This window comes from Hypomesus transpacificus, chromosome 11, assembly GCF_021917145.1.
Source record: "Hypomesus transpacificus isolate Combined female chromosome 11, fHypTra1, whole genome shotgun sequence".
Classification (NCBI taxonomy): Eukaryota; Metazoa; Chordata; class Actinopteri; order Osmeriformes; family Osmeridae; genus Hypomesus; species Hypomesus transpacificus.
The window spans coordinates 1,834,416-1,902,322 of record NC_061070.1 but is presented as its reverse complement, the minus strand read 5'-3'; the positions used below and the strand labels follow the sequence as shown (position 1 = coordinate 1,902,322).

The 67,907-nt window shown below is 49.3% G+C and overlaps 1 protein-coding gene across 1 annotated transcript; it reads left to right on the top strand.

Moving 5' to 3' along the window:
* Positions 1-7,461: 7,461 nt before the first annotated feature.
* Positions 7,462-48,322, top strand: LOC124473672 (neurexin-1a-beta-like). The gene is made up of 6 exons (XM_047029305.1): positions 7,462-7,503; positions 7,917-8,088; positions 12,476-12,565; positions 13,847-14,163; positions 34,862-34,940; positions 47,894-48,322. The coding sequence occupies exons 1-6, from the start codon at positions 7,462-7,464 to the stop codon at positions 48,199-48,201; spliced, it is 1,008 nt and encodes a 335-aa protein (XP_046885261.1). The 3' UTR covers positions 48,202-48,322.
* Positions 48,323-67,907: the final 19,585 nt, after the last annotated feature.

The window sequence follows — 67,907 nt, the reverse complement described above, 5'->3', positions numbered from 1 at the left end:
TACTGGGAGGGGAGGGGCTGTATACAGTTTTATACTGGGAGGGGAGGGGCTGTATACAGTTATATACTGGGAGAGGAGGGGCTGTATACAGTTATATACTGGGAGGGGAGGGGCTGTATACAGATATATACTGGGAGGGGGGGGGGCTGTATACAGTTATATACTGGGTGGGGGGGGCTGTATACAGTTATATACTGGGAGGGGAGGGGCTGTATACAGTTATATACTGGGAGGGGGGGAGGGGGCTGTATACAGTTATATACTGGGAGGAGAGGGGGCTGTATACAGTTATATACTGGGTGGGGGGGGCTGTATACAGTTATATACTGGGAGGAGAGGGGGCTGTATACAGTTATATACTGGGTGGGGGGGGCTGTATACAGTTATATACTGGGAGGGGAGGGGGCTATATTTACATTTACATTTATTCATTTAGCAGACGCTTTTATCCAAAGCGACTTCCAAGAGAGAGCTTTACAAAGTGCATAGGTCACTGATAATAACAACAAGATAGCCCCACAGCATTGCGGGTAGTCAAAAACAAGAAGTACATATTGTGAACAACCAAAAAATAGTGCTAAAGGGAAGAAACCATAAGAGCATGTAGTTAAACAAGTTCAAATTACACAACATGAATCTCTCACACACAACTATACACACACACACCACCATTCACACACAACTATACACACACACACCACCATTCACACACAACTATACACACACACCACCAACGACTCACACACAACTATACACACACACACCACCATTCACACACAACTATACACACACACCACCATTCACACACACACACACAACTATACACACGCACACAATTATACACACACAACTATACACACACACACACACACACACCACCACACACACACACAGCCATACACACACACACACACACACAACTATACACACACACCACCACACACACACACAGCCATACACACACACACACACACACATCACCATTCACACACAATGATACACTCACACAACTACACACACACCATGATAAACACACACACACTCATGACCAGACTCACAGCTGTCAGGTGTGTTCCACACCTCAGTGTCAGCAGGTTGTTGTCTCATTAGAGCCCCGTCACATCCAGCGTCTGACAGAGGGCAACGTCTGATAGGCTGGCACAGTGGAGCGTCTGATAGGCTGGCACAGTGGAGTGTCTGATAGGCTGGCAGTGGGCAGCGTCTGATAGGCTGGCACAGTGGAGCGTCTGATAGGCTGGCAGTAGGCAGCGTCTGATAGGCTAATTGTTTTCTAAGAACTTCCCTGTCCTCGGCAGCCATCCTGGGGAGAGAGAGAAAGGGAAGGGAGGGAGAGGGAAGGGAGGGAGGGACGGAAAGAGAGAGAAAGAGAGGGGAGAAAGAGGGGAGGAGAGAGGGGAGAGAGAGATGTGTAGACATCTTTAATAGTTCCTGGTTTGTTCATAAATCTAGGTCACACTACTGGTCCTCTCCCTTGTGCCTCACCAATCCAGGGAAGGGAGGGGGAGGGCTGAGATAAAGGGGTGGTGACGGAGAAGAATCAAGGGAAAGGAGGGATGTGTGAGGAGAGGACAGGCGAGGGAGTTTGGATCCCAGATGAGAAGGGGAGTGAGGATGTGAGAGGGAAGATGCTGCTGGAGGAATGACGCACTGAGCTGGAGGAACATCTTAGAGTTTGACAATAAAACCAGTCCATGAAATTGCTGGTTGCATTACTCAAACCTTCAGATTGATGGTGGCAATATCCCAGCATGGCAGCCTCCCAGTGCTGTAGATGTATTAGGAAGTAACACTGTAGACTCCGAAGTAATCCTCATCTCCTCCCACACACGCGGAGGGGAGGGGAGGGGAAGGGAGGGGAGGGGAGGGGAAGGGAGGGGAGGGGGGAAGGGGTGGGGGGGACTGGAACCTCATCCGTCTGCTGTTGGTCTGATAGATCTGTGACTGCATGAATATTCAGATGGAGCACCATCTTCATGTTACATGATGAATATATATATGAACATCTGGTCTTCAACTGCTTAGCTAGAGGGCTGTGTGTGCGCTCTGCATGTGTGTCTGGGTGTGTCTGCGTCTCTCTCTCTGGTCAATATTCTCTTTGATCTCTCTCTGGTCTTTCTCTTTGATCTCTCTCTGGTCTCTCTCTGGTCTCTTCTAGTCTCTGGTCTCTCCCTGGTCTCGCTGTTCTCTTTCTGGTCTCTCTCTGGTCTCTCACTGGCCTCTTATGGTCTCCCTAGTCTTTCTCTGGTTGCTCTGATCTCTCTCTGGTCTCCCTCGGGTCCCTCCCTGGTCCCTCTCTGGTCTCTCTCTGGTCCCTCTCTGGTCTCTCTCTGGTCCTTCTCTGGTCCCTCTCTGGTCTCTCACTGGTCTCCATGGTCTCTCTCTGGTCTCTCTGATCTCTCTCTGGTCCCTCTCTGGTCCTTCTCTGGTCCCTCCCTGGTCCCTCTCTGGTCTCTCTCTGGTCCTTCTCTGGTCCCTCTCTGGTCCCTCTCTGGTCTCCCTCGGGTCCCTCCCTGGTCCCTCTCTGGTCCCTCTCTGATCTCTCTCTGGTCCCTCTCTGGTCCTTCTCTGGTCCCTCCCTGGTCCCTCTCTGGTCTCTCTCTGGTCCTTCTCTGGTCCCTCTCTGGTCCCTCTCTGGTCTCTCACTGGTCTCCCTGGTCCCTCTCTGGTCTCTCTCTGGTCCCTCCCTGGTCCCTCTCTGGTCTCTCTCTGGTCCTTCTCTGGTCCCTCTCTGGTCTCTCACTGGTCTCCATGGTCTCTCTCTGGTCTCTCTGATCTCTCTCTGGTCTCTCTCTGGTCCCTCTCTGGTCTCTCTCTGGTCTCTCTCTGGTCCCTCTCTGGTCTCCCTCGGGTCCCTCCCTGGTCCCTCTCTGGTCCCTCTCTGGTCTCGCTCTGGTCCCTCCCTGGTCCCTCTCTGGTCTCTCTCTGGTCCTTCTCTGGTCCCTCTCTGGTCTCTCACTGGTCTCCATGGTCTCTCTCTGGTCTCTCTGATCTCTCTCTGGTCCCTCTCTGGTCTCTCTCTGGTCTCTCTCTGGTCCCTCTCTGGTCTCTCTCTGGTCTCTCTCTGGTCCCTCTCTGGTCTCCCTCGGGTCCCTCCCTGGTCCCTCTCTGGTCTCTCTCTGGTCTCTCTCTGGTCTCTCTCTGGTCCCCCCTCTGGTCTCTCTCTGGTCTCTCTCTGGACCCTCTCTGGTCTCTCTCTGGTCTCTCACTGGTCTCCATGGTCTCTCTCTGGTCTCTGTCAGAAATATTAATCTATCAAGCATTGCACAGTCAGTCGGGTGAACAAATTAAGAAAGCTTTATTCCTTGTGGCCGCATGGAGATAGAAACATCTCACGCCATTGTGCTACAAGTTTGTCTGCTAGCATGTTGTGCTAGCTAGCTATTTAAACACAAGCGCTCTTGACTGTCATTGGTTAAGACAAAGCATGCAAATGTCCCATGGCTCTTCTTTCATTGGCTCCTTTGCATAGACCTGGCGCACGTGTGTGCGTGGAAACTTACAGAGTTCTCTGACCCTAGGCTTGACCATATGAATTCACTCAGCACAGATAAGGTTAGCACATTTATTGCATCTCTAGTAAGATAATGGTCAGCCTAGGTCAGTTTGTTTATGTAAGCCTAGTGTTACCCAGAGTTCATGTTGGGAGAGGGCTCTCTACTGACAAGGAATGCTGAACACAGAATCATTCTTATTACAAGATAACAGTTACATCTTTTACCTTTTCTAACAGTCTCTCTCTGGTCCCTCTCTGGTCTCTCTCTGGTCTCTCTCTGGTCCCTCTCTGGTTTCTCTGGTCTCTCTCTGGTCCCTCTCTGGTTTCTCTGGTCTCTCTCTGGTCTCTCTCTGGTCTATTGGGGGACGGACGGACATATGAAGGTCGACCGAGTGGCTCCTGTCATAATAGTATATACAGTCAACTGAAACCTAAATTGATTTCTGTGAATGAGAGTTCATTTATCTGCTGACCTGTCCTAATAGAATGTGCCGGTCAGAGGAGGGAGAGAGAAGAGAAAATATATTTTCAGAAATGGTTCTTCCAGAAATAAGACCTTGCTACCTCTTCACTCACATGCACAGACACGCAAACCTTCTATCTCTCGCACACACACACACCTGCTTCAGAACACTCCAGCCTGATGCACCCTGCTCTCTGTCTTTCTCTTTCTCTGTTTCTCTCTCTCCTCCCTCTGTTTCTCTCTCTTTCTCTCTCTCTCTGTCTCTCTCCCTCTCTCTCTCTCTCTCTCTCTCTCTTTCTCTCCCTCCCTCTCTCTCTTTCTCTCTCTCTCTCCCTCCCTCTCTCGCCCCCTCCTTCTCTCTCTCTCTCTCTCTCCCTCTCTCTCTCCCTCTCTTTCTCTCTCTTCCTATCCCTCTCCTCTCTCTTGCCCAAAACTATGCTTGTCTTCTCATCTAAAGTTAATTGATCAAACCCTGTCATTTTAGAAGCAAATTATGAGAATTAACATTTTCTAGTATTTTCGTACTTTGGGCATTGTAGGAGAAAATGTTGTTCATTTTCAATTTCATCTGAGTCACAGTGTTTGCATTTTCTTTGTTCTTTAGCCAACTATGTCTTTCTATGGTGACCTTTCTGTATTGCCAGGGTATGGGCACTGCAGGGTATGGGCACTGCAGGGTTATGGGCACTGCAGGGTATGGGCACTGCAGGGTATGGGCACTGCAGAGTATGGGCACTGCAGGGTATGGGCACTGACTGTACATCGTTAAGATCGTTAAGTTTTTAAATTTAAGACGTTCAGCTAATTACATTTCTCTATTCAAAATTCTGTAACATTCAAGTTTGTCATGTATCTTGATTTCATTTTTCCAATAGGTATTATATTCATTATGATTATTATTATCAAGACTCATTATCTGAGTTTTGTTAACATATATCACGGGTATTCATTTGATGTTTTATTGCCTATTGTTCTAAAGGGTCAATCTTTGTGCTCCTCTGTTTGTTTGAAAAGGCCTTGTGATGGAGGCATTCAAGGTCACTTTGTACCCAGTGAATCCTAAACTTAATGGCCCTTTTTTCTAAGGAGAGTGAGAAAGGGAACTTCCAATTTCTGTTCTACTTGCAAGGTTTTGGGGCATTTCTGGGTAGGTCAAGTAGCCTGACGTTGTCATACTCATAATTCTAGTCAGAATATGAGTCTGAAAACTCTCCGTTGGGCTGTGACTACGGGGCGTGTTTCAACCGAACTCGTAAAACAAATGCCTCTTTGCTCAATTGGATAGACCTACAACCAATCAGAGCAACGTAATATGTTGTTTGTTGAAAACAAATTCAACCCAAGCGCTCTTTGGTGACAATGTTGATTACGTTACTGTTGATCATCTGTCCATCATCGTATAAAGCCCGCCCCTGACAATTTAATTGGTCCGCCCAGATCCTGGTTTTCTGTAGTTGGTCCCCAATACGAGACCCTCCAGGCCCAACTTCCCGACCAAATTTTGTTGTGGGCGGGGAGAAAGTTGGGCTGGCAGCCAGGCTATAGGTCAAGTACAGTCTTACAAAATTCTAAGTGTAACATTTCAGTTGGACTTTTGTCCCACATGCTTTGGGAAGTGTAAAGGGCTCCCACATGTCACTGCCTTAGAGCAGGAATGGTTTTAGGATTGAGTCAAATATTACAGTCCAAATTCTGAGGGAAGGGTTATAGTTACGTATTCATTTCTTAATTTCATAGAGCGCTCCTCTCTCTCACTCTCCCTTTCCCCCCCCCCTCTCTCTCTGTCTCTCTCTCCCTCCCCCCTCTCTCTCTCTCTCCCTCCCCCCTCTCTCTCTCTCTCTTTTATTCTCCCCTTGTAGCATCTTATGTCAGAACATGATTGTTAAAATACTGGTACTGATTCTGATACTAATACTGGTGTTGATACTCACATTGATACTAGTATTGATATGAATTCAAATCTCTATCCCCAACGGCCATCCTCTTTCCATACGATAAAGAGAACTTCTTAGACTGTAAACTGAGGCAATTTATGACTAAATGCACACAATGTATTAATGATCCTCTAGGGAGAGCTTACAGTCTGCTGAAGGAGGCTATTAAAAGCAGACTTTTAATTGGCTCTGTCTCTTCTTCCTGCTCCCAGAGTAACAACTCTAGAAAGTTCTGAGTTCAGGGTCTGTCCTCGGAGAAGGACTCCATAGAGAAGCACATACACACACGCACTCTTTCACACACACACACACACACACACGCACACTTTTTCACACATACACACACTTAGTCATTTAACAGACGCTCTTAGACTCAGCGACTTACAGAAAGTACAGGGACATTCCCCCCGAGGCAAGTAGGATGAAGTGCCTTGCCCAAGGACACAACGTCATTTTCCACGGCCAGGAATCGATCTGGCAACCTTCAGATTACTAGTCCGATTCCCTAACCGCTTAGCCATCTGACTCCCCTCACTCCCCACACACACTACTTCCTCTCCTACCAGATGTGTGTAGAAGGTGTGTTACAGTAGGAAGCTGGATCCTCCCACTTCCTCGCTGTTAGGGTTAGGTTAGGATTGGGTTAGGATTAGGTTAGGTTAGGGTTGGGTTGGGTTGGGTTGGGTTAGGTTAGGTTAGGGTTAGGGTTAGGGTTAGGGTTAGGGTTAGGTTAGGATTGAGTTAGGGTTAGGTTAGGGTTAGGTTAGGATTGGGTTAGGGTTAGGGTTAGGTTAGGGTAGTCTTTTTACTCGTTGCCTTCTGGCAGGCGATACCGTAGCATTCGCTCTCGCACACGCACACTGGACAACTTTGGTTTCTTTCCAAGGGCCACCAGACTTCTGAATGAACAATAATATGGACACTGATACACTTCTCACTAGTCACTTTACACACTGTCACTTTCAGCTACTGGTTGCACTATCAGCAATATTGCTCTAATTGTACCCCACTTGTCTTTAGGTTAGTATAGATTATAAGGTTAGTATAGGTTATTATGTGTATTAGAGGTTTAGTATACTGTATTTTATATTGTAAACTATGTTGTATATTTAGGAGGTTTATTATATTTTAGATTATCATAGATGTAATCTATGTTCTGAGGACTTGTATGTCATGTTATGCCAGGTTGCTTTGCATTGTCTTGTCCTAACAATTTCAGTGCTGACCTTGTGTTGATCTGTGCATCTAACAATAAAAGACTTGAACTTGAGCTATGTTAGGTAAGGTTAGGGTTAGTCACAAACGTTTATTATTGTTGCTTCTGGCTCTAGACACCCGAGAGCGAAAGGAAGAGGGGGGAAAGAGAGGGAGGGCGAGAGGGGGGATGTTGAGAGGGAGAGAGGTAGAGGGAGAGAGGGTGGATGTTGAGAGGGAGAGAGGTAGAGGGAGGGAGAGAGGGTGGATGTTGAGAGGTAGAGGGAGGGAGAGGGTGGTTGTTGAGAGGGAGACGGTGGATGTTGAGAGGGTGGTTGTGCTGACTGGATAATGACATGCACTGCTTTGCGCTGCTGGGTTTATCCTCTAAGCAGATGGTCTGTCCTCACACAGACACACACACACACATTCTGCTCAGCCTTATCTTGTAAGTCAGGTGACTTTATTAACCCCCCATTACCCCCTGTGTGTGTGTGTGTGTGTGTGTGTGTGTGTGTGTGTGAGGTTGTAGGGTGTGTGTGTGAGGTTGTAGTGTGTGTGTGTGTGTGAGGTTGTCATGTACTGACAGGACCGGAACAAGTTCTGAAGTCTGTTCAATGTAGCAGTAGCAGTGTAAAACAAAGATTGATGTGTCTTATTATGAATGTGACCATCATTATCAGTAACGGCTCAGAAGAACCCTTCCTCCTAATGAGGCCTCAAGAATCCCTGACCCCTGACCCCTGACCCCTGGCCCCTGACCCCTGACCCCTGGCCCTTGGCCCTAACCCAGCTCTACCTCTGTCCACAGGAGAAAGGCAACATCGCTGTGGTGTTCAACGTGGGCACGGATGACATCAACATCCAGGAGACGGCTAAGTTTGTTAACGATGGGAAATACCATGTAGTGAAGTTCACGCGTAGCGGTGGCAACGCTACACTGCAGCTGGATGATTTACCAGTCATAGAGCGCTACCCTACAGGTGAGCACGCACACGCCTCGCACACGCCTCGCACACACCTCACTCACACACCGAGACCAGAGCGTCAAGGTGATGGGAAACACACACTAGCTATCCTTATTGCCATGCATTTATTTTTTACCTTTTATGTCAAGCGAGTAGCTGGTGCCGCCGGGGGGCAGCAGGGGAGACTGTGGTGTGTGAGTAGAGAGGTGGTGTGAGTAGGTAGAGAGGTGTGTGTGTGTGTGTGTAGAGAGGTGGTGTGTGAGGAGCAGGGAGGTGGGGTGAGGAGGGGTGAGGAGCAGGGAGGAGGGGTGAGGAGGGGTGAGGAGCAGGGAGGAGGGGTGAGGAGGGGTGAGGAGCAGGGAGGAGGGGTGAGGAGCAGGGAGGAGGGGTGAGGAGCAGGGAGGTGGGGTGAGGAGGGGTGAGGAGCAGGGAGGAGGGGTGAGGAGCAGGGAGGAGGGGTGAGGAGCAGGGAGGAGGGGTGAGGAGGGTGAGGAGCGGTGAGGAGGGTGAGGAGCAGGGAGGAGGGGTGAGGAGCAGGGAGGTGGGGTGAGGAGGGTGAGGAGCAGGAGGAGGGGTGAGGAGGGGTGAGGAGCAGGGAGGTGGGGTGAGGAGCAGGGAGGAGGGGTGAGGAGGGGTGAGGAGCAGGGAGGAGGGGTGAGGAGGGTGAGGAGCAGGGAGGTGGGGTGAGGAGCAGGGAGGAGGGGTGAGGAGCAGGGAGGAGGGGTGAGGAGGGTGAGGAGCAGGGAGGAGGGGTGAGGAGGGTGAGGAGCAGGGAGGAGGGGTGAGGAGCAGGGAGGAGGGGTGAGGAGGGTGAGGAGCGGTGAGGAGCAGGGAGGAGGGGTGAGGAGGGGTGAGGAGCAGGGAGGTGGGGCGAGGAGCAGGGAGGAGGGGTGAGGAGGGGTGAGGAGCAGGGAGGTGGGGTGAGGAGCAGGGAGGAGGGGTGAGGAGGGGTGAGGAGCAGGGAGAAGGGGTGAGGAGCAGGGAGGAGGGGTGAGGAGCAGGGAGGAGGGGTGAGGAGGGTGAGGAGCAGGGAGGAGGGGTGAGGAGGGTGAGGAGCAGGGAGGTGGGGTGAGGAGCAGGGAGGAGGGGTGAGGAGGGTGAGGAGCAGGGAGGTGGGGTAAGGACGGTGAGGAGCAGGGAGGTGGGGTGAGGAGGGTGAGGAGCAGGGAGGAGGGGTGAGGAGGAGGGAAGTGGGGAGAGGAGGGGTGAGGAGCAGGGAGGTGGGGTGAGGAGCAGGGAGGAGGGTTGAGGAGGAGGGAGGTGTGGAGAGGAGGTGGGGTAAGGAGGGTGAGGAGCAGGGAGGTGGGGTGAGGAGGGGTGAGGAGGAGGGAGGTGGGGAGATGAGGGTGAGGAGCAGGGAGGAGGGGTGAGGAGGGTGAGGAGCAGGGAGGAGGGGTGAGGAGGAGGGAGGTGGGGAGAGGAGGTGGGGTGAGGAGGGTGAGGAGCAGGGAGGTGGGGTGAGGCGCAGGGAGGAGGGGTGAGGAGGAGGGAGGAAGGGAGAAGAGGTGTATGAGGGATCAGGGTTGGGATGGTTGGAAGGTTAGAACTCCCTCTTTCTCTCCCATTTATCATATTATACTAACTAGACTAATCACCTTTATTCTCACACCCATTTCCACACACATCGACTCATTAGTATCCCTCCCTCCCCCAGCTGTGATGTGATGGGAGGTGACAGAGGACAGATGGGAGTTGAAGAGAGGGCTGAGTTGGAGGAGATTCTAGAACAGTGTGGACAGAGGGACCATTCTGCAGCTCTACAGTCATCTTATTAAAACCCCACATACCTCCTCTCCTCCTCTCCCCCCCTGCTTTCCACCCTCTCTACTCTCTTCCTCCCCTCCCCTCCTCATCTCCCCTTCTCTTCTCCTCCTCTCCTACCTTCTGTCTCCATCATAGCCACCACTTTCGTATCTTTCTTATTTCATCTTCCTTCCTCCTTCATTATGTGGAGCACAAAAGACTGTGGAGCCTGGGAGGGGGGAGACAGGGGGAGAAAGAGGAAGAGAGGGGATGAGAGTGGGTCTAGGGGTGGGAGCGCTGATGGAAGTAAGCTGGGACAACGGTGGTCAGGGCCCCCAGGGGATGAGGAGCACTTTAACACTGCAGCCATGACAGCAGCAAACACTCTTCATGGAGCGGGACTCCACCTCCCTCTTACACTGTTACTGGAGCATGAGGCACTTCCACACTCTCTGTCTCTCTCTCTGTCTCTCTCTGTCTCTGTCTGTATCTCTCTGTCTCGCTGTCTGTCTCTCCCTGTCTCTCTCTGTTTCGGTCTCTGTCTCTTTCTCTCTCTCTCTCTCTCTCTCTCTCTCTCTCTCTCTCTCTCTCTCTCTCTCTCTCTCTGTTTTGGTCTCTGTCTCCCTCTGTCCCTCACACACACAAACACACACTCACTCAGACACATAATATAGATACTACCTCACCACAGATCTAGATCATATAGATAATACCTCCCTACAGATCTAGATCATATAGATACTACTTCTAGATACTGTTCTCTCTCATGTCCTAAGGGTTCATATGGCGATGCATACACATATAGCTACAAACTGACTTTCAAATCAAGTATTTTATTGATGTGGGCAGCTGTGCATGTGATTGCATGGAGTGTGTGTGTGTGAGTGTGAGAGACAGTGTGTGTGTGGGGGGGATTCTTTTAGGGTAGTCTGTGTTTACAACTCTACCCAGCGGCATGAAAGAAACTGTACAATTTTTTAAACCCTATAATTTGAAAGAGATTACACTTTTGTCAGAAGATAACTGGAGGCATAAACATACAAAACAGAACAGCAGCTGTCAGAAAATGAAGAAGCATTTAAATAAATAAACCAGTCAGACAGTCCTGTCTCAGCCTGCTTTGACACATCCCTCTCCCTCCTTCCCTCTCCATCCCTCCATCCCTCTCCATCCCTCCATCCCTCCCTTTCCCTCCATCCCTCTCCATCCCTCTCCATCCCTCCCTCTCCCTCCATCCCTCTCCATCCCTCCCTCTCCCTCCATCCCTCCATCCCTCTCCATCCCTACATCCCTCCTTCTCCCTCCATCCCTCCCTCCATCCCTCTCCCTCCATCCCTCTCCATCCCTCCCTCTCCATCCCTCTCCCTCCATCCCTCTCCATCCCTCCATCCCTCCCTCTCCCTCCATCCCTTTCCCTCCATTCCACTCCCTCCCTCCCTTCCTCTCTCTCCATCCATCCACCTCTGTCTATCTTTCCATCCCTCCATCCCTCTCCCTCCCTTCCTCTCTCTCCATCCATCCACCTCTCTATCCCTCTATCCCTCCATCCCTCCGTCCCTCTCTCTCCATCCCTCTCCCTCCCTTCCTCTCTCTCCATCCATCCACCTCTCTATCCCTCTATCCCTCCATCCCTCCGTCCCTCTCTCTCCATCCCTCTCCCTCCCTTCCTCTCTCTCCATCCATCCACCTCTCTATCCCTCCATCCCTCCGTCCCTCTCTCTCCATCCCTCTCCCTCCCTTCCTCTCTCTCCATCCATCCACCTCTCTATCCCTCTATCCCTCCATCCCTCCGTCCCTCTCTCTCCATCCCTCTCCCTCCCTTTCTCTCTCTCCATCTCTCCATCCCTCCATCTCTGTATTCCTCCATCAAATCACTCACCCTACTGGCCAAACCCCTTACTTCTCTCCCTCCCTCCCTACTTCCTTCCTTCCCTTGCTCCCTCCCTCCCTTCCTCCTGCTGCAGCACAGTGTAATGGCTGTTGTGTGTCAGAGGAGATTAACTAATGAGTTATAGATCCACTCTATTCTAGACTGGGCTTTGGTCAAAGTCTTTTTTGTTAGTCTGGCTGCTTGGTGTGGATGCTGGCTGTATCTAGGGATTACACTGGAAGCTTTCTGATAGGCCAGTTTGGCTGTGTGTAGACTACCACTGAATAAGAAGCAAGGATATCATGGATAATGTGTGTTCTCCTCTAAACCACAACAGGGTGAATGTGTTTTTTATCATAAACTATAAATTCAAATGATGTTCCTTCTGAGAATGTAACTAGTTAAACTTCAAAACGATAGTTAGACAGATATTAATGGTGTTGTAAACCTCATTGTAAGATTTCTGTCATAGAAATGTTTACATTTGTGATTTGGTTTTTGTTTATAACATAAATATTAATCTTTATGAACCGTGAGCTTAGTCTAATTCGCAGTTAATATAGAAATAATTTGTTGAATTAAAATAAATTTAAAGGATTGAATGATTGAATGAGGTTCAGTGTAATGTTTTAGGTGTAACTTTGTTTTTATTTTACTTCTTTCTTTTTTTATATATCCAAAAACTTGACCAAAACATTGTACAGTTTGTTTAGTTTCAGCATTAAGTATTAACATTAACCTTTTGACCTTACAGATTTTAACCGATGAAATGTTTCTTTAAACTTTAAGGCCACAATGATAATGAGCGCCTGGCGATCGCCAGACAGCGAATCCCTTATCGGCTCGGTCGAGTAGTTGACGAATGGCTACTCGACAAAGGTAAAAAAAACTTAAAATTTCAACCCAAAAATAATTTGATCTTAACCAAGTAATACTGTAATAAATTAATTTTAAAAACATAAATGTTCTGTAAAAAAAATAGATTCAACAAAATCGTTTTAAACAGTAAAATGTAGATAGAACCTTTTGCTCAGTTTGCCTAATACTGTATTATTATTTAGAAATGTCAATTGGTTTAACAGGAAGTTAAAGGGACTGTAAATATACATTTAACTTCTTCATGTAATATGACCACTTCCTGTTAAAATGTCTATAAATTACCATAGCATTGATTAATTTTTTGATGTAAATACATAAATGGTCTTAAAAAAAAAAGTTCAGTTAAATCCTATATTGATATCTGTAGTGTTATTTCAGACACATGTATAGTAGGCATATAAGTGCTACTTTTAACTGTGTCTAAATTGATCTACAGTGATTAAACCAACTAGCCAAGATAAATAGACTGTAATAAGAATTGGCAAAAGAAGAGTCCCTTTAACAATGTGTGTAAACGTGTTAGAATCCAGGGACGACTGTGTGGTCCCACAGCTGTGCATGCGCTCGGAGGTCTCCCAATGTTTTCACCTCATCATGTATACTCTTTCTGTTCACCTCACTGCCGTTGTCAAGACATTACTCATGTTTTTAAGCCTTTTTTAAATTTTCAATCTTTTTTATTAAACATTGCAGTTATTTTTGTTTATTTTTGCTCTTGCTAAAAGGAAGAATGTTTGTAATAGAAATGTGTGTCTCCTCTTTAGAGGACACTTAATCAACACAAGGACTAGTTGGTTCCATGGAACAGCAGAGAGAGACTAGAGAGCATATCGCTGCTGTAATTGGTTGATATGTAAAGTAATCATGTCTGTTATGCTTCCGTTTCTTCCAGTGAGGAAACGATGTGAAAAACACTATTCATAACACGTCATTATTTACAAAAAATAAATCAATACCAGTTTTCTTTTCACCAGGCAAGAAAATAATAAGATAATAAAATCCACAACATCAGATTGATTAAACCTCCTCCTGCTGCTGTTCAATTGCTTTGATTGTCCTTTTAGCAAAGCTACATCGATTTAAACAACCGTTAAAGTTTTTATGTTTTTTCTTCCTTTCAGTTTCTGTCATGTCCCCCATCCCCCAGGGGAGTGAAGCCCTCCATGAGGTCTCCTGGTCCTGGGGGCTCCTGGGGGCTTCACTCTCCCCAGAGGGGTAGACTCCCTCCCTCTCTCTCCCCGGCCGGCTGAGTGGTGTGTGTGTAACGTTGTTCTCCTGCAGGCCGCCAGCTCACCATCTTCAACAGCCAGACCACCATCCAGATTGGGGGCTGGGAGCGCGACCGCAGCCGCCCCTACCAGGGCCAGCTGTCTGGGCTGTACTACAACGGGCTGAAGGTGCTGAACATGGCAGTGGAGGGGGACCCCAACGTGCGCGTTCTGGGCAGCGTGCGCCTGGTGGGCGACGCCCCGGCCTCCTCCATCACCCCGCAGGCCAGCGCCACGGCCAACCGCTCCGACACCTCCACCATGGAGACCACCACCACCACCTCCTCCAGCCGCAGGGGCAAGATCACTACACCCCGCCAACCCCAGCAGGTCAGCACACACACACACACACTCATAAACACATACTCAAACACACAAACACTTCCTCAAGGCTCTTCCGCTGTTTCTATGACATCCTCTGTCCCCAAGAGGACCATACCTATCTGATTCCACCCCAGGCCCGCCTGGGCAACCATGCAGCCACAGGGCTGGACACGGGAGGCAGCTGCGTACTGGAATAAAGCTGCTTGTTCCACACACCACTGCATCCATGATGGTATCAGTATTCAGATGTCAGGTTGTTGGTTTAACAGAATGTTATCAGTATTCAGATGTCAGGTTGTTACTGGTATAACAGCAGGTTATCAGTATTCAGATGTCAGGATGTGGCTGGTATAACAGGAGGTTATCAGTATTCAGATGTCAGGGTTGTGGCTGGTATAACAGAAGGTTATCAGTATTCAGATGTCAGGATGTGGCTGGTATAACAGAAGGTTATCAGTATTCAGATGTCATGTTTCTGGTATAACAGAAGATTATCAGTATTCAGATGTCAGGTTGTTACTGGTATAACAGAAGGTTATCAGTATTCAGATGTCAGGATGTGGCTGGTATAACAGAAGGTTATCAGTATTCAGATGTCATGTTTCTGGTATAACAGAAGATTATCAGTATTCAGATGTCAGGTTGTTGGTTTAACAGAAGGTTATCAGTATTCAAATGTCAGGTTGTTACTGGTATAACAGGAGGTTATCAGTATTCAGATGTCAGGATGTGGCTGGTATAACAGGAGGTTATCAGTATTCAGATGTCAGGTTGTGGCTGGTATAACAGGAGGTTATCAGTATTCAGATGTCAGGATGTGGCTGGTATAACAGGAAGTTATCAGTATTCAGATGTCAGGTTGTGGCTGGTGAAAACGGAGGTTATCACAGTCCTGTTGATGCTGGGAGAAAAGGTTTACTGACACACCTGGATAATACCGACACCCAAATGTAGCTTCTGGTCTGAATTTGAATCTGAATCAGAATCAGCTTTACCTGCCAAGTAAGTTTGCACAAAAAGGAATTTACTATGGCAGGAACATGTTCAGGCGCGTTCGACGTTGGATCCGGAACCTTTTTTATTGGCATATTTTCAGTTAGCAGATGGTGTTTGAATCGCAATTCCATCTGAAATACTGCCGGTGACTACGTTGTTACAGTAGCATGTTTCAAAGGGGGTTCGCTTGTTTCAAAGGGGGTTCGCTTGTTTCAAATGGGATTCTTAATGAATTATGCCATATGAGTAAGCTAAATGCTTGAATATATCACTAAAGGGAAAAACTTAAGGGGACAGACCCACCTGCAACCAACGCAAGCAGGCGCACCCTACAATTTCCCTCTCTAGTTTATTATACATCTGTAATGGTTTTGTTGCTCATTCCCAGAGGAGGAAAGTTAATTCAGGTCAGTAAAACAGAATAAAGCTGAGAATCCTGTTGTGTCAATGCGTGTCCCAGCCAATGTCAGGGTCTGTGTTTCCTGGTCATGGGCCTGTTCACGTGCTCCCACCCAGACTGCTTTAACGGGATTCTCATTTATGTTCATTGAACTGATTGGCACTGGACCATGAGGAGTACTGAGTGTGTGTGTGTGTGCGTGTGTGTGTGTGTGCGTGTGTGTGTGTGCGTGCAGACAGACCAAGACTCATTTAGGTCAGTGAGGACTAGAGATCTACTCCTTGTCCCACTAGTGAGACGAGACTGGACAAGGTGGGGGCTGGGGGTTGGGGGCTAGGGCGGGGGGTGGGGGGGCTTCCTGAAGTGCTGCAGCCACGAAGCTTGAGATGAGGATATCTCACCCCCGGGCCTCTTTGCCTCTCAAGTCAAAAGAACAAATAAAGAGAGGAGAGGCAATAAAAACCTGAAGCACTTGAGTTTAATTTGTTGTGCATTCAGAGCCTGCAGTGATCGCATGGCCCAGACATACACACAAAGTGATTCTGGAGATGTGGAACATCAAATCCCTTTCATGTCATGCTGATAGACCCAACCATGCCCGCCCCCCTCAATGCCCCAACACCCCCTGCCTCAAAGTGATTCTGGAGATTAAATCGCATGCCCCCCCCCCCACACACACACACACACACGCCCCCTAGCTAGGGGCAGTTCTGGGTTACTTTACATCAGTTATCACGCGAACTGCCTCAGAAAACCACAACTACTGGTCAGCAGTTACTTGTAGTGAAGTAGAAACACTACACAGTCGTTCCAGACAGAAACACTACACCGTCGTTCCAGACAGAAACACTACAGTGTCATTGTCATTTAAACAATATTCGGTGGGCCACAATAACCGTTTTGAAAGGTGTTAGTATGTGCAGACACTATGAGGAGACATGTTGCAGCAGAGTGTGTAGTATTGCAGTGTGAAGTACTGTAGTCCAAAGTATTGTAGGGTGAAATAGTGTAGCGTGTGGTGTGTAGTATTGTGGTGTGCAGAGTGTAGTAGCAGGCCTGTGTGCTGAAGCAAAAGGAGAGGGTGACATGTTGACTTGACTCCTGCCCAGCAGGTAGGGGACGGCTACAGGAAAGGTTCCTCTCTCACCCAGACGATGTTCAGAGCTCTGCTCTCTGCAGCTGATTAATACTGAACAAAACAGGAGCAGCACAGTCACAACCCGTGTGAGCGTGTGTGAGCGCTGGTGTAGACAGCGTCTTGTTCACCAGGTCATTAACTCCGCCCGTCACTCAGATGTCTGTATGTGCTCACGAGCGCTGCGCTTGATTGGTTGTCGTGCCATCGCTTTGAGGTGACCTGACCAATGGCCAGAGGCGGAGCCCATGTGTTGTCGGCCAGCCGCCTGGGTTAACGTCTCGCTACCCATCACGCCCCACTGCTCTACATTGCCATGGCTACGCTGACTGGCTCGTAAAAATAGCCCAGCCTCTCTTCTTCCTGCTCCAGTGGAGCCTCGCTGTCCCCTGCCTCCACCCTGGCCTCTCTGGCCTCCCTTTTTGCCTCCCACCCAGGCTCTGAGGAGGTATAGAGGCAGGGAGGAATCTCCTATATCCTCCTCTTTCCTTCTCCTCTCTCCTCTTCCTATCTTCTCCTCTTTCCTCCTCTTTCCTCCTCTCACCTCTTCCTCTCTTCTCCTCTCTCCTCCTCCTCTCTCCTCTTCCTCTCTCTTCCTCCTTTCTCCTCCTCTCTCCTCCTCTCTCCTCCTCTTTCCTCTCTCCTCCTCCTCTCTCCTCCCCCTAATTCCTCCTCTCTCCTCCTCCTCTCTCCTCTTCCACTCTCCTCCTGTCTCCTCCTCTATTCTCTCTGCTGGGAAGAACCCAACCAAAAACCCTTGCGCTTTGTTCCGTTGCTCCAGGCGACAGATACGCTGATCCAGAAAGCAGATTTCTCCCAGGACCCCCGGAAGCCCCTGGTCTCACCATGCCGTTGTCGAGGCGTTAGCATAAACAGCCAAACAAATGCATGCCTGGCAGGAAGCACCCTGACACCACCACAGATACGTTCAAAAGAAGCCTTTTCTGCTCCGCTGAGACATGTTATCCCTGATATCTGGCTCATAGGGAGACATCCTGCTGTCACAGCCCAGTACACACGCTTCAGGAACACGCTACACTAACACGCATGACAGCGTGAAGACTCAAGCGTGTTCTCGTATGGACAGGGACATGTCACGATTGGAGGAAGCAACTGGAAGTCTTTCCCACAAAGTCCAGATATAGGGTTAGGGCTTTGCCCTTCTCTATACTGTTCTAAACTGCTCTGTACTGCTCTATACTGCTCTGTACTGCTCTATACTGCTGTATACTGCTCTGTACTGCTCTATACTGCTCTGTACCACTCTGTACTGCTCCATACTGCACTATACCACTCTGTACTGCTCTGTACTGCTCTATACTGCTCTATTCTTCGCTATACTGCTCTATACCACTCTATACTGCTCTGTACTCATCTATTCTGCTCTATACTGCTCTAGTCTTCTCTATCCCACTCTGTACTCATCTATTCTGCTCTATACTGCTCTAGTCTTCTCTATCCCACTCTGTACTGCTCTGTACTGTTCTATACTGCTCTATACTACTCTCTACCACTCTGTACTGCTGTATACTGCTCTATACTGCTCTGTACCACTCTTTACTACCCTATACTGCTCTGTTCTGCTCTGTACTGTTCTATACTGCTCTGTACTGTTCTATGCTGATATATACTGCTCTGTACCACTCTTTACTGCCCTATACTGTTCTGTTCTACTCTGTACTGTTCTTTACTTGTCTATACTCATCTATACTGCTCTGTATCACTCTATACTGCACTGTACTGATCTATACTGCTCTGTACTGCTCTGTACTGTTCTATGCTGATATATACTGCTCTGTACCACTCTTTACTGCCCTATACTGTTCTGTTCTACTCTGTACTGTTCTTTACTTGTCTATACTCATCTGTACTGCTCTATACTGCTCTATACTGCTCTATACTGACCTATACTGCTCTGTACTGCTCTATACTGCTCTATACTGCTTTATACTGCTCTGTACAAATATATACGGTTCTATACTTTTCCTAACTGCTCTATACTGCTTTACACTGCCCAATACTGCTTGATATGTTTCTGTAAACAGCAGGGTCATGAATATGCATGTGAGCTAATCACTGCACCAATCCCAGCTGCTGCCAGCATGCAACTGTGCTCTTGCATGTCAACACAATAAGGGGCATTCTCAAGGGTTTGGGACATAGACACACACAGTATCTATACACACACACACACAGTGACACACACACAATAGCTATACACAGTAGCTGTACACACACACACAAATTATCTACACACACAATATTTATACACACAGTATCTAAACAGATCTATATCTTCATATTCGCATACAGTCACACGTGTGTTTATGGCTGTTTTCGTCCTAGTGTATGTATGCAGAGGTGTGAACTGGGCTGTACATTAATCATACATCTGTACGAAGGGATGAATGAGAGGCCTTTAGGTTTGGGACGACCAGGGGTGCTGTGTTGGACTGAGTGTGTGTGCGCGTGTGTGTGTGTGGGGGGGTGCTGTAGTGTTTACTGAGTGGCTGGATCGATGTGCTGGAGGGCTTGTGTGAAGGAGCTGAAGAGGATATCAATCAAGTGGCTGTGTGTGTGAGTGACTGTGTGTGAGTGTACATGAGCTTGTGTGTGTGTCCGTGTGATTGTGTGTGAGTGTGTGTTGGCCTTGCACATTTATACTGGAGAAACTCAGCTCATTAATTTGAGGGGCTACAAGGCAGCACAAGGCAATATGAAGAAGTAGGAGGCAGTATGAGACAGAATGAGGCAGTTTGAGGCAGTATGAGAGTGTGAGACAGTATGAGACAGTATGAGGCAGTATGAGACAGACAGAGGCAGTATGAGACAGAATGAGGCAGTATGAGACAGTGTGAGGCAGTATGAGACAGTGTGAGACAGTATGAGACAGAATGAGGTAGTATGATACATAATGGGGCTACTGACACCATACTACTGACACAGATCACTGGCACAGACTAATGACACAGATCACTGGCACATACCTCTGGCTCAGATCACTGGCACAGACTACTGACACAGATCACCTGCACATACCACTGGCACAGATCACTGGCACAGACTACTGACACAGATCACTGGCACATACTACTGACACAAATCACTGACACAGATCACTGGCACATACCACTGACAACAGAACACTGACAACACACTGTCATGCCAAAAACTGACCGGGTGCCAAAAACTGTCCGGCCTGACGTCAAAATGCCACGTCCTTCGATATACCGACCTTAAATTCAAGAGATAGCTATGCACGCTAGCGGGAGACTGTCCTGTTTGCTATACTGGTTGCTAGGTAGGCAGTTTAGGCCTATTTAATTTTGACAGCAGAACAGTGACACCAGAACAGTGACACCAGAACAGTGACTACAACAGTGAGTCTCCATAGGTAGATCATGTGATGGTGAGTCGTGTCCCCAGGGGCTCTCCATAGGTAGATCATGTGATGGTGAGTTGTGTCCCCAGGGGCTCTCCATAGTGAGATCATGTGATGGTGAGTCGTGTCCCCAGGGGCTCTCCATAGGTAGATCATGTGATGGTGAGTTGTGTCCCCAGGGGCTCTCCATGGTGTCAGAGGGGCTCACGCTCACAGTCTCTGAGGACGGGGGGCAGGGGGGAGTGGCTGGCCACCAGCTAGGATAATCAACACCACACATCATTAACTCTCAACACTGCCTGGCTTTAGAAAGTGTTGAATGCTTTCATTGACACTCATTATAGGAGCAGGGTCAGTCTGCTGATGACTGGGGGGGGGGGGGGGGGGGCAGGGGGACATTGAATAGACTGGAATCAGCTGGAGCAATAACTAGGCTGGAATGGTAACACCCAGTGTCCCGTTAGTTACAGCTGTGACAGAGACTCAGCCTAACCGCCTCCTGTCTCCCCCCTCTCCCCCTACCCCTCCTGTCTCCCCCCTCTCCCCCTACTCCATCCTGTCTCCCCATACCCCTCCTGTCTCCCCCCTCTCCCCCTACCCCCACCTGTCTCCCCCCTACCCCCTCCTGTCTCCCTCCTCTCCTGAAACATCCATTTGTTTGCCCAACAACAGCAACATATTTGTAGTAATGGTTATTAGGTCCATTATGACGCTGGATTGATATCTGAGTTTCTTCAATGCAGTTTTAAAGCAGATCAACGGGAACACAACTATAATTATTCATGACCCTCATGCATATTACATTTACATTTGTATTCTGCTGATTACAAAACAAGCCTGACGTGGTACCATATTGCTTGGTAAACATGGTGGTCTCTCTACAGCTTGTCCCTCTTATAGCTTTGTCGCTTCTTAAGTCGATTTTGATTCTTTTTTTTCTTTACTGTAATAGTTTGCTGTTTCCAAAACATGCTGAGCGTTTATAAAGCTCTGAATGAAGGGATTTGAGAGGGTTCTGGTAGGGCATTCACCACTGGCTCAGCTGTGTTAGAGAGCTGCAGGAGTCTGAATCTGCTGTTCCACCATGCTCACATGCTCCCATCCTCTGAGATGTAGGGATGGAGGGATGAGACAGGGACAGAATGGAGGGATGATGGAAAGAGGGATGACAGATAGACGGATGGAGGAATGACAGATAGAGCCAGAGTGCGAATTACGGGGAGGTTTTGGGGGTCTGACCCCCTTAATTAAGACTTGGACCCCCCCAAAAGAGGTAAAAACAACAGGTTGGGGGGGTCGATACACGCCCCGGAGAAGAAGTTGACCCCCCCGATTGTCATAGAGGTATGGAGGGATGACAGATAGAGGTATGGAGGGATGACAGATAGAGGTATGGAGGGATGACAGATAGAGGGTTGACAGATAGAGGGATGACAGATAGAGGTATGGAGGGATGACAGATAGAGGGATGACAGATAGAGGTATGGAGGGATGACAGATAGAGGTATGGAGGGATGACAGATAGAGGTATGGAGGGATGACAGATAGAGGGATGACAGATAGAGGGATGGAGGGATGACAGATAGAGGTATGGAGGGATGACAGATAGAGGTATGGAGGGATGACAGTTGGAGGGATGACAGATGGAGGGATGAAAGATTTACTGTTTACAGTCTAACTGGTCTGGCTGTCTCTCCACTCTCTGGCTGCCTCTCTTCCATTCTGCCTCATCCCTCCTTTCCTCCACTCTGCCTCATCCCTCCTGTCCTCCACTCTGCCTCATCCCTCCTCTCTTCCACTCTGCCTCATCCTTCCTCTCCTCCACTCTCTGGCTGCCTCATCCCTCCTCTACTCCCCTCTGCCTCATCCCTCCTCTCCTCCACTCTCTGGCTGCCTCTCCTCCACTCTGCCTCATCCCTCCTCTCCTCCACTCTGCCTCATCTTTCCTCTCCTCCACGCTGCCTCATCTCTCCTGTCCTCTCCTCCTCCTCTCCCCTCCTCTTCTCTCATACACTTTGCCTCATCTCCTCTCCTCCGTCCTGGCTCACCTGTCCTCCTCTCCTCCACTCTGCCTCATCTTTCCTCTCCTCCACTCTGCCTCATCTCTCCTCTCCTCCACTCTGCCTCATCTTTCCTCTCCTCCACTCTGCCTCATCTCTCCTCTCCTCCACTCTGCCTCATCTTTCCTCTCCTCCACTCTGCCTCATCTCTCCTCCACTCTGCCTCATCTTTCCTCTCCTCCACTCTGCCTCATCTCTCCTCTCCTCCACTCTGCCTCATCTCTCCTCTCCTCCACTCTGCCTCATCTCTCCTCTCCTCCACTCTGGCTCATCTTTCCTCCACCCATTCTGCCTCATCCCTCCTCTCCTCCACTCTGCCTCATATCTCCTCTCCTCTGTTCTTATCTGCCTCTCCTCCACTCTGCCTCATCTCTCCTCCACTCTGCCTCATATCTCCTCTCCTCTGTTCTTATCTGCCTCTCCTGTCTCATGATCATATAAGCACTTGTGACTTCAAGCATATTGTTTGGGCTTGTATTTAAGGAAATATCTTCATCCTCCTGCAATCATCCCTCGCTTTCTTCTCCTATCATTCCTCTCTTCCTCCAATCATCCCTTTCTTCTTCCTGTGAAAACGGTTAATTATGTTCTCTGATACAGTTCTGGGAAGAAAATGTACAGTAAATTCGGTAAACCTAATTACCAAACATACTGAACAATTTGACATTAAGTGAGATCACTGTAGATGACCTATGCTGTAGATCCTGTTTGTTGAGTGAAACATGCATCTATCAGCAGTGAGGTATGGAGGGTCCTAAAAATATTGGAATCTGATTCAAATAAAAGATTTTCTCAGACATGAGAAGTCCCAGGAGGTCTTTTGAAAGCAGGGAATCACAGTTGTATCCCAGACTTAATCAAGCTGGCCTACATAGTGAAAACAGACCTGTTTATTTGAGGGCGCCCTAGATTCAGAGCAACAAGATAGAGACAGCAGGCCACCAGACTCCTAGACGCCTCCTCCTCCAGCTTCACCCAAACACCGTCAGACACTTTCATTGTTTAAAATGGTAACTGCCATCTGCGGAACTTCTAAATAAGATAAATAATGCGTTCTGGAGACACAGAAGACAGAGTCTTTTCCAGTTGTTCAGGTTTACAGAGAAGTGGGTTGTTGCTGGGGCAGGTAACTCTGTATCCTCTGCTCGAGGACTGTTGATGAGGACGCCCATGGTGGCTCAAACACACACAGTTATCCCCTCGCATGCAAATGGCTACACTCATTTTCTTATCCTTTTCATGGACCAGACAGGACAAGAAATATAAATGGAAGGATAATGTTTAGTCACCAAACTATTCATGCTAATAATTTCCTGTCTCCTCAGACCCATCTGCAAGCTGTCATCTCTGCTGTCGCATTATTTGGGGGGCATTCTGTTCCGAACCCTTAGAATTAATCTCAACACATGCTACTACAGCGTGAGGGAAAAGGACCTAAATGAGAAATGACTGTTTTGGGGGTTTGATTATGATCATTTCGTCTCTCCAGACTGGCTTCCCAGGCTGTGTTAATAGGAATTACTTGTCACACAGCTAACCAAGTGTGGCCGCCTCCCACTCTAAACCCCGCCACTCCCCTTTGTGAGTTCCGCTCGCAGACTCACTTTTTTAATCATTTCCTTCGTTTTCTGTGCTCGCTAATATGTGAAGGAGACACCCGCAGCCACGGCAACCCACTAGGTTACTGCGGAAACGCACAATGTAAAGCTGGAAACGTTGCTGCAGTCACACCACAGTTCCTCCATGTCAGAACACATTTGGGACCTCTTCTCTATCCAACGCTGTTAGGACATGAGTTCAACCATGTTGAAGGGGTCTGTGGTGGACAATGGTGGTCTGTTGAGGTCTGTGGTGGTCTGTAGAGGTCGGTGGTGGTCTGAAGAGGTCTTTGGTGGTCTGTAGAGGTCGGTGGTGGTCTGAAGAGGTCTGAAGAGGTCTTTGGTGGTCTGTAGAGGTCTGTAGAGGACTGTGGTGGTTTGTAGGGGTCTGTAGAGGATTGTGGTGGTCTGTAGGGGTCTGTAGAGGATTGTGGTGGTCTGTAGGCGTCTGTAGAGGATTGTGGTGGTCTGTAGAGGTCCGTGGTGGTCTGTAGGGGTCTGTGGAGGTCTGTAGAGGATTGTGGTGGTCTGTAGAGGTCCGTGGTGGTCTGTAGAGGTCTGTGGTGATCTGTAGAGGACTGTGGTGGTCTGTAGAGGTCGGTGGTGATCTGTAGAGGACTGTGGTGGTCTGTAGAGGTCGGTGGTGATCTGTAGAGGACTGTGGTGGTCTGTAGAGGACTGTGGTGGTCTGTAGAGGACTGTGGTGGTCTGTGGTGGTCTGTAGGGGACTGTGGTGGTCTGTAGAGGTCGGTGGTGGTCTGTAGAGGACTGTGGTGGTCTGTAGAGGACTGTGGTGGTCTGTGGTGGTCTGTAGGGGACTGTGGTGGTCTGTAGAGGTCGGTGGTGATCTGTAGAGGACTGTGGTGGTCTGTAGAGGTCGGTGGTGATCTGTAGAGGTCGGTGGTGATCTGTAGAGGACTGTGGTGATCTGTAGAGGTCGGTGGTGATCTGTAGAGGACTGTGGTGGTCTGTAGAGGACTGTGGTGGTCTGTGGTGGTCTGTAGGGGACTGTGGTGGTCTGTAGAGGTCGGTGGTGGTCTGTAGAGGTCGGTGGTGGTCTGTAGAGGTCTTTGGTGGTCTGTAAGGGTCTGAGGTGGTCTGTAGAGGACTGTGGTGGTCTGTAATGTATCTCCTCTGCTCTAGTGTTCTGGTTGGAGGCTCCGCACCTCCAGCACTTGAGAAGGATTTAAAAGCGATTTCCAAGGTCTTCCATGTTGACTAACAGCTTCGCTATCAATTTTGTCCAAGTTGGGCTATTGATATTTTGCTCTCCATAAAAGCAATAGACAGTGTTGTTGTTAAGCATGGCAGTGCACCAGGGGAGGGGTGTGCATGAGGGTGAAGGTTGTGGGAAGCTGGGATGCAGACGGCAGCAGAGGGCATTCTTCAGTGTATCAGATCAAATCGAACTTCATTTGTAAAGCCCTTTTACAAGCATGTTGCAGAAGGCTTCACACACACCAGCAGATAAGCAGCTGTAACCATCCTGAACCCTCAGAGACGACAAGCAAAAACTCCAAACCTGGAGGAAGTGTTGAGTGAGATGACATGAAGCAGCCCTGAGGTGTGGAGCGTCTTGGGCACCCCTGCCCAGACATGGAAGCACGCAGGGCTTCTTGACAGACCACAGTGTTCATAGTACACCTTCTGTGTACTTAATGAACCCTCGCTGGCTAGTGTTGCCTCATCCTTCAGCTATTCCGACAGCAGCTCTCTCCTCACCTGTTTGGTGTCTGTGTGACCCCTGACCCCTGGCCCAGACAGCTGCCAGCAGATGTGCAGGTGCTGTGGGTCAGGGCCTGGGCTGTGGGCATCTGACATTGACAGATGGAGGAAGAAGTGATGCCACAGACCTGGGCTGGCCCTGGCCGGAGGCAGGTCATCTCATAGACAGGACAGATCCATCACCCTCCCCCTTTCTCCCTCTTTCCATCACCCCCTCCCTCTTTCCAACACCCCAGTCCCACCCACTCTCTCCTCTCTCCCTTCCCCTCTTTCACCCCCTCCCTCCTCCTCTCCTAATCTCACCAGTTTCTCCTCTGCTCTCCTTACCTCCCTCTCTTCCTACATCCCTCTCTCCCCCTTCCTCTGCCCACCCTCCCTCCATCTCTGTGTTCTCGACATTCAGCCCAGACTAGCATCAGTTAGCCTGTGGCCCCATATTCCATTAGTAATAAGAGGAGGTGAGGGGCTGCTGGGAGAGGAGGGAGGGGGGCTGGGGTTAGAGCGAGATGGGGGGTGAGGGTGATAGAGAGGGGGAGGTGAGGGAGAGAGGGAGGGGGGTGAGAGTGATAGAGAGGGGGAGATGAGAGAGAGGAGGGGTGAGGGTGATAGAGAGGGGGAGGAGAGGGAGGGAGGTGAGGGTGATAGAGAGGGGGAGATGAGAGACAGGAGGGATGAGGGTGATAGAGAGGGGGAGGTGAGGGAGAGAGGGAGGGAGGTGACGGTGATGGAGAGGGGGAGATGAGAGAGAGGGGGGGTGAGGGTGATAGAGAGGGGGAGGAGAGGGAGGGAGGTGAGGGTGATAGAGAGGGGGAGATGAGAGACAGGAGGGATGAGGGTGATAGAGAGGGGGAGGTGAGGGAGAGAGGGAGGGAGGTGAGGGTGATGGAGAGGGGGAGATGAGAGAGAGGGGGGGTGAGGGTGATAGAGAGGGGGAGGTGAGGGAGGGAGGTGGGGGTGATAGAGAGGGGGAGATGAGAGAGAGAAGGGGTGAGGGTGATAGAGAGGGGGAGGTGAGGGAGAGAGGGAGGGGGGGTGAGGGTGATAGAGAGGGGGAGATGAGAGAGAGGGGGGGTGAGGGTGATAGAGAGGGGCGGGAGAGGGGTGAGGGAGAGAGGGAGGCAGGAGAGTGTGTATCATAAATATGTATTATTAAAGGCAGTTTGAGGCTGTGAGGCAGGAGCATGCTCTCCTGTGTGTTCAGAGAGCTGAGTAAACCTGATCTGTCACACTCCTCCCTCCCTCCATGTCTCCCTCCCTCCCTGTCTCCCTCCCTGTATCCCTGTCTCCCTCTCTGTCTCCCTCCCTGTATCCCTGTCTCTCTGTCTCTCTCTCTCCATTAGATATAGTGTGAAGCTGCTCTAATGTTGAACTCTGGATGATGACAGTGTGTGCACATATGTCGCTGTACAAGGTCTTCTAGAATGACTTGGTGAATTAGAGCGTGTGTGTGTCTGGGTGGGTGTGTTTGTGCATGCATGTTTGTGCGTACGAACTTCCACAAGTGCATGTGTGTACATGTGTGCACTTCTGTGTGCGTGTATGTGCGTGCGTGCGACAGTATGTGTGTGTATGCATGTATGTGAATGTGTGTGTACAGTAGCTGTGGTAATTCATTCTACCTGTCCGGCGAGGCGTGTCGAAGTATGTGATGTCCCTCCCTCAGTCTTGCGTAACACACACACACACATTACACAAACACATACAGACACACACGCATATATATAGACACATACACAGACAGACAGAGAGGCACACACACATACAGACACACACACTCACACATACAGACACACAGATAGACACAGAGTATTCCTGGAGGGTAGAGTTTGAGGTAGGGGGGAGGGGAGAGGATAAGGGAGGAGAGGGGAGGAAAGAGGATGAAGGAGGAAGAGAGGAGGACAGAGGATAAGGGAGGAGAGGGGAGGAAAGAGGATGAAGGAGGAAGAGAGGAGGACAGAGGATAAGGGAGGAGAGGGGAGGAAAGAGGTTGAAGGAGGAAGAGAGGAGGGCAGAGGATGAGGGAGGAGAGGGGAGGGGAGGAAAGCGGATGAAGGAGGAAGAGAGGAGGGCAGAGGATGAGAGAGGGGAGGGGAGGAAAGAGGATGAGGGAGGAAGAGAGGAGGGCAGAGGATGAGGGAGGAGAGGGGAGGGGAGTTCTCAAGGGACTCACCAGGCACCGCTACAAAGCTGCACTCTGTCGCCTTGAAGCTGCCTCATCTAAAGAAGTCCTCACACAGCACTGTGCACACGTGTGTGTGTGCGGGTGCGCATGCATGTGTGTGTTTCTCAGAGGGTGAGATTTTAACGAGGGAGTAGGCCTATGTGCTTTCTCAACGACTTCTATAATTATCCCTCCCTCCCTGCCTGTCCTCCCTTACTGCCCTGAGTGTCTCTGAATCCCTCCCTCCCTGCTTGTCCTCCCTTACTGCCCTGAGTGTCTCTGAATCCCTCCCTCCCTGCTTGTCCTCCCTTACTGCCCTGAGTGTCTCTGAATCCCTCCCTCCCTGCTTGTCCTCCCTTACTGCCCTGAGTGTCTCTGAATCCCTCCCTCCCTGCTTGTCCTCCCTTACTGCCCTGAGTGTCTCTGAATCCCTCCCTCCCTGCTTGTCCTCCCTTACTGCCCTGAGTGTCTCTGAATCCCTCCCTCCCTGCCTGTCCTCCCTTACTGCCCTGAGTGTCTCTGAATCCCTCCCTCCCTGCTTGTCCTCCCTTACTGCCCTGAGTGTCTCTGAATCCCTCCCTCCCTGCCTGTCCTCCCTTACTGCCCTGAGTGTCTCTGAATCCCTTCCTCCCTGCTTGTCCTCCCTTACTGCCCTGAGTGTCTTTGAATCCCTCCCTCCCTGCTTGTCCTCCCTTACTGCCCTGAGTGTCTCTGAATCCCTCCCTCCCTGCTTGTCCTCCCTTACTGCCCTGAGTGTCTCTGAATCCCTCCCTCCCTGCCTGTCCTCCCTTACTGCCCTGAGTGTCTCTGAATCCCTCCCTCCCTGCTTGTCCTCCCTTACTGCCCTGAGTGTCTCTGAATCCCTCCCTCCCTGCTTGTCCTCCCTTACTGCCCTGAGTGTCTCTGAATCCCTCCCTCCCTGCTTGTCCTCCCTTACTGCCCTGAGTGTCTCTGAATCCCTCCCTCCCTGCTTGTCCTCCCTTACTGCCCTGAGTGTCTCTGAATCCCTCCCTCCCTGCCTGTCCTCCCTTACTGCCCTGAGTGTCTCTGAATCCCTCCCTCCCTGCCTGTCCTCCCTTACTGCCCTGAGTGTCTCTGAATCCCTCCCTCCCTGCTTGTCCTCCCTTACTGCCCTGAGTGTCTTTGAATCCCTCCCTCCCTGCTTGTCCTCCCTTACTGCCCTGAGTGTCTCTGAATCCCTCCCTCCCTGCTTGTCCTCCCTTACTGCCCTGAGTGTCTCTGAATCCCTCCCTCCCTGCTTGTCCTCCCTTACTGCCCTGAGTGTCTCTGAATCCCTCCTTCCCTGCTTGTCCTCCCTTACTGCCCTGAGTGTCTCTGAATCCCTCCCTCCCTGCCTGTCCTCCCTTACTGCCCTGAGTGTCTCTGAATCCCTCCCTCCCTGCCTGTCCTCCCTTACTGCCCTGAGTGTCTCTGAAGGTATTCTGCTGCTGTCTCAGACACACCTCCATACCTCAGGTGGGATGAAGCTTCTTGACGCTATTGTGCAGCAGACAGACAGACAGACAGGCAGACAGGCAGGCTGTCAGTTATATGAAGTTTCCCCCATCCAGTCAGGTACTCATCTTCACTGCTAACACTTCATGAATGCTCATTAAGGAGTTTCTCTATTGGCTGATCCACCCTGGTCCCAACCTCATGTCATTTTCTCATCTACTGTAGAGATGGAGAGAAATGTAAGAGAGAGAGAGAGAGGGAGGGAGAGACAAAGATAGATAAACAACTGAAGGAGAGTGAGCGAGAGACAGAGGACAAGCTGCTCTTGTAATACACACACTCACACACACACACACGCGCACACACACACTCACTCAGAGAAAGAGAGAGAGAGAGGAAGAGAGAGAGAGAGAGAGAGAGAGAGAGAGAGAGAGAGAGAGAGAGAGAGAAGTTCTCCCAGGGATACATTATATTAGGATGAGAGGGGTCTGTTCTCAGATGAAACCTTCACTCCCGTCCTCCTGACTTTCACACTCTCTCCACAGACACTCTGGCTGCCAAAGAGCATTCATCACATTAGAGAGGGAGGGAGGGAGGGAGGAGAGAGACAGAGGGAGGAAAGACAGAGAAGAAAGAAACAGAGAGGGAGGAGAGGAGAGAGAGAAGAGAGAGACAGAGAGGGAGGAGAGGAGAGAGACAGAGAGGGAGTAAAGAGGAGAGAGACAGAGAGAGGAGAGAGACAGAGAGGCAAGAGAGAGAAAGGGGGGGGGGGGACAGACAGAGAGGAGAGAGACACAGAGGGAGGAGAGAGACAGAGGGAGGAGAGAGACAGAGAGGAGAGAGAGAGGGAGGGAGACAGATAGAGGAGAGGAAGGAGAGAGACAGAGAGAGACAGAGAGAGGAGAGGGAGGAGAGAGAGAGAGAGAGGAGAGAGGGAGAGAGGGAGGACAGAGGAGAGAGGGAGGAGAGAGACAGAGGGAGGAAAGACAGAGAGGGAGGAGAGGAGAGAGGGAATAGAGAGACAGAGAGGGAGGAGAGACAGAGGAAAGAAACAGAGAGGGAGGAAAGAGGAGAGAGACAGAGAGGAGAGAGACAGAGAGGAGAGAGACAGAGAGAGGAGAGAGAGAGGGAGGAGAGAGGCAGAGAGCAGAGAGGGAAGAGAGAGATAGGAAGGAGAGAGACAGATAGAGGAGAGAGGAAGGAAAGAGACAGAGAGAGGAGAGAGACAGAGGAGAGAGGGAAGATAGAGACAGAGGAGAGAGGAAGTTAGAACTGCCAGCTAACCAAGCAGTTTCACCACACCAGCCATTTCTTAATCAAACAAACCCATTTCACTTATAATTTCACAAATGTACTTCCCAATCAAAGTTAGCAAAAAATTAAAACCTTCCTATAGGGAGGAGAGAGACAGAGAGAGAAGAGATGAAGGAGAGAGACAGAGAGGGGAGAGAGAGACAGAGATGAAGGAAAGAGAAATGAGAGAGAGCTCTTCAGAGACCAGCAGACAGGTCATCACAGGAATGTGTCTCCAGCCAGGCAGTCAGCCAGTCAGCTAGCCAACCAGCCAAGCAGTCAGTCAGCCAGTCAGCTAGCCAATCAGCCAAGCAGTCAGTCAGCCAGTCAGCTAGCCAACCAGCCAAGCAGTCAGTCAGCCAGTCAGCTAGCCAACCAGCCAAGCAGTCAGTCAGCCAGCTAGCCAACCAGCCATGCAGTCAGTCAGCCAGCCAGCTAGCCAACCAGCCAAGCAGTCAGTCAGCCAGCCAGCTAGCCAACCAGCCAAGCAGTCAGTCAGCCAGTCAGCTAACCAACCAGCCAAGCAGTCAGTCAGCCAGTCAGCTAACCAACCAGCCAAGCAGTCAGTCAGCCAGCCAGCTAACCAACCAGCCAAGCAGTCAGTCAGCCAGCCAGCTAACCAACCAGCCAAGCAGTCAGTCAGCCAGTCAGCTAACCAACCAGCCAAGCAGTCAGTCAGCTAGCCAACCAGCCAAGCAGTCAGTCAGCCAGTCAGCTAGCCAACCAGCCAAGCAGTCAGTCAGCCAGTCAGCTAACCAACCAGCCAAGCAGTCAGTCAGCCAGCCAGCTAACCAACCAGCCAAGCAGTCAGTCAGCCAGCCAGCTAACCAACCAGCCAAGCAGTCAGCCAGCCAGCTAACCAACCAGCCATGCAGTCAGTCAGCCAGCCAGCTAGCCAACCAGCCAAGCAGTCAGTCAGCCAGTCAGCCAACCAGCCAAGCAGTCAGTCAGCCAGCCAGCTAGCCAACCAGCCAAGCAGTCAGTCAGCCAGCCAGCTAGCCAAGCAGCCAGCCAGCTAGCCAACCAGCCAAGCAGTCAGCCAGTCAGCCAGCTAGCCAACCAGCCAAGCAGTCAGTCAGCCAGTCAGCTAACCAACCAGCCAAGCAGTCAGTCAGCCAGCCAGCTAGCCAACCAGCCATGCAGTCAGTCAGCCAGCCAGCTAGCCAACCAGCCAAGCAGTCAGCCAGCCAGCTAGCCAACCAGCCAAGCAGTCAGTCAGCCAGTCAGCCAACCAGCCAAGCAGTCAGTCAGCCAGCCAGCTAGCCAACCAGCCAAGCAGTCAGTCAGCCAGTCAGCCAACCAGCCAAGCAGTCAGTCAGCCAGCCAGCTAGCCAACCAGCCAAGCAGTCAGTCAGCCAGCCAGCTAGCCAACCAGCCAAGCAGTCAGTCAGCCAGTCAGCTAGCCAACCAGCCAAGCAGTCAGTCAGCCAGTCAGCTAGCCAACCAGCCAAGCAGTCAGCCAGTCAGCCAACCAGCCAAGCAGTCAGTCAGCCAGTCAGCTAACCAACCAGCCAAGCAGTCAGTCAGCCAGCCAGCTAACCAACCAGCCAAGCAGTCAGTCAGCCAGCTAGCCAACCAGCCAAGCAGTCAGTCAGCCAGCCAGCTAGCCAACCAGCCAAGCAGTCAGTCAGCCAGTCAGCTAACCAACCAGCCAAGCAGTCAGTCAGCCAGTCAGCTAACCAACCAGCCAAGCAGTCAGTCAGCCAGTCAGCTAGCCAACCAGCCAAGCAGTCAGTCAGGCAGTCAACCAGGAAGCCAACCAGTCCATTGTCATCCTTCCCTCCCTTCATCTCTCTTTATATTCCTCTTTTCCTTTTCTTTGTGCTGAGTTCAAGCCCCAGGGAGGGGGAGGGAGGGGGAGGAGAGAGGGGATAGAGGGTGGGGAAAGAGTTAGGTTTACAGTAGCTTTACCACAGACTGCAGTGTTAACACGCTTTACTGAATACAGGTTTGATTGTTAATACACTAACACTGGAGAACAGAATATGGGCCAAACAGACAAGTAGTGATAGATCTGTTCTGTCTTTGTCTCTGTCTCTGTCTCTCTCTTTGTCTGTCTCCCTCAATTCAACATGCTTTATTGGCATGAATATTCAGAGGGAGGCAGGGAGAAGGAGGCAGGGAGGCAGAGAGGCAGAGAGGGAGAGAGGGAGAGGGGGAGGGGGGCAGGGAGAGAGAGGCAGGGAGAGAGGGGCAGGGAGAGGGGCAGGGAGGGAGGCAGAGAGGGAGAGGGGGAGGGAGGCAGGGAGAGAGAGGAAGTGTGAGGCATGAGCCAGGATGGGGGTTATCATTACTCTTTGTCAGAATGTCAGAATGATCCCCTTAGACTCTCCTCTCCCTTCATCCTCTCTTCTCTTCTCCTATCCTCTCATCTCCTCTCCTCTTCCCACCTCTCCACTCTTCTCCCCTCCTCTCTTCTCTTCTCCTGACAATAATGTCACAGTCACTAAAACGGTGTGACCGGGTGGAGGGGTGGCATCACCGCGACTGGCTCCTCATAAGTCATAGTGATGTGATCCATGGACAGACCTCTGTCTCTAGCTCCTGACCAGTCATAGTGATGTGATCCATGGACAGACCTCTGTCTCTAGCTCCTGACCAGTCATAGTGATGTGATCCATGGACAGATCTCTGTCTCTAGCTCCTGACCAGTCATAGTGATGTGCTCCATGGACAGATCTCTGTCTCTAGCTCCTGACCAGTCATAGTGATGTGATCCATGGACAGACCTCTGTCTCTAGCTCCTGACCAGTCATAGTGATGTGATCCATGGACAGATCTCTGTCTCTAGCTCCTGACCAGTCATAGTGATGTGATCCATGGACAGATCTCTGTCTCTAGCTCCTGACCAGTCATAGTGATGTGATCCATGGACAGACCTCTGTCTCTGGCTCCTGACCAGTCATAGTGATGTGATCCATGGACAGATCTCTCTGTCTCTAGCTCCTGACCAGTCATAGTGATGTGATCCATGGACAGACCTGTCTGTCTCTAGCTCCTGACCAGTCATAGTGATGTGATCCATGGACAGACCTGTCTGTCTCTAGCTCCTGACCAGTCATAGTGATGTGATCCATGGACAGATCTCTCTGTCTCTAGCTCCTGACCAGTCATAGTGATGTGATCCATGGACAGAACCCCTGTCTCTGGCTCCTGACCAGTCATAGTGATGTGATCCATGGACAGACCTCTGTCTCTAGCTCCTGACCAGTCATAGTGATGTGATCCATGGACAGATCTCTGTCTCTAGCTCCTGACCAGTCATAGTGATGTGATCCATGGACAGACCTCTGTCTCCAGCTCCTGACCAGTCATAGTGATGTGATCCATGGACAGACCTGTCTGTCTCTAGCTCCTGACCAGTCATAGTGATGTGATCCTTAGACAGATCTCTCTGTCTCTAGCTCCTGATCAGTCATAGTGATGTGATCCATGGACAGACCTGTCTGTCTCTGGACATCTGGACGGCTCTATCGTATCATCTGGACGATTCATTAACCCTGAAGAGAGACTGACATCTTCACTTCTGCCTTGGTCCGGTTCAGTCTGGACACACACACACAGTCACATATACACAAACACACACATACATACACACAGCTACCCAGAGAGAGAGAGGTGTAGAGAGTGTGTTAGTGTGTGTGGAGAAACAAGCAGGCTTTTTATTAAAGCACCTTTACGGTTGTCTGGCTTGGTGGCCTAGGGCAGGACCATGGGGAAGGGGGGCGCACAGTGTCCCAGCCTCCCCCCCTGCTGTCAGTGCAGAGGGGAGGTGGGGGGAGGGGCTTGACAAGGATAGAAATTTACATTTACATTTAGTCATTTAGCAGACGCTCTTATCCAGAGCGACTTACAGTAAGTACAGGGACATTCCCCCCGAGGCAAGTAGGGTGAAGTGCCTTGCCCAAGGATACAACGTCATCCGGTAACCTTCTGATTACTGGCCCGACTCCCTCACCGCTCAGCCATCTGACTCGGTAGATCCAGTTTGTTTATTTGTTGTGTTTCTGAATTATATTGATTCAGACTACTGGTCTGCTCACTTCTCTCTCTCCATCTCACAGCGGTTCCCTACCCTGTGTGTGTGTGTGCGTGTGTGTGTGTAGAACAGGCGTCAGCGTGTGCAGAGTGTAGTCCTCTATGACACCAGAGCTGTCACCCCATGCCCTCCTGTCCCCCCTGGTGTTCTGGTCACTTCTCATCTCCATCAGAGTAATGACACCTCGAAAGCACAACCTGCTGTTACCATGGAGTCCATGTGTGATGACGTTGACTGACACATCCAGAAGTTAAACCCTCTGTCTCCTTCAACCCCACTCTGGTCCTGATCTGGCCCTGGGTCTCCTTCAACCCCACTCTGGTCCTGATCTGGCCCTGTGTCTCCTTCAACCCCACTCTGGTCCTGATCTGGCCCTGTGTCTCCTTCAACCCCACTCTGGTCCTGAGCTGGTTTTCTAACCGCTCCTCTTTCTTTTCAATCTCTCCTCTCTCTCCTGCAGACGACGGATGACCTGCTGGTTGCGTCGGCCGAGTGTCCGAGTGATGACGAGGATATTGACCCGTGTGAGCCGAGCTCAGGTGGGTTAGGTTAGTCATCCTTTTATTCTCCTTCTCTGGCTGTGTCCTGCTGTCCTCACACCCTCCTGTCCTCACCCTCCTGTGTCCTGCTGTCCTCACACCCTCCTGTCCTCACCCTCCTGTGTCCTGCTGTCCTCACACCCTCCTGTCCTCACCCTCCTGTGTCCTGCTGTCCTCACACCCTCCTGTCCTCACCCTCCTGTGTCCTGCTGTCCTCACACCCTCCTGTCCTCACCCTCCTGTGTCCTGCTGTCCTCACACCCTCCTGTCCTCACCCTCCTGTGTCCTGCTGTCCTCACACCCTCCTGTCCTCACATCCTCCTGTCCTCACACCCTCCTGTCCTCACACCCTCCTGTGTCCTGCTGTCCTCACACCCTCCTGTCCTCACACCCTCCTGTGTCCTGCTGTCCTCACACCCTCCTGTCCTCACACCCTCCTGTCCTCACCCTCCTGTGTCCTGCTGTCCTCACACCCTCCTGTCCTCACCCTCCTGTGTCCTGCTGTCCTCACACCCTCCTGTGTTCTGCAGTCCTCACACCAGTCAAGACTAATCCAGTCCAGTCTGGGCTAGTCCAATCCACACTAGTCCAGACTAGTCCAGTCCACACTAGTTCAGTCCACAGTAGTCCAGTCCAGACTAGTCCAGTCCACATTAGTTCAGTCCAGACTAGTCCAGTCTAGACTAGTCCAGTCCACACTAGTCCAGACCAGTCCAGTCCAGACTAGTCCAGACTAGTCCAGTCCAGTCTAGTCCAATCCACACTAGTCCAGACTGGTCCAGTCCACACTAGTTCAGACCACAATAGTCCAGTCCACACTAGTCCATTCCACACTAGTCCAGACTAGTCCAGTCCAGTCTAGAATAGTCCAGTCCACACTAATCCAGTCCACACTAGTCTAGACCAGTCCAGACTTGTCCAGTCCAGTTCAGTGTTCCAGTTCTGTTCAGTCCAGACAAGACCACATCCCAGGGAACAGTGTGTCCGGTTAGGCTAAGGGTTAGTCTGTGTTAGGCACACTTCAGGGGACGTGTGAAAGGTGCTGGTTTTTTGGTCCACAGGAAGGTCATGGTTTTTTTCAGCGCAGTAGTGTGTGCGGAAGCTGTGGGAGTACTTCCTGTTTCTCACAGTGTGTGGGAGCTTATTGGTCCTGACATGTAGAGGAACAACATGATTGGTGTCTCTCCCAGGAAGCAGACAGCCCAGCTGCAGCACAAGGATCTGCAGGCTGTGGGAGAGACCTGGGGAGAGACCTGGGTAACTATCCACCCTGCTGGTCTCTACTGTCACAGCACATAGTATGGTGCACAAGAGACCGATGACACAAACTGCTGATGTACAAGACTTCTTAATTGTTTTTTTTACAACAAACATAGACACACACATGCATACACACACTAGCATGCTACAGAGCAGTGTCCACAAAGGATTAGATAGTGAAATTGGACTGAGATTGGAAGCAAACTGCACCATTTATTTCAATCGAAGCTAAAGCTTTCCGATGTCTCTGTGGTAGCGGAACCAGTGATGTCACTCTAACTGGAGGACGAGAGACCAGATGTTTAGTTGTGTGTGTGTATTGTGTATGTGTGTATTGTGTGTGTGTGTGTGTGTGTAATAGGGATGCCACAATTCTCAATATAATATTGAACCATTCGGTACAACATCCGCGGTGCATGCTTGTGTTTGTTTTGGTTTTGCGTTTAGATAATGTCTGTTTTATTTCTCTCAGAATTGGCTCTGTTTGTGTCTAGCAGTGCTGCCCAGTACATATCCAGTCACTATGCACCAAAGAATCTTTTTAGATTATAAGTCAAAGAAAGAAAGAGCATTGCAATAAATATATATATACAGTAATATATATTTTTTTACCTCCTGTCTCTAAGCATAGAATATCAAAAACACTCTGGTGAGCCAAGCCATCTGAACAGAACCTAAAACTGTGGTTAAAAAACGGAGATATTGAACTGTGGGCCAGGCCGGTTCTAAGGGGGGCACTAATAATGTGTGTGGCAGATAATATTTAAAAAATAAAAACTCCCACATCAAATACAATCATGACAGATTGTATGATTTGAAATGGTCATTTACTCTCACACTAGCATTTAATTACCACGCCAAACAATTATACTGCTCTGGGGTCTCATTTATAAAACTGTGCGTAGGATTCTTACTAAAAGTGTACGTACGCCAAAAAGCCTAAATTGCCGAAATTGCTTATAAAACCGTGCGTACGCACACTTGTAAGCAATGTTCCCTTTATAAATTACAGATTACCCACAAGTGTGCGTACGTGAATCAGCATTTTACCCCGCCCTGAACACGCCCGTTTTTTTAACCATAAATGGTCAATGCAAAGCACCTCATGAATGCTAATCCAGTATATTAATGACCCTGGCATGCGATTGTTACGTTACGCAGGGGCGGTCTTTCCTACAGGCGGTATAGGCGGGTGACAAGTGAAGCTCGCCTAAAGTGCCAAATGGGCTAGGGCAGGCACTGACGTTACGTTGAATCATGGCGTCAGGAGGGAAAAGAACGAAAAGGCGCACCTTCTGAGACACTGACATTGAAATATTTGTAGGTGAGGTGGCGGAGCAAAAAAACACATTAGGCCTATTTGGTGGCCACACCAGCGGGATCACCAATAAATAAAAAAGCAATGCGAGGTAACAATTTGAAAACAAAAGCGTATCCGTAAACACACGTTTCTTCATTCCGGTTTTGTTATGAATGGTATTAAAGTCTGAACTGATAACGAGGACGTAGAGTAGCAATTGCTCGGGAGCTTAACGTCTGTATTTCCAGTTTTTGACATATGATGATATATGCACAGTATTAAATAAATATATTTAGTTAGGCCTATAGGCTACACAGTGTTTTGCAGTTATGTAAAGATAGGATATGTGATGTTATCCTGTATTCCATGTAGTCGGTAAATCTCCCCCTCCTGCACTCCCGTAGTGGACAATATGATTGTGAGAAAGCGCAAATTTTGATTAAAAATTTGAGTTGAATTGTACAAGGTTTTTATGGAACAATTAGCCTATCACTCAGTACAAGCGCAAATAACACTGCTGGATGTAATCTTCTTGATAATGATTAAATTGAGTGAAAAAAACGTGTGTGAGGAAAACAAAATATATATTACGAGTAGGCTAATCGTTCTTCCCACATTTACTTACTGCAGTCTGACTACAGTATGGTCATCTGAGTCGCCAATTCCAACTGTTTCCAAAATGTGCGTAGGCCTACGGGAGGATCAGAGTTTGTGTAGAGGACCGCACATTCTCCCGTCAAGATCCCAAAATGTTTTTTTTTAAATCACAAACTTTGCATGGGAAGTGGCGTACGCACATTTTCAGCCCCATTTTGTGCGTACGCAATGTTTATAGATGAGACCCCTGAACTGTAAGAAGGTTCAAATAAGTTTTTAAGTTACAAATAACAAAACATATAATTATCACTTATGAACAAACATCATTCACGTCTTACTAAACCTAGCAGTCACGCGAAAGAGAATGAGTTAAACAAATCCTTTCTGTTTCCTTTTTCTGAGCCGATGCAGATCACATGAAAAATGATTGTCTTTGCATAATTTTTCACATTTGTATATCTTGTCAGTTTCTCTCAGATTGCAGCAAATTGAAGCTTTAAACTGCTCATATTGAAGAACGATTATCCGGTGCAGGATTCCCCTGAACCCCCCGACTAACATTTCTTTGCCCCCCAAAGTGTCATATTATCCCCGCCTCCTATAGTGGGCTAGAACCAGGCCTGCTGGTTGCATCCCTAGTACTGTATGTGAGAATGTGTGTGTACAGTGTGTGAGTTTGTGTTTGTGTACAGTATGTGTGCGTGAATGTACAGTTTGTTAAAATGTGCGTGTGTGTGTGGGCAGTGTGTGTCTCTGTCAGAACCAGGATGGAGATGTTGGGATCAGTACAGCTCAGTGGCTGGAGTGTCTGACAGAGGTCCCGTCTGTACGTCGCTTAGGATAAATGAACATATTATTACGTTAGACTGGAACTGTGTGTGTGTGTGCAGCATGTGAGTGTGTGAGAACACACCTCCCCTCTGCCTTCCTCCAGCCTTCCATCTGCCTTCCCCAAGCCAAACACACACACACACACACGCTCTCACACACACACACGCTCTCACACACACACACGCTGCAGGCACACACACACACACACTGCAGGCACACACACACACACACTGCAGGCACACACACACACACACTGCAGGCACACACACACACACACTGCAGGCACACACCGTTCAGCTTCCCTGCCAGTTTGCCAGCAGTGGAATTAATGCCTCCACATTACAGCTGGACAGTGTGTTCATGAACGAGAGCAGGCTGATAGATTTGACTGTAAACCTGTCTATCTGTTAACCTGTCTGTCTGTCTGTTAACCTGTCTCTCTGTCTGCTATCATCCTATCATGCCTGTCCGCTGTCCTGTCTGTCTGTTTGCTAACCTGTCTGTCTGCCAACCTGTCTTTCTGTTGAACCTGAGACTGAAGAGTTGACAACTGCACATGAAGGAAGATTATGAGCAGCTAGTGCAACTGTAATCTAGTGGGATTACAGCACTGTGTCAGTGAGCTAGCCAACTAAGCCTGGCACTCATATAAAACAACACACACGCACGCACACAGAGTACAGCTGTATACGCACACACACACACACACACAGAGTACAGCTGTACAGCCACATGAACCAGAAATATCACAGCAACACTCAAACATGTTTCAACCCTTCTGCTTTGATTTTTACCCTCAAAAGGACAACAGTGCAGGAGACAGGAGTGAACCAGGTGTAGTGTACTAGGAGACAGGAGTGAACCAGGTGTAGTGTACTAGGAGACAGTAATGAACCAGGTGTAGTGTACTAGGAGACAGGAGTGAACCAGGTGTAGTGTACTAGGAGACAGTAATGAACCAGGTGTAGTGTACTAGGAGAAAGTAATGAACCAGGTGTAGTGTACTAGGAGACAGTAATGAACCAGGTGTAGTGTACTAGGAGACAGTAATGAACCAGGTGTAGTGTACTAGGAGACAGTAATGAACCAGGTGTAGTGTACTAGGAGACTGTAGTGAACCGGGTGTAGTGTACTAGGAGACAGTAATGAACCAGGTGTAGTGTACTAGGAGACAGGAGTGAACCAGGTGTAGTGTACTAGGAGACAGTAATGAACCAGGTGTAGTGTACTAGGAGACAGTAATGAACCAGGTGTAGTGTACTAGGAGACAGGAGTGAACCAGGTGTAGTGTACTAGGAGACAGTAATGAACCAGGTGTAGTGTACTAGGAGACAGTAATGAACCAGGTGTAGTGTACTAGGAGACAGTAATGAACCAGGTGTAGTGTACTAGGAGACAGTAATGAACCAGGTGTAGTGTACTAGGAGACAGTAATGAACCAGGTGTAGTGTACTAGGAGACAGTAATGAACCAGGTGTAGTGTACTAGGAGACTGTAGTGAACCGGGTGCAAATCCCAAACACATGATCCTGTCCGGGCTGGGAGCATCCCTCCACCTCCCTGCAGACTGGGGCTGGGGGTGGGGTGAGGGGGTGCAAACAGACAGGTAGAATCAACCAGAGCACAATCTCTAATACTCAGTAGCAGAAGTAGAGAGAACGGGAGGGAGAGAAATGGAGCTTGTCTCTTTCCTCACATCTCATCTCCTCCTAGTCTCTCCATCCTGTATCAAGCACCTCAGTTCTCCCTTCCTTCTCCCTCTCCACTCCCTTTCCTCTCCTCCCCTCTTTCCCTCTCCTCCCTCCTCCCTGTCCCCCAGCCACCAGATGAGAGCAGCCATGCTGTCCCTTCTCTCCTCCCTCCTCCCTCCTCCCTGTCCCCCAGCCACCAGGTGAGAGCAGCCATGCTGTCCCTTCTCTCCTCCCTCCTCCCTCCTCCCTGTCCCCCAGCCACCAGGTCAGAGCAGCCATGCTGTCCCTTCTCTCCTCCCCCCTCCCTCCTCCCTGTCCCCCAGCCACCAGGTCAGAGCAGCCATGCTGTCCCTTCTCTCCTCCCCACTCCCTGTCCCCCAGCCACCAGGTCAGAGCAGCCATGCTGTCCCTTCTCTCCTCCCTCCTCCCTGTCCCCCAGCCACCAGCTGAGAGCAGCCATGCTGTCCCTTCTCTCCTCCCTCCTCCCTGTCCCCCAGCCACCAGGTCAGAGCAGCCATGCTGTCCCTTCTCTCCTCCCTCCTCCCTGTCCCCCAGCCACCAGCTGAGAGCAGCCATGCTGTCCCTTCTCTCCTCCCTCCTCCCTCCTCCCTGTCCCCCAGCCACCAGGTCAGAGCAGCCATGCTGTCCCTTCTCTCCTCCCTCCTCCCTCCTCCCTGTCCCCCAGCCACCAGGTCAGAGCAGCCATGCTGTCCCTTCTCTCCTCCCTCCTCCCTGTCCCCCAGCCACCAGGTCAGAGCAGCCATGCTGTCCCTTCTCTCCTCCCTCCTCCCTGTCCCCCAGCCACCAGGTCAGAGCAGCCATGCTGTCCCTTCTCTCCTCCCCCCTCCCTCCTCCCTGTCCCCCAGCCACCAGGTCAGAGCAGCCATGCTGTCCCTTCTCTCCTCCCTCCTCCCTCCTCCCTGTCCCCCAGCCACCAGGTCAGAGCAGCCATGCTGTCCCTTCTCTCCTCCCTCCTCCCTCCTCCCTGTCCCCCAACCACCAGGTCAGAGCAGCCATGCTGTCCCTTCTCTCCTCCCCCCTCCCTCCTCCCTGTCCCCCAGCCACCAGGTCAGAGCAGCCATGCTGTCCCTTCTCTCCTCCCTCCTCCCTGTCCTCCAGCCACCAGGTCAGGGCAGCCATGCTGTCCCTTCTTTCCTCCCTCCTCCCTGTCCCCCAGCCACCAGGTCAGAGCAGCCATGCTGTCCCTTCTCTCCTCCCTCCTCCCTGTCCCCCAGCCACCAGGTCAGAGCAGCCATGCTGTCCCTTCTCTCCTCCCCCCTCCCTCCTCCCTGTCCCCCAGCCATCAGGTCAGAGCAGCCATGCTGTCCCTTCTCTCCTCCCTCCTCCCTCCTCCCTGTCCCCCAGCCACCAGGTCAGAGCAGCCATGCTGTCCCTTCTCTCCTCCCTCCTCCCTCCTCCCTGTCCCCCAGCCACCAGGTCAGAGCAGCCATGCTGTCCCTTCTCTCCTCCCCCCTCCCTCCTCCCTGTCCCCCAGCCACCAGGTCAGAGCAGCCATGCTGTCCCTTCTCTCCTCCCTCCTCCCTGTCCTCCAGCCACCAGGTCAGGGCAGCCATGCTGTCCCTTCTTTCCTCCCTCCTCCCTGTCCCCCAGCCACCAGGTCAGAGCAGCCATGCTGTCCCTTCTCTCCTCCCTCCTCCCTGTCCCCCAGCCACCAGGTCAGAGCAGCCATGCTGTCCCTTCTCTCCTCCCCCCTCCCTCCTCCCTGTCCCCCAGCCACCAGGTGAGAGCAGCCATGCTGTCCCTTCTCTCCTCCCCCCTCCCTTCTCCCTGTCCCCCAGCCACCAGGTCAGAGCAGCCATGCTGTCCCTTCTCTCCTCCCCCCTCCCTCCTCCCTGTCCCCCAGCCACCAGGTGAGAGCAGCCATGCTGTCCCTTCTCTCCTCCCCCCTCCTCCCTGTCCCCCAGCCACCAGGTCAGAGCAGCCATGCTGTCCCTTCTCTCCTCCCCCCTCCCTCCTGCCTGTCCCCCGAGCAGCTAGGCTGTAGGCTGTTCTGCAGGGGACATAAACCCCCCCTGTTGCTTGACTATAAAGGCAGGCGCCACTTTGAGGTCATTCTCTCTCCATCTAATTTCACCCCTGGGTACGCTTGAGTAGACTTCATGAGAGCGGCCATCATTTTAAACTCTTGTTTCAGGCCCCATTTCTCTCTCTGCCATTTATGTGGCCCCTCCCCCTGATCTGTGATGGCCGTCTGGACGACACACAGCCAGGTGCATGCTGGGACACTGGTGGAGAAACATGACACCCTCCAGATAACCCTGCTGGGAGGGGAGAAGGGAGGAACGTGGGTGGGGAACGTAGTGGAGGTAGCTAGGAAGGCTGGGAGGTAGAGAGGGAAGGAGGTACGCAAAGGGAGATGTAAAGAGGGAGGGTGGGAGTTAGAGAAAGAGAAACAGGGCTTGACAGGTAAGGGGGCTGCTGTCAGACAGAGGCCTGGGGGAGGTGGGGGTCATGCTGGGGGAGACAGGTGAGACAAGCAGAGACAAAGAAGGTCACGGGAAGGATGTGTGACTCTCTGCCTCTCTTCACCCCCTTTGTCTCTCTCTCTTTCCCTCTCTCTCTCCTTCTCCTGTCCTTGTTCAACCAGCCAACATGTGTTATCTGTGTTCTGGATTATGTGACCCTGTGTGAAGAACAGTCCTTAGAAAAGCAGCTAGCTGTGAAGCGCTGCAGCCAGTGTTAGCAGGCGGGGAGGTGAGGGGGGCTGTTGTCAGTAGCTTGTGCCTGGAGGGTGAGAGGTTTCTTCACACCTGTCTCAGAGGATAAGTGGTCTTGTCATGGCTAAAGCTAATCTGTTGCAACGCTCAGTCACACTCTGTCCCCCTTCAGCTCACTCTTTTCCTCTATGTCCTTGGCTACAGCTAGCTTTGGTGGCACTAGCTTTGTTAGCGCAGCTATCCATGACAGCACTGCTAGCTTTGTTAGCGTGTTTAGCCATGACCACACTGCTAGCTTGGTGGCGCTAGCTTTGTTACCATGTTTGGGGAGGGGAGAGGAGGGGTGAGGCAGGGGAGAGGACAGGTAAGAGAGGAAGGGAGAGGCAGAGGGGAAGGAGGGGAGAGAGGAGGGGTCAGGCACAGGAGAAGAGGAGGGAGGGAGAGATGGGGAGAGGAGAGAGGCTGAGGGGAGGAGGGGTGAGGCAGAGCAAAGGAGGGGAGAGAGTAGGGGAGAGGCAATGGGGAGAGAGGCAGAGGGGAGGAGGGAGGCAGTGTGATAGTGATTTGGGTGGCACTCTAACATAAAAGAGACTGGGTTATATCAGAGCTCTACTCATTTGAGCCAGTGTGTCGTCAATGTGCCCTGCTATTAACTGGCTGTCATGATAATAATCTGTTCATGTAGAAGACGCTTTCATCCAGAACATCGTTCATGGGGAGGTTTGAACGTACAACCCCATGATGTCATGATGTTGAGCTGTCCAATGTACGGCTGAGCTGTCCACGTCCCTGTCCTGAGAGAGCCTGTTCAGCTCTGCAGCTCTCTCTGCAGCTCTCTCTGCAGCTCTCTCTGCAGCTCTCTGCAGCTCTCTCTGCAGCTCTCTCTGCAGCTCTCTCTGCAGCTCTCTGCAGCTCTCTCTGCAGCTCTCTCTGCAGCTCTCTCTGCAGCTCTCTGCAGCTCTCTCTGCAGCTCTCTCTGCAGCTCTCTCTGCAGCGCTCTCTGCAGCTCTCTCTGCAGCTCTCTCTGCAGCGCTCTGCAAGCTTTGTGAACACTGTGGTGGAGGTTGTGTGATTTTGGCATGTCACGTCCTGCTGTTTGCCGTGTGTGTGTGTGTTTGTGTGTGTGTGTGTGTGTCTGACTGACTGTGTGTGTGTCTGATTAACTGACTGACTGTGTGTGTCTGACTGACTGACTGTGTGTGTCTGACTGACTGACTAACTGACTGACTGTGTGTGTGTGTCTGATTGACTGACTGTGTGTGTCTGACTGACTGACTGCGTGTGTCTGACTGACTGACTGTGTGTGTCTGACTGACTGACTGTGTGTGTGTGCAGAGCTGCCAACATACACGATTTTGGCGTAGCAGATACGATTTCTAGGCCCCAATTACGCTGCTACGCTTGACTTGAATATCCTACGCATCCTCCGCATTACCCAACAAATCAATGTCATTCTTTTAGCAGGCAGCCATGTGCATGTGTTGACATCCAAACAGCCGTAAAGCTCACATATAAGCCGTCTTATGATTTTTATGCCGTCACTACTTTTAACAGGATGCTATGCTGTTTTGTAGGTTTTCAGATTCCCGCAGTTGATGAGGAATTCTATAATACAATTGGCAGCTTGCATATTGACAGCTGGTTGTTTTTCATAGTTCATATCAGCATTCTTTACACACACATAGGTAAGGTACATACAGTTGGCAGCTGTTAGCTTGTGATAAACTCGTGTTAAAATCTGTGAATATGAACACTTATACGAAGTTGCGCCCTGAGGGTCTCTAGGCTACCTTTCCCATTAGGTCTAAGTCTAAGAGACTATAACATCAGCTAGATAACTAGCTATCATTTCATGCAGATTGAACTCTTCCATTTAAATCGTTTGAGGTTATTTGAAGTTTCCTTATCTAGCTAGTTAGCTAGCATAGCAACTAGATTACCATAGCAACCAGAAACACAACTTTAGCTGCAACGTTTAATTTCTCAAAATCAGCTCACTAATAAAAAGCATTCTTGGGTTCAAAGTGATTAAAACCACTTGTATGATGTTAAATGGCTTCACATAGACATTTAACAATCCTCAGAGAAATAATGTGATATCAACGGAGCAAGGGCATCCTACTCTGATATGAATGTAATGTTAGTGAATGAGGGGTGAGAAGCCCCCCTCCCTCTTGCTAATATTTAGTCTCCGCTGTTTGTCCAAAGCCAAATCTATTCTCGAGATTCAAAAAAACGATTTGGCTTTGAATGTGAGTAGTCGATCGCGTTATCTTCTGTCCCATCGTTTGAAATAAACCTTTTAGCTCCGGTGTTAGTCTCCCATTCTAAAACTGGTTGTTCCCATCCTTGATTGTGATTGGCTATATTGTGTTCCATGCCGTTGTAAAATCCAGCATAACCTCACAGGTTGTCCTCATAACATTCTTTAACATTCCATATTACTGCGCATCGAATATTTCAAATTGAAAAAGAAGGCAAAGATGTCCATCTGGCTGTTGCGTGGCAACGATTTATGTAGGAACTATACTTTGCAGTAGCGGAAGAATGACGGTTTATTATTAAACTATTTTGTTTCTAATTGTTTTTATTGATGAAACCATATCAAATATTTGAAGTAACAGTTTTAGAAAAGCAATAAGCCCCGCGAGTCCGTGGTTTTTAGCGTCGTGCCTAACAACTCCCCTTACCTGTTCTAAAATCAGCGTAAACCACGGCCTCTTGGGGCTTATTGCTTAATTATTAATCACGTCCCGTTTCGATTGAAAGTCCAGGTTCCAGGCTCTCGCACGCGCCTTTCACAGGGTTTTTCCTGCATAGAAAACATGTTGGCGCGTGCCAAAGCCGTTTTCCCGAGCGGCAATGACAAATCCCGAGCGCCTAAGGTGCTCATCTGTGCTCATCACACGTGCATGTCAGCCAATTTTTTCTCAACAGAATGTTTCAAGTTGGCTACAGCCGAACCCTCGTTCTGTTTTCATCAATAGTAATAGAGTTGTGTCTTCTTGTCTGATCAATGCGCAACTGTGAGGTGCGCGAATGGACAGAGTGGCCTCTAAACTGTTGTTCCGCTGCGAGGGGCCAACCCCACGTGCACGAATACACCTGTACAAATGCAAATTAAATTTCCACTCAAAATGCTGACAAAAGTTTGATTTACAATTTCCAATGCAGTCTCCATTGGTATTCTTAACCTGGAATGATAATATATAGCTAGTGCAGTGTTTCCTCTATGGCAAAATTGTTGTCGCCGCGGTATTAGAAATCTAGCCTGGTCCTAACCAGACTGGCCTCGCTCCATTGACAAGCGTTGACTTGTAGGCGGGTACTCTGTTGAAGTTTAAAACTATTGGATCTGCCCAGAGCCACTCTGATCTGCCATAACCAATCGCTAGCGTTTGCCTTAGCCAATCACTTCACCACTACTGTAACAGAGCTAGCTGCCTTAGCTGGAAAATCAAACTGTTCCCGAACCCCGTGGGGAGGAGGGCCACAACATCATGGCCACCAACAAAACTCAGCAAAACTTGTTCTTGCTCCGGCTTTAGTTTATAGATATTCGGCAGTGTTGCCACAACGGACCGAATGCTTCGCTCACATCTTTCTCCGCCGCCATTACGGAACTACAACACAAACTACCGCACGACATCAACGTCATTGTTCTCAGCCACTCCATCTGTTCGTTGATTCACCGGTAGAAAATCAACCAAAAAAAACTGACTTTCGTACCGAATGGCTAGACCAAGTACAAAGCAAAATCCAAATTGAGCCGAAGTACGTAGAAGGGCAGAGCCAGGCTATCAGAAATCAGGCTGTACAAAACTGTAGGCCGTCTATCAGCAGTGATTGTTAGAGGGCATGTCGGAGAATTGCACGAACACGCGCATCACACCGCAGTTGAGATTGCGTGTGGGCGTCCTTGAGAACTAAATCGTATAACTTTTTACTTGAACTCCCCTCGCCGACCAACGCATGCTTCGTGTTGAGGTGGTATAGGTTACTTTAGGCTGGTATTGCTTCGGTGAAACGATAACATTCAGTCATTTAGCATTCAGTCATTTAGCAGACGCTCTTATCCAGAGCCAGGGCCGGACTGGCCATCGTCCCTGAGGGTGATGGAGGGTCATTTAGCAGACGCTCTTATCCAGAGCGATAAGGTCTTCCAGCAGAATGTGCATATCACTTTGGTTTTATTGGATGTTGCATCTTAGTTTTTTTGGAACACAAACTTCTCATCCAGAAGTTGCAGATTTGTAGGAATTGTGGGTATATCACGTTAAATGCGTTAAACAAAAATAACGAATTAATCCTGTAATTTAATCATAACACATTAACGCGTTATTTATATTTATTTTAATATAAATACATATGTATTATATGGATAGAAAGGACATATAAATGACATTTATATATATATTTTTTTGTATTCCTTGCTCCTCTCGGCTTGCTACTACTTTCAAAAACACAATGTTGGCAGCTCTGGTGTGAGTGAGTGTGTGTGTGTGTGTGGAGAGACAGCGGTGCTTCTTTAATCAACATTGTTGTTTGTTGTGTTTTCTACCATTGATTCAATTTAATGTAATCTTACCCCCACAGCCAGCCCCACAGGTGCCCCCCCCAAGGAGTATCCTGGGCCCTCCGAGGTGTTCCGCGAGAGCAGCAGCACCACGGGCATGGTGGTGGGCATCGTGGCAGCGGCCGCCCTCTGCATCCTCATCCTGCTCTACGCCATGTACAAGTACCGCAACCGCGACGAGGGCTCCTACCAGGTGGACGAGAGCCGCAACTACATCAGCAACTCTGCTCAGGCCAACGGCGCTGCACTGAAGGAGAAGCCGGCCAACATGGCCACCAAGACGGGGGGGAAGGGCAAGAAGAACAAAGACAAGGAATACTACGTGTGATTGGCTGCTCCTCGTCTCTGGACTCTGCTGCAGAGACAGGTGCGAGGACACGCCTGTACAGGAACTTCTAACTGAACTCAACTATATTTAGTCTTCATTTGGGACCTGAGGATCGGCGGGACTTTGCAACACTGAGGATCTGGAGGGACAACTTCCTGTGTGGTTGTACGAGAACACAGAGGATTGTGGGATAGCACATGGAGGTCTTGTCACAAGACGTTTGAGGAGCAGAGACAGCATGACTCCCTCCACTGACTCAATGCCCCTAAACAGTGCCATCTCTCTGTCTCTCTCATTCCATTTCTTTCTCTCTCTCTCTCTCTCTCTCTCTCTCTCTCTCTCTCTCTCTCTCTTCTCTCCCTCCCTTCCCTCTCTGACCTCTGGAGAGAAGGAAGGAGAGGATATTTTGAGGGAAACTCCCTATATCAATCTGTGTGTTCACTGACAGTGTTTGTGTACCCGGGACCTTGTCTAGAACAGCAGCATCAACAAGTAAACACAGAAACGTGGCAGAGGACAGCAGAAGCACAGAGGAGAGGAGGGAGGAGGGGGGAGGGAGATGAGGGAGGAATGGAGAGAGGATGGGATGGGATGTGAAGAGGAGAAGAAGAGAATAAAAAAGAGACATAAGCTGACTCTACTGGAGTATTTACACTTTTCCTCTCCAGCAACAGAGAGTCCTGAGTCCCTGGTCCTGCTCCCTGGTCCTGCTCCCTGGTCCTGCTCCCTGGTCCTGCTCCCTGGTCCTGCTCCCTGGTCCTGGTCCTGCTCCCTGGTCCTGCTCCCTGGTCCTGCTCCCTGGTCCTGCTCCCTGGTCCTGCTCCCTGGTCCTGCTCCCTGGTGCTGGAGAGACAGACGTGCACCCAGGCTCCAGCTGAGCCAGGCTCCAGGACCAGTGCTGCTGCTCCAGGACCAGGGCAGCTGCTCCAGGCTCCAGGACCAGGGCTGATTGGGGGTCTGATGTTCCATCAGGATCCAGTCCTCCATCATGCCCCTCATTTCTCTGTGCTTCTCTCTGCTCGGGTTACAGCCTCTCTGCCCCCCCAAAAAACTCTTTTTTTTAAACAAACATTAAAAAAATCTAACAAAAAATACAATTAAATGTTCTAAGTGTTGCTTGATATAAGGTTTTATGATGACATCTGCCAATAACTTTTCAGTTGGGTCTTTTTGACTCTTCCTCCATTCTACATGCTAGGATGTTTTAGTTTTTATACTGAGCTAACATGAAACCTGACCCAGTACTATTCTACCTTGTTCTAAGCCTGCCCTAAGTGTGTCCTAAGCCTGCCCTAAGCCTGCCTAAGCGTGTGCTAAGCGTGTTGTGGCCAAAGACAGACGTGTAAGATGGCCCCTGTTTTCCGAACGCTGATGGAGTCACCTTCACCTCATACTGAGCCCAGACAGCAGCTGCTGATGAGAGTGGAGATGATGGTGGAGTCACTGCCTCCACCTCATACTGAGCCCAGACCGCAGCTGCTGCTGAGGGTGGAGATGATGGTGGAGTCACTGCCTCCACCTCATACTGAGCCCAGACAGCAGTGGCTGCTGAGGGTGGAGATGATGGTGGAGTCACTGCCTCCACCTCATACTGAGCCCAGACAGCAGCTGCTGCTAAGGGTGGAGATGATGGTGGAGTCACTACCTCCACCTCGTACTGAGCCCAGACAGCAGATGGTGCTGAGTGTGGAGATGATGGTAGAGTCACTGCCTCCACCTCCTACTGAGCCCAGACAGCAGCGGCTGCTGAGGGTGGAGATGATGGTGGAGTCACTACCTCCACCTCATACTGAGCCCTGCTGTCTGGGCCCCTCCTGATGGTGGTGTTAAATATTACTCTGATGGAGATGGTGGTGTTAAATATAACTGTAATGGAGATGATGGGGATGGGGATGTTAAATAAAACTATGATGGGGATGATGTTAAGTATAACTGATAGAGATGATGAGGGTGATGGGGATGATGTTAAATATGACGAAGGTCGTATAATGATGATGAAGGGGATGATGATGGTGATGGGGATAATGATTTATCTTTGCAAGTGTGTGTGTGTGAGAGAGAGATATATATACAGAGGGAGAGAGAGGCAGACAGAGAGGGAGGCAGACAGAGAGGTAGGCAGGGAGGGAGGGAGGGAGGGAGGGAGGGAGGGAGGGAGGGAGGGAGGGAGGGAGGGAGGGAGGGAGGGAGGGAGGGAGGGAGGGAGGGAGGGAGGGAGGGATTGGACGAGAGGGAACCAGGTGACCCTGTCTGTCATTCCGCATCACCTAAAACTAGAACACACCCCAGCTCCTGCTAGTTCCCTGCTCTACCCTAACCCTGCTCTACCCTAACCCTAACCCTGCTCTACCCTAACCCTAACCCTGCTCTACCCTAACCCTGCTCTACCCTAACCCTAACCCTGCTCTACCCTAACCCTAACCCTGCTCTACCCTAACCCTGCTCTACCCTAACCCTAACCCTGCTCTACCCTAACCCTAACCCTGCTCTACCCTAACCCTTCTTTAGGTCGACCCGTGATCTTTTTTTACTGTATTTTACGTTCAAATGTGACAATTCTTTATTGATGTCAAAGTACAATTTATTATAAAAAATAGTTTTGAACAATTAAATCAATAAACCAATAAAATATTAAGGAAGTGTATTTCAGTGTATGAAGAACGTTATTATGGAGAATATACTGTATGTGTGATATTTTTTATAGACGCTGATGTCAGAGAAGAAGGCAAGCTCTATGCCAGGGGTCCCCAAACTTTTGTCTGCGAGGGCCAGATCATTTTCCTTTCTTTAATGTGGGGCCGGGTCGGAACAGAAAACTACTTGAAGACTGGCATTGTTCAGAGGGCCGGTCCAAATACGTTGGAGGGCCGTATCCGGCCCGCGGGCCGTAGTTTTGGGACCCCTGCTCTATGCCATTAAGAGTGCACCAGAGGTGAGTACATGGTGTCTGAACTACAGCAGACATCTGAACTACTGTAGACATCAGAACTACAGTGCTGTAAAAGGTATTAAATATCAATATTCGTGCATCAATACAGCCAAGCTTGTGCTTAGCATTTTAAAACTTTTCAGGCTTTCACCAATACTCCAATATTTGATACCAAACTATTTGTAGTATTTAATCATGCCTGTGTGTGGGTGGTCAGATAGTTTTTTGCTGTCTGGCTGCATTGCTTTTAAAACAGTCTAAGTGAACATGAGCAGATAAAACATTAATTTGCATTCTTTGACCTTGCATATTAACTAAAATGAACAAACATTTCATTTTTTTTTTTTTTTTTTTAAATTCTTCCAGCATAGAAGAATAGAGAACTGAGTAGCACGTCTGGGGAAGTAAAATGGTTTTTAAGTTTTTACATAAAAAATTTGAAGCGTTATCAAACACTTTTATCTAAAGCATCATACAGGAAGTCCAGCAGCCAAGATCAGAAGTGCTCAGACAGAGCACACAGTGAGTTCTGGATTACCAGACACTCACAGTTACAATAACAGTAAGGGTGTTCTAACAACGTTGTCACCAGCAGTATTTTTCAGATGGAATCGCGATTCAAACAGTACAGTGCCATCTGCTAACTGAAAATATGCCCCCCAAAACGTAAATAACCTTGACATTTATTTAGGGAAAAAATCCCTCATTCATAAAAATCCCAGTGGTAGCGATTATTGTCAGTAACAATGCAAAATGCGATATAACCCTGTGTGGAGAAGCTGCCCCGGTAAATTGTACTACTAGGTACAGTACAGTAGTAGTAGTAATTAGTAATTGGTAGCGATTGCGTTGGTTGAATTAGATTTAACGTTCCGTTGTACGGTTTAGGCTCAAATTAATTATTTTCATGAACAGATGACAAAGTTTAGGCTGTGACAATGAAGTTCAGGTTAGTAGTCAGATAGTTTCACCTATTAAAAGACTTGATTTAGGTAAGCAAGGGAAGTGCCGAAGATGTTCTTTCGCCGTTTTAATTCCTAAACAGCTGTGGAGATGTTTTTGTTACAGTAGCTACAATAGCTACAGTGTTGCAGTGTGCTACACTGGTTTAAAACCACAGGTAATGATAATTTCACCCACAAATCGTTTACTTGTAATCTAATGTCATAATAAATCCTAAAACGAAAATGTATTTGTGAGGAATGTTGATTTTAATTATTGAAAACAGATGCATCATAGACTGCTGTACTATGTGTTGCCAGGGCAACAGAGGCTAATTTCATTAGGCTAATGCTTCAGTGAAATAGTAGACTACTGTTACGGAAAGTAGATGTACTTCCTTAATAATATGATCTTATCATATAGTTATCACCCTGGCCTCTTTGCTTGTAGCGTTTCTGCAGCTGCCTTGCAGTAAAGCAGTTAGCCTAGCTATCTCCCAGAAGTTAACTGCTAAACTAATGTTCTGTTAGAAATAGTCACGCGAGTTTTTGTGACGTTAGTGACATAAGTGACTGTGGCTAGCAAGTTAGCCACCGTTAGCTTCACTTTTCACCACAAAAACTTGATTTCTACCTGCACCAAGGACAGCTCCTCTCGAGTTTACACCTCATTACGCACGGCTGGCGAGGGATAATGAGAAGATACACCTGCACCGGATTAGACCTCTGCAAGAGGAGGAAAGCAAGGCCAGGCCAGGGTTGGGTAAGAACACAGCGCAACGAGAAAAGATACCAAACCTAATTGCTGTCTCTTGTTTCGCCGGACTCGGCCGACGACAGCGGGCACGGCCCCCTCCCTCGCTAACAAACAAAGCCACTTGAACGACGGACCCGGATTCCGTCCTTTTTTGGGGTTTATTCTTCCGACTTTCTTTTCTGTTTAACGGGCCACCGGACCCTGTCTGCCGGGTACTTTAAGTAGATTTTTGTTTTTGTTTTGGCTGCAATAAAAAAAGAACCATTCACTTTCCGCCCGACCTCTTTCTTTGCCACAGTGGTTTCAAAGTTACAGGAAGGGTGAGTTACAAAGTTACAATAACAGTGAGGGTGATGTTTTGAACTAGTGCAGCAGTTCAGTCATAAGACTGAGAAAAGCTCAACTGCATGCTTGTCGTCCTCATCAGGTCGTCCTCATCAGGTCGGGGTCTCGAGGGTTAGCTCGAAGGTTAGCTAACCCTAACCCTGGCCCTAACTGACTGGTTTTCGGACCCACCCCCCCAATACAGTTAAACTGCACATTTTAGAGTGGCCTATATTGTGGCCAGCCTAAGGCACACCTGTGTATTAATCATGCTATCTAATCAGCATCTTGATATGCCACGACTGTGAGGTGGATGGATTATTTTGGCAAAGGTGAAGTGCTCACTAACACAGATTTAGACAGATTTGTGAACACTATTTGAGAGAAATAGGCCTTTTGTGTACATAGAAAAAGTATTAGATCTTTGACTTCAGCTCATGAAAAATTGGCAAAAACAAAAGTGTTTTTCAAAACATTTTGAAAGATTTTCAAAAGCACAGAAATAATTTGTATGTCTAAAAAGATTTGCTGGCTAGTTTACTATCTAGTACGAAATCACTTTTGATATTGTATGAATAACCTGCCCATAGCAATATTTTGGGCTGTTTAGCAGCATTTAGAGTATTTTTTTTACTGTGAAATATTTATAATAACTCACCATTAATTGTGTAAACGTGTTTTTGCTAGAACACCAAAAAGTACAGATACTGTATATTTTGTTGTATTTAATTCAATAGAGAACACAGTCTTATCTCTCATTGTGGCAACATTTTGTAGAGTCTTGTTCTTAAGGGATAGTCATCATTTCGACTTAGTACTATCTCATAATTATGAGTTTGTATCTAATAATAATGACTTATCTCATAGTTTTGATTACTAACTCATATTATGATTTACTTATCTCATAATTATGACTTAATTTTCCTTTTTCTTTTACTGGCGGAAATGGGCTCCCATAGAAACACGGTCATAAATGTGAACAAAATATAAAGTTGCAAACAGTGAGCTCACAAAATTTCAAGGCGCAAGCCCACAAATCTTTTCCGGTGTTTTGAAAATCGGATTTTGATGATACAAATCTTTTCTGCGCTTTCAGGATCAGATTTCAAACATACAATCATTTCTGTGCTTTTGAAAATCGGGTTTCGAACATACAAATCTATATTCAGTTTTACACTTGCAAATGTTTTTGACCCTCATTCACCTTCAGGTCCCTATTGGGTGAGAGGATACCCGAGGGTTGAGGCGGTGCACGTCTTTGTAGGTTAGGAGAAGCGCTTTGAAATCAACGCTGGCTTGGATTGGGAGCCAGTGCAGACACGCTAGAACAAGAGTAATATAGTACATAGTCAGTAGTCTAGCAGCGGCATTTTGCGCATGATGCTAATTGTTTAGTTTGTAGTTTTTAGTTAAGTAGTTATATGGGAGGCCAGAAAATTGGACATTACAGTTGTCCAGTCAGGATGTAACAAGTGCATGTATTAATTTTTCAGCATCACCCTGTGAGAGGAAATGTCTTCTTTTATCTTATGAGCGGCCGTCATAGTGGACAAACTGTGATCGATAGATATGATTTAAACCACTGCAAATCAGGAGGATTTGATGATCCACAGTGTCAAATACTGCACTCAGGTCCAGGACAAACAGGACAGAGAAAGAGCCTGCATCAGAGGCCAATGGTAGATCATTGACTACCTTGGCAAGTGCCGTTTCAGTACTGTGGTAAAGACAAAATCCGGAATTAGAGGGATTCACATAAGTCAATAATAACATCTTAACTCATCAAGTCGAGTTGTTTATTTGAAGAGCACATTTAAAAACAACAACTGTTGACCGAAGTGGTGTGCAGTGTTGAGCTGTCTTGCGAATTGAGGAGAACATGATCGTGACCAATCACAGAGACGTGTGGAAGCCCTGCCAGCCTAGTGTGAGAGATGCAGACAGAGAGAGAGGGACAGGATATGACAGAGCATGAAGAAGAATCACCCAGACAGAGGGATGGAGGGAGGGAGAGAGGGGAAGATGGAGAGTGGTGGACAGTGGGGGATAGAGGAAGGATAAAAAGAGGGCTAGAGAAACAAAGTGGGAGAAAAAGGGATTGAGAAAGGGAGAGAAGGAGAGAGGGATAGAGAGAAGTTGGGTGGAGGATGGAGGATATGCAGAAAAGAGCCTAAGCATAAATATGTTTCTATAAATACCTTCCCGCTCCCCTCCTCCCCCTCATCTCTCAGACTTCACTGTCCTCCCTGCTCTCTCCCTCCCTCTCCTCTCCACACCCTCCTCTTGCTCCTCATCCCTCTTCCTCCTACTCCTTCCTTCTCCACCTCCTCAACCTCCTCATTCCTCCTTCTCCACCTCCTTCCTCCTCCTCAGCATGTAGACACCAAATGTTCACGTTGAATGTCACACCAAACATCAGTTAGCAACCTTTGTTAAAATCATTATCAAATCTTCCCAGGACAGATGTTATTCTCCTGTATATCTGTGAACCCCCGAGCTGAGTTTAGCTTTGTGACAAAACCCCCAGAAACTAATGCAGTCCTGCAGGGCATCACTGGTCCGAGTAGTTGGTCTCTCCTGAAAGGCTGTATTTCTCTGAGTAGCTGGTTTATCTCCTGTGTGGCTGCATCTCTCTGTGTCGCTGCTTTCTCTCCTGTATCCTTACTGTGATATCCTGACTGATATACCCTGACTGTGATATCCTACCTGTACATCCTGACTTTTCTGTCCTGTAATATCCCCCCCAAAAAAGTCCTGCTTCATTTTTCATGATCTTCAAACATGAAGCTGCGCTCATTCAGATCCTCAACTTTACATTCCTCCTTCAGTTCAAAACAAACAATGGATAAGAGGGGAGAGAGGAAGGGTGAGATGGAGAGAGACAGAGAGAGGGACGTAGGGGACAAATGGAGATAACGAGAGAGAGAAAAAGGGAGAGATGGAGAGAAATGGAGAGGGAGGTGGAGGGAGAGGTGTTGAGAGAGAGCTCAGACAGTTGTTGGAGAGTGTGTTCTTCATCCAGACTGTAACAACGTATTCACTCATCCACTGACGTCAACCAGGCCTCTGCCTGACTCATGACTAACGGGAGCAGTTTGTCTCTTCCCCTCACGCCTCTCCATCATCTGGTCATCTCACACGGCCTGCTGGGCTCGCTCCTGGGTTCCGTTCCTGCAGGACCCAGACTCGTGGAACATCCATTAACTTCCCTACCCCTTCCCTCCTCTCTCCTCATTTCCTCTCGCTTCTTCACTCTGCCCTCCATCTCTCTCCCTTCCCCTCTCTCCTCCCTACCTCCCTTTACTTTCTCACTGTAATGCTGCTGTTGTCTCAACCTTAATACATTCAACCTAGACAGGACCAGTCCAGACATGATTGAACACAAGGACCAGCACACACTCACAGAGGAAAATATTTAAATAGTTGGTCATGGAAGTGATGCAACAGTCCTGTAATGCCAGTCCATTCCTGGCTCAGCATGGTAGGACCATCTGTGGAGACCCCTCTCTCTCTGCCTGATCACCACCTCTCTCCCTCACACCCTCTCTCCCTCTTTCTCTCTCCCTTCCTCTCCCCTTCCTCCTCTCTATTCTCTTTCCCCCCTCTTTCTCTCTCCCCCTCTTATCTCTCCCCCTCCTTCTCTCTCCCCCCTCCTTCTCTCTCCCCCCTCCTTCTCTCTCCCCCCTCCTTCTCTCCCCCTCCTTCTCTCCCCCCTCCTTCTCTCCCCCCTCCTTCTCTCTCCCCCCTCCTTCTCTCTCCCCCCTCCTTCTCTCTCCCCCCTCCTTCTCTCTCCCCCCTCCTTCTCTCTCCCCCTCTTTCTCTCCCCCCTCCTTCTCTCTCCCCCCTCCTTCTCTCTCCCCCCTCCTTCTCTCTCCCCCTCCTCTCCCCCCTCCTTCTCTCTCCCCCTCCTTCTCTCCCCCCTCCTTCTCTCCCCCTCATTCTCCCTCAAAACTCTATAATTTCAGATTTCAAAGAGCTTAATGACCTCTCAAAGTCAACCCTTCTGCATGGAGAAGGAGACAGGGCATATCTTGTTGCCCAATATGTATCAACATGCCACAACCAGAGGGACAGTGAATGACCTAAACACACACGCACATACACACACCGTATACTGTATATTTATATATATATATGTGTGTGTGTGTTTGTGAGTGTACCTTCATTGTGGACTGCTTTGGAATATTGTTTAACTTGAACATTCATGCCAATAAAGCATTCTATACTGAACTGAGAAAGAGGGTGTGGGAGTAGAGGGAGACAGAGAGGGGATAGAAAGTGAAAGGATAGAGAGAGGATAGAGGGATAGAGAGAGAGAAAGAGAGAGGATAGAGACCCAGATAACCAGGCACTACGCCATCACTATGGTAGAACACTTAAACAGTATAAAAACATACTAAGGAAAAAGAATGAACAATGTATCACAGAACAGTTCAATGTAGAGCTAGAATTTCCATTCCATTCTACACCAAAAACGTCAGGGATGACTGCTTTTTGTAGATACGAGCCTGCTGAAGAATCAGAATCTCGGATTTCTTTATCCAAGCCTGTTTCATTCGTCATTTGCCTGAGAAAGCAACCTCCGTTAGCCAGCCTCATTGAAAACCATTCAACAGGTTGACAGCAGTGGGCTTTTTGGAACTACAGCGAGCTACATGAACCACGTGATCACGTGTCAGCGAGACCAAAGCGTGTCGCAACTCTCTTTTAATATGGCTCTGAGTCTTTCGACAGACCCTCCAATCATCACGCAGAAGCCCGGCATCCAGACCAGCCCACTCCTCCATTCAGCCTCAGAGACGCTGAGCGTCCAGGGCGGGACACAATCGCAACATTTATCCAATGACTGTATAGTTTAGAGGCACTGAAAACAACTGTTCAAAGCAGCCCCATTGAAGTCCATGAAAGCTAGGCTTCAACAGGGAAATGCACTGTGACGCTAAGTATGAGAAGGAAATCGAGTCAGTCGACCTGCTACTATATGTAGCTGATTCTGAACGAGCCTGTCTTCGATATGAACGTGTTCTAACGCATTTAAAATGTTAACACAATAGTAAATATTTGACCATTCATTTTTTTACATTTTAGGGGAAGCCGAGCTTCCCTTGCATTCTTAAAGAAATCACCACTGATAAGAACCCAGAACAAAAACATACACAATAAGCTCCAATTACTTGAATCTGCAATGAAGAATTACCAGAACCCTCTTGATTTTTCAAAGTCTGCCCACAGGGAGGAGAGGCTGTGTTCAGTCTGCTCACAGGGAGGAGAAGCTGTGTTCAGTCTGCCCACAGGGAAGAGAGGCTGTGTTCAGTCTGCCCACAGGGAGGAGAGGCTGTGTTCTGTCTGCTCACAGGGAGGAGAGGCTGTGTTCTGTCTGCTCACAGGGAGGAGAGGCTGTGTTCAGTCTGCCCACAGGGAGGAGAGGCTGTGTTCTGTCTGCCCACAGGGAGGAGAGGCTGTGTTCAGTCTGCTCACAGGGAGGAGAGGCTGTGTTCAGTCTGCCCACAGGGAGGAGAGGCTGTGTTCTGTCTGCTCACAGGGAGGAGAGGCTGTGTTCAGTCTGCTCACAGGGAGGAGAGGCTGTGTTCAGTCTGCTCACAGGGAGGAGAGGCTGTGTTCTGTCTGCTAACTGGGAGGAGAGGCTGTGTTCAGTCTGCCCACAGGGAGGAGAGGCTGTGCTCTGTCTGCCCACAGGGAGGAGAGGCTGTGTTCAGTCTGCTCACAGGGAGGAGAGGCTGTGTTCAGTCTGCCCACAGGGAGGAGAGGCTGTGTTCAGTCTGCCCACAGGGAGGAGAGGCTGTGCTCTGTCTGCTCACAGGGAGGAGAGGCTGTGCTCTGTCTGCCCACAGGGAGGAGAGGCTGTGCTCTGTCTGCTCACAGGGAGGGGAGGCTGTGTTCAGTCTGCCCACAGGGAGGAGAGGCTGTGTTCAGTCTGCTCACAGGGAGGAGAAGCTGTGTTCAGTCTGCCCACAGGGAGGAGAGGCTGTGTTCTGTCTGCTCACAGGGAGGAGAGGCTGTGTTCTGTCTGCTCACAGGGAGGAGAGGCTGTGTTCAGTCTGCCCACAGGGAGGAGAGGCTGTGTTCTGTCTGCCCACAGGGAGGAGAGGCTGTGTTCAGTCTGCTCACAGGGAGGAGAGGCTGTGTTCAGTCTGCTCACAGGGAGGAGAGGCTGTGTTCAGTCTGCCCACAGGGAGGAGAGGCTGTGTTCTGTCTGCTCACAGGGAGGAGAGGCTGTGTTCAGTCTGCTCACAGGGAGGAGAGGCTGTGTTCAGTCTGCTCACAGGGAGGAGAGGCTGTGTTCAGTCTGCTCACAGGGAGGAGAGGCTGTGTTCTGTCTGCTCACTGGGAGGAGAGGCTGTGCTCTGTCTGCCCACAGGGAGGAGAGGCTGTGTTCAGTCTGCTCACAGGGAGGAGAGGCTGTGTTCAGTCTGCTCACAGGGAGGAGAGGCTGTGTTCAGTCTGCCCACAGGGAGGAGAGGCTGTGTTCAGTCTGCTCACAGGGAGGAGAGGCTGTGTTCAGTCTGCCCACAGGGAGGAGAGGCTGTGCTCTGTCTGCTCACAGGGAGGAGAGGCTGTGCTCTGTCTGCTCACAGGGAGGAGAGGCTATGCTCTGTCTGCCCACAGGGAGGAGAGGCTGTGCTCTGTCTGCTCACAGGGAGGGGAGGCTGTGTTCAGTCTGCCCACAGGGAGGAGAGGCTGTGCTCTGTCTGCTCACAGGGAGGAGAGGCTGTGCTCTGTCTGCCCACAGGGAGGAGAGGCTGTGCTCTGTCTGCCCACAGGGAGGAGAGGCTGTGCTCGGTCTGCCCACAGGGAGGAGAGGCTGTGCTCTGTCTGCTCACAGGGAGGAGAGGCTGTGCTCTGTCTGCCCACAGGGAGGAGAGGCTGTGCTCTGTCTGCCCACAGGGAGGAGAGGCTGTGCTCGGTCTGCCCACAGGGAGAGGTGGAGACAAAGAAATTCGAACCTCATACTTTTCCAAAATTACCAACATATACAAGGAATTTGAAAATGTAACAAATAGAGAGAGACTGGTCTATTTATTGGGAGAAAAACCTAACTGCTGTATTTTAGCAGCAAAGTATGTATCAGCCTGTCATGGCCTGAGGGACAGCCACAATGACAACAATGTATAAAGTGTCAAACTTATACATTGTTATGTGTTATACATAATATATTCAAATATATTAATTGATTATTACTGTTATTATTATATGACCTGGTGTATGTGCATGTGTATGTATGGGTATATACGTGTATAAATACATGTGTGTATAAATACGTGTGTGTATGTACGTGTGTATCTATATATATATATAATGGTGTGTGTTCAAGTTCAAGTCTTTTATTTGTCAGGTACACAGAACAACACAAGGTTAGACTGGGCACTGAAATTCTTAAGACAAGACAACGCAAGCACCTGGCATAACATATAAGTACACGGAACAAATTTACATCCATGCTGAGCTTAGATAAGTGAAACTTATCTAAATATACAGATAGCAATAAATAAACGACTATACTAACCCTAACACTAAAACTTCCTAAATTACAGATAACAATAAATAGTACGCTATACTAACCCTAATGCACAAAAAACCTGTTTCAACCATATAACCTATTCTAACCTAAGTGGAGTACAGTGCAATAGTGCAAATTTGCAGATCAGTGACTATGTCAATGACCAAACAGGAGCCTGGTGGCAAGGTACAGTGAGGTACAGTAGTGCAATGTTACTGAAAGAGCAACCAGTAGCTGAAAGTGACTAGTGTGCAGTAAAGCAATGTCCATATCAGTGTCCATTGAGAAGCCTGATGACCCTTGGGTAGAAACTGTTGTGTGTGTGTACCTATTTCCTTTTTTTAGTTTTTTCTACTGATTATTTGGCAACAATAATAATATTACAACCTGTGTGGTGTAGTTACATGTATGTACAGTATATGTTTAACTACCGTGTGCATCTCTCCATGTGAGTGTATGAAATATAAGTAAATATAAGGCCATGATTTATATTGATGAATATTTCTGTAATTCCATCGTTGCTTTGGCTATATGAACAATTGTTTTCATGCCAATAAAGCCCTTTGAACTGAACTTAGAGAGAGTAGAGAGAGAGAGAGAGAGAGAGAGAGAGAGAGAGAGAGAGAGAGAGAGAGAGAGAGAGAGAGAGAGAGAGAGAGAAAGAGTAGAGAGGAGGGAGTAGAGAGAGAGACAGAGAGAGGGAGTAGAGAGGAGAGGGAGAGGGAGGGAGGGAGGGAGGGAGGGAGAGAGGGAATAGAGAGGTGAGTGTGGGCCTGTGCCCCTGAGCGAGCCCCCGGCAGGAAGTGAGCCCCTAAGGACAGGAAGTTAGTGTGGCAAGGTCAGCTGCTAGTGCCTCCATTCATCACCACTGACACCTCAGATACCCTGTGCTGCCTTTCCTCTCTCTCTCTCCATCCCTCTCTCTCCATCCCTCTCTCTTTCTCTCTCCCTCTCTCCCTCCATCCCTCTCTCTTTCTCTCTCCCTCCATCCCTCTCTCTCCATCCCTCTCTCTTTCTCTCTCCCTCTCTCCCTCCATCCCTCTCTCTTTCTCTCTCCCTCCATCCCTCTCTCTTTCTCTCTCCCTCTCTCCCTCCATCTCCCTCCCTCTCTTTCTATCCCTCTCTCCCTCCATCTCCCTTCCGCCCTCTCTCTCCTCATCACCCGGGTTTCTTTCGTTGTCGTCCTCCACGACCTCCACCACTCAGTGGCTGCCATGGTTACGTCAAGGTGACCAGTACTATTTAGATTTTCTATGTAGCCCCTTGCTAGTATTTCATTTAATATTGCATTTGTTTGTTGTTTTTCTGTTCAGATGTTGGAAACAAATGCTGTTAAATTAGATTCATTTAAAATAATTATGTTTCAACTAGTGCTGTCAAACGATTAAAATGTTTAATCGCGATTAATCGCATTAATGTCATAGTTAACTCGCGATTAATCACAATTAATCGCACATTTTTATCTATTCTAAATGTCCCTTGATTTCTTTTTGTCCCATTCTTTTTTCAAATTGTAATGCTCTTATCAACATGGAAAAGTGGTTCGGATTGCTTCGTGCAAATATTTTTTGTTATTGAAAACAACATTGCAATCGCCTGGCTTTGTCGAGGGGGCGGAGAATTCGCATCATCTGTGTGCGGCCATCAAGTGGTATTTCAGACTGGACGTGCTGCGATGATAGCTCAGTTTACAACGACAAAACACACAGATCACTTTGGTCTTGTCAATGGAACCATTTGGCAACTTTTTAAAAGTAAACTTTCCATTCATAATCTTATTGGCATCCATTTCGGCGTCTCGCACTCGCCATCAACTCAAAACGTAACGTTAACCTACTACCAGAGAATGTCTCATATCCGTAAACGGGCTCTGCTACTACGCTTTAGCCGGATCGCAAGCCAAACAAGTGTGTGGCGTGCCTGTTGTTTTGTTTCCGGTCTAGCTAGATCCGGTGTGGTGTTGTAGTTTTTCTAACTTCGGTAGTTGTTGCAACAGCATGTGAAAAAAAACTACAAAGTTTGCTAGGCCAAAAAAAGCGTTAATCGCGCGATAAAAGGAGATCTCACAGCGTGGCCCAACGTACACTAGCAACGTTTGACAACAATTTACACTTTTATTTAACTTTATTTTCAAGTAGCTAACTGTGGTAGGCAGAGAATAACCTTGGTGTATTGATATTTACTACCGAGTGATATGCTTGTATTAAACAACCTGTATTTTTGTTAAATCAAAAGACCTATTTTTATTCTAAATAGTAGGTTGGGAGGAAGACCATTTTATCCCCAAAAACGAGGCACGAGGGGTGCCACATCTATATAATCTTTTTCATGTTTTAAGTTTGCTTTCAGTGAGGCTGATGCTCAGAGAGGGAGTGCGAAAGAGAAGAAGTGAGAGATGAGGGAGGGAGAGAGGGAACCAGGCAAAGAGGGAGAGAGAGAGGAGGAAGGAAAAAGAGAGGGGGAGGGGAGAGAGGGGGGTAGGCAGGGAGGGAATGAGAGCGAGAGGGGTAGGCAGGGAGGGAAGGAGGAGAGGGAGAAGGGGGAACGAGGGGAGGCAAGGGGGGAGGAAAGAGAGAGAAGGGGGAGAGAGGGGAGGCAAGGAGGAGAGGGAGAAGGGGGAACGAGGGCGGGCAGGGAGGGAAGAAGGAGAGAGGGGAGGCAGGGAGGGAAGGATAGAGAGAGAGAAGGGGGAGAGAGGGGAGGCAAGGGCAAGAGAGTTTTTGAGATGGTGGTGATGATGGTGGTGATGATGGTGGTGGTGATGATGGTGGTGATGATGATGGTGGTGATGATGGTAGTGGTGATGATGGTGGTGATGATAAGGATGGCGATGAGTATGGTGGGGATAATGGTGGTGGTGATGATGATGGTGGTGATGATGGTGGTGATGATGGTGGTGATGATGATGGTGGTGATGATGGTGGTGGTGATGATGGTGGTGATGATGATGATGGTGATGATGGTGGTGGTGATAATGATGGTGGTGATGATGATGGTGATGATGATGGTGGTGATGATGATGAGCTCTGATTGATCAGTGCCAGACAGCAGAGATCTAGTTCCCAGAGATGATCAGACCTTGTGATTAGTATCATTACCCAGAGCCATGAGCAATCTCGTAACCTCTTAAATCAATATTTAATATGTGAAGATCAATGTCTGCTGGGATGCCGTCAGTGTGGTGTTGTTAATGTGGCTTTAATGCAGAGGGCATTCAATTTAATAACACTGATATGGTTTATTTGTGTGAGAAATACATTGTTCAAAGACCTGTAAAATCTGATTCCATATATAGGCCTCAGTCCCAGCCCCAGCCTCGTCTCAGCCTCAGCCCAGCCCCAGCCCCAGCCCAGCCCCAGCTCAGTCCCAGCCCAGCCCCAGCCCAGCCCCAGCCCAGCCCAGCCCCAGCCCAGCTCAGCCCCAGCCCCAGCCCAAGCCAAGCTCAGTCCCAGCTCAGCCCCAGCCCAGCCCCAGCTCAGCCCCAGCCCCAGCTCAGCCCCAGCTCAGTCCCAGCTCAGTCCCAGCTCAGCCCCAGCCCAGCCCCAGCCCAGCTCAGTCCCAGCCTCAGCCCCAGCTCAGCCCCAGCTCAGTCCCAGCTCAGCCCCAGCCCCAGCTCAGCCCCAGCCCCAGCTCAGTCCCAGCTCAGCCCCATCTCAGTCCCAGCTCAGCCCCAGCCCCAGCCCAGCCCCAGCCCCAGCTCAGTCCCAGCCCCAGCCCCAGCCCAGCTCAGTCCCAGCCCCAGCCCAGCTCAGTCCCAGCCCAGCCCCAGCTCAGTCCCAGCTCAGCCCAGCCCAGTCCCAGCTCAGCCCCAGCTCAGTCCCAGCCCAGCCCCAGCTCAGTCCCAGCCCAGCCCCAGCTCAGCCCCAGCTTAGCCCCAGCTCAGCCCCAGCTCAGCCCCAGCTCAGCTCAGCCCCAGCCCAGCTCAGTCCCAGCTCAGCCCCAGCCCCAGCTCAGCCCCAGCTCAGCCCCAGCTCAGCTCAGCCCCAGCCCAGCTCAGCCCCAGCCCAGCTCAGCCCCAGCTCAGCCCCAGCTCAGCCCCAGCCCCAGCTCAGCCCTAGCCCAGCTCAGCCCCAGCTCAGCCCCAGCTCAGCCCCAGCCCCAGCTCAGCCCTAGCCCAGCTCAGCCCCAGCTCAGCCCCAGCTCAGTCCCAGCTCAGCCCCAGCCCCAGCTCAGCCCCAGCCCCAGCTCAGTCCCAGCCCCAGCTCAGCCCCAGCCCAGCTCAGTCCCAGCCCCAGCTCAGCCCCAGCTCAGCCCCAGCTCAGCCCCAGCCCGTTGTGATGTGATGTTGAGGTGACATCACATTGACGTGCTGCTCTGACCGGGACACCTTTGTGCCATGTGGAGTGTGTGTGTAAGTGTGTGCAAGTGTGTGCTTGACCCTGGCTCATGGTCCTGCAGTGACGCTTGTGTTGATGTGATTGTTTGATATTCATTACAACATTCTGACCCAACAATGGGAGACTAGATATTGATCCAGCTCAATGTCTCTCTTTCCATCCGGTTTCTCGCTCGCCATCACTCCCTCTCTCTATTTACAGCAGTGTTCAAGGTCATCGGGTGGGGACTTCTGGTGGTGGTGTGTGTGTACGTAAGTGTGTGCGTGTATGTGTATGTTGAGGTGTGCGTGGAATTCTGGAGGTGGTGATGACAGTTGCCGTGGCGATGACAGTTTCCATGGCGTTAGTAGTAGTCTCTGGAAGACTGGAGGGCTGGCTGACAGGAAGCACCAGAGACAGCCTGCTTTCTTTCTGAGAGCTGCCCTCAACATCCAGCAGGAGACTGATAGACAGGTAGAGATCCAGGTAGACAGGTAGAAATCCATGTAGACGGGTACAGATCCATAGCCTGGCTACCAGCCCCAAAAAAATTTGGTCGGGAAGTTGGGTCTGGAGGGTCTCGTATTGGGGACTAACTACAGAAAACCAGAATCTGGGCGAACCAATGAAATTGCCAGGGCGGGCTTTATACGATGATGGACAGATGATCAACAGTAACGTAATCACACACGTCACAAAATACCGCTGAAGTTGAATTTGTTTTGATCAAACATGGCTACCGCTGGAGATCTGGGATGTTATGATTCTGCCATTGAGTCTGTTTTAGAAGACATCGACAGCGCATTAATTTTGAAAGAACAGAGAGACGCAATCAAGGCATTTGTCGATGGAAAATATGTGTTTGCCGTCCTTCCTACGGGATTCTGTAAAAGTTTAATTTATCATCTGGCCCCGATGGTCGCGAAGAAGATGGGACAGAATGAAAACCTAGTGGCCATTGTGGTTTCTCCTTTTCTTTTGTGGAGTTGTAATCCTAAACGGAGAACTTGTTCGTATATGCATTGCCCTTTATTGTTTCGCTCAAAAAGGTTGACCGTGTGAACAAGTACTCCCCCTACCCTTAAATTAATTTTACAACACCGGCAAAAATCGTTTGTATTCATTCTTCAAGCATACTTCAAGTCTGCTTGCAGTTTAGTTCTGTTGACAACAACTATGCGGCGCTTAACATACGTCACATACTCTGTTGCTCTGATTGGTTGTAGATCTATCCAATTGAGCGAAGAGGCAATTGTTTTCCAGGCTCGTTTGAAACACGCCCCGTAGTCAAAGCCCAACGGAGAGTTCTCAGACTCATATTCTGACTAGAATTATGAGTATGACAACGTCAGGCTAACAGATCCAGGTAGACAGGTAGAAATCCAGGTAGACAGGTACAGATCCAGGTAGACAGGTAGAAATCCAGGTAGACAGGTACAGATACAGGTAGACAGGTAGAAATCCAGGTAGACAGGTACAGATCCAGGTAGACAGGTACAGATACTGGTAGAGAGGTACAGATCCAGGTAGACAGGTAGGTAGACAGGTAGAGATACTGGTAGAGAGGCAGAGATACAGGTAGAGATACCAGTAGATACAGGTGGGCAGGTAGAGGTACAGGTAGATACAGGTAGATATACAGGTAGAGATATAGGGGTAAGGGTGGAGGAGGAAGAGATGGTGGAGAGGGCTGGGGTCAGGGTGGAGGAGGATGAGAGGTTTATTTATAATCAGTTCTTGTGTTCAAATGACCTAACCAAAGCCACACCCCAGAACGGCTTTGACCAATCCCACCTTAGCTACCGGTCACTACTTGAAGAAGCTCCGTCAAGCTTTCGGTCGTTAAAGCGCAAAATGCCATACGGAACATACAAATCTGATTGCAAGTACCCCAGGAATTTAGAGGGGAGAGTCAAACTGTGTGTTATGCCCCATTCTCAGCTGAATATCTTAAAGATCAACAAACATACTTGTCTGTTTCAACGTACTGTGTTGCTATTTCAACATACTGTGTTGCTATTGTACTGTCTCTGAAGCCCTACCCTAGCTAGCTATTAGATGTGAGATTACATTCACAAAACTGGATAAAAAAATGATGTTTACTAATGTATTTACTAGTATGATTAGGCCTACTTCTAATATGATCTTTTAGAGTTTTTTTTTTCATTCTTAATTTTCCTAATTAAAATAGAAGATGAGCGTTCTTTTTGCTACACTAGTCTAGTCGGCACAGATGCTGCATGCAAGGCGGTTTACCCCTCCCCCTTTCTTCTCACGATCCTGGTCCTGAGTTTACCTGCTCTTTCGTGGATTCTGGGCTGAGGTAACTTTGAGAGTGACTTCTGTGATTCCCTTGGCATGCAATATGTCGAAACGAAATTCCAACTAAGGAAGAGTTTATAGACGTTGGATTCACCAAAAGCTTTCGATTCGATTATATGGGGACGTGCTGAGTAATGAAAGCTTAAAAAGAAACAAATTGGACAGACATCTCCAAACGAGGCATTCTCAGAAATGTAAATCAGGAGCATTTGAAATGTTTTGTGTGTCTGTTAGTTGCAATGCCAATGGTTATTTTGTGACTAAAATGTATGTTGCTAGCTAGCTAGCTAACATTGCTACTAGCTAAATTAACATATAGTGGCGACAGCCAATGCCACGCGACATTCCGCCCCTGTTGTCCCTAATGTGGATTAGGTCGCAAAGTGCATTTATTCAACTTTGTTTGGACAGCGGAAGAGTCATTAACGTGTGTGTTATGTTACAGTAATATAGCTTAAAGGCTATTTCACACGACTCACGTATGTTCTGCAGATAAAATGCATGGGAATTAATGAAAGATTACAGACCCAATGGCGTAATTGCACTTGCAATTAGAAACCAAGTATTTTCTCGCGTCTAAGCGCGCTCAAATGAGCTG

Coding starts and splice junctions, on each gene's coding strand:
- LOC124473672 (XM_047029305.1), top strand. CDS start 7,462: ATGCACTGCTTTGCGCTGCTGGGTTTATCCTCTAAGCAGATG. Junction 7,504..7,916: donor GTTTATCCTCTAAGCAGATG/GTCTGTCCTCAC, acceptor CTCTGTCCACAG/GAGAAAGGCAACATCGCTGT. Junction 34,941..47,893: donor CCCGTGTGAGCCGAGCTCAG/GTGGGTTAGGTT, acceptor TTACCCCCACAG/CCAGCCCCACAGGTGCCCCC.